A 72,089-nucleotide genomic window follows, 5' to 3' on the forward strand; every position below is an offset into this window, starting at 1 on the left:
GTCCATTTCAATGAACGACCAAGGATATTACCTACTTGGGCATCTAGCTCACCCCTGTGTCTCAGATTTATAAAAGGCCAACTATCCCCCTCTCCTACAACAGTTACAAACTGACTTGTGAAAATTGAACGCCGCTTTTATTTCCTGGGTGGGCAGGATCAATGCCGTTAAGATAAATGCTCTGCCCCACTTGCTTTATCTTTTTAAGGGGCTACCCATACAAGTTGCACTGAGTCTCTTCAGGGAGCTATGACAAATAATCACTAAAATGATTTGGCAGGGGAAGAGGGTTCGCTTGCCCCATCGTCTGCTAATTCGTCCACGCAGGGAAGGGGGTCTGGAGCTGCCGGACTTTCGGGCCTACTACATGGCGGCTCAGATGCGTATAATCATTTATTTATTTAATTTATTTTGAAAGTTTTATAGAGCGTGAACAAGATCCTTACAGATATCAGAGCGCTTTACACACATATGGGATAAAAAGACAAAATAGTGATTAATAAGGCGTTTTGTTCAAAGAGGAGCAGAAGGTTATCAATGGAGAACACTGTAAGGTAACAGGTACATAGGTAGTCAGGCCAGACAATGTAGTAAAAGGATAAATGATGAGTCTTGAGAATTTCTCAGCCTATATTCATGTGAATTTAGCCAGGAGCATCGATTTTACTTCTTTTTTTAAAGATGCCGTGGAAGAGATAAGTCTGGTTTCTGAAGGGAGGGCATTCCAGATCCTGGGTGCCATCCCTGAGAAGGAGCGTTTATATGTTTTTTTTTTCTTGTGGAATCTTTGTGGTTTCAAAAGAAGATTTTCTGTGCTTCTTGTGGCTCTTGAACCACCTGAAATTGTCAATTCCTGAGTGAGGTAGCTGGGCGAGTTGTGGTGTTTAGCCTTGTGTGTCATGCAAGCGATTTTCAGGTGTATTCTAGCTTCGTATGGCAGCCAGTTCAAGGATTTTAAGTCAGGAGAAATGTGTGAGCGTTTTTTTGATCCAGTGATAAGTCTCGCTTCAGCATTAATAGAGGCTCTTAGTGGTGCTGTTGTCGATATGGGGAGGCCACAGAGGGCGACACTTCCATAATCTATCCGAGGATTAACTAGGGATTGTACTGCGCTCTTGAAGTCATTGGCTTGGAGGAAGGGTTTCAGCTTCCTCAAAGTATTGATTTGGAAATTAGCTTCCTTAGTTGCATTGCTGATTTGATGTTGCATATTGAGATTGGAGTCGAGGGTTATGCCTAAAGATTTCGCTGAATCCACGATGGCAGGTTGGATGTTGAGTGCAGTGTGGTGTTTAAGCCAAGCCTGAGTGATGGGGATTTTGGCGGGAGGTGCTATTAGAAGGACTTCCGTTTTTAGAGCGTCAAGTTTGAGATGATTCTCGGCCAGCCAATCTGTGTGTTCCTAAGCGTTGTGTTGAGTAGTTTGATGTCTTCAGGGGATTGTAGTTTGAGGTTGAGTTGGGTGTCGTCTGCGTACATGTGAAATTGTACATTAGATGCTTGCAGCAGTGCGGTGAGTGGTTCCATGACTAGATTGAACAGTGTTGGGGATAGGGAGGATCCTTGTGGGACACCCAGTGTTACTGGAACGGGTGAGGACATCGTGTTGTTGATCTTAAATTTCTGAGTCCGGTTATGCAGAAAGGAGGTAAACCACTTGAGCACTGTCCCTGATAGACCCATTCTGATATTCAGCAGATCGAGTAAGTTCTCGTGTTTGACGGTGTCAAAGGCTGATGAGAGGTCGAGTAGGATGAGGAGGCAGGTACCGTTCTGATCTAGGATTTGAAGCGCGTCATCAATTATGTGTGTCATGGCTGATTTCGTGCTGTGGCGTGCTCAGAAGCCTGATTGGTGTGAGTTGAGGAGGTCAAAGTGTTCGATGTGTTTTGTCAGTTGGAGGTGTACACATTTTTCCAGCAGTTTGGCCAAGGTAGGAATATTGGAAATAAGACGGTAGTTATTTAGGTCGGTAGGGTCTGCTGTGGGTTTCTTAAATATGGGCCAAACTTGTCCCACTTTGAGGGAGTCAGGGATGAGTCCTTGTTGAAGTGAGCTGTTAATAATTTTGGTCCGGAGCGGGAGAAGCAATGGGATGAAGTCCTTTACAGCATTTGCAGGTAGAGGGTCAGTGAGGTGATTAGACGGTTTCAGGGTAATGAGAATCTTGCCTATAGTTTGTTCTGTGTAGGTATCACAGGACGACCATGCAGCATTGTTTTTTGGTTCAATGGGTGTTTTGCTGAGGGGGCTGGAGTAAAGGTTTAGATCAGTGAGGAGATCATTCCTGATGTTATCTGTCTTTAGGTTAAAGAAAGTAGAGAATTCTTCACAGGTCGGTAGAGTGCGAGTTGTGTTATGTATTCGTTGAGGTTGTTCCTTGGATTGTGTTTTGATTAACTCAAACAGTTTTTTTGGCCGTTTTTTTTGATTGGTCAAGCTGGTGGCTAAAGAAATCTGCTTTAGTGCGTTTGATTTTTCTAAAGTAGGCGTTTCTATTTTCCTTAAGTGTTTTAAGGTGCATAGCCGAGGGGGCTGATCTCCAGTTGCGTTCTGCCAGTCTCATGGCTCGTCTATCTTCATTAGGCGGACCATCGTACCATGGTTTTGAGTTTTTGGAGTGGTTGTTGCGATCCTCCGAGAAGCATTGGCTGCATATGGACAGGCAGATCAGTGGTCGGATCATCTAGGACCAACGGTGGAAGCCCAAACATGACAGACCGCCCAACGCCTACCTTAGCACACCCACATCCACCACATTACAGGTTTGGGATGACCTCACTAGGAGGTTGCAACTGACCACTTTTCCATCTCCCTACACACCCATCCATTTTAATGCTACATTCCCCCCTGCACTCCAAGAGGGACCCTTCAATGCATTGCGGGTAGGGGGCTGTCTCACGGTTTCCCACGTATTCCATTAAGGGGAAATTCTCACCCTTCTGAGAATGCATGAAACAGTTCACATTGACTGCCAAGGAAGAACACCACTACCTGCAGATTAAACATTGGGTACAGCAACCCCTGGTGAGGCTGGCCGCCACCAGGGCCGGCTCCACCTCCAAGGCTGCATCTCTTTTCTGAATGCCCTTATTCAAGAGCTGAGCACCAAGTCGACCACACATTATAAACTTTTAGGGGATGCACTTCTGGATACTCCTCTAGCGGACAGTGAGAGCGGTTATGTAGGGACATAGTTAAATTCAACCGCACAATGTTTCTGAGGGAGGTGCACTATAAAATTGTGTATGATTGGTATTTATACCCCCATAAACTGCATAGGATCTTCCCCAACACTTCTGATAGGTGTTGGCGGGGATGTGGTCTGCTGGGTGCTTTCACCATATCTGGTGAGACTGCCCCTCCATACAGCCTTTCTGGAAAGAGATCCTGTCCCAAATCAAACTCATATTTTTCTACCCTATTCCACACTCCTTAGAACACACCTTGCTGAGGGATCAAACCCTGAAATGCATCCTGTTAGAACTGGGGGTCTCTAGTTGGCAGAGGTAGGTACCACTGTCCAAATAGGGACCCTTGCTTCTAGTCAGGTTAAGGAGGAAACACTCTTAGATAACCCTGCTCACCCCCTTGGTAGCTTGGCACGAGCAGTCAAGGCTCATCAAAGGCAATGTGTAAAGTATTTGTACCAAAACTCATAGTAACACAGTGAAAACACCACAAACTGACTCCACAACAGTTTAGAAAAATAAAGGTATTTAATCTAAACTACACAAGACCAAAATGACAAAAATCCAACATACACAGTTGAAGAATATGGTTTCGAAAGAGTTCTTAATGTTGCTGTGAAATAATCCACAGTTGTGTGAAAAGTCCACAGTTGCATCACGTTTAGCCAACAGTACCTTTGTTTCCGATAAAAAGTTCCAAGCACAGAAGCCCGTAGCAGTAGAAAACAAGGAATGTGTTACTCCTGAGACCCTGGGGAGGCGTAAGCAACAGCCCCGCTGCAGCAGCGGGTGTGTTGCGACGAATCTGGTCTTTACGGGGAGGAAGGCGAGGACTTGTATGGATTCTGGTGCGTATGTTCCTTTTATTACAGACTTGCTATTCACCTAGAATGTTCTGATTGACATTTGTTATCCAATCCAGGGAGGGCGGGGTATAGTTTACTACCTTTAAACCAAGAGTACAGCATGGCAACAGCATCGTACATGTTTAAAGAAATAAGTGGTGGGTTGATTGGGGTTGTACATACGGAATTATGGGTCTTGTAGTATAAAGGTGTTTTACCTACCGTTTCATTGGCCGGGAAACAGGGCGGAGCCCCGAGAAACACCTATTATAAATGTGCATGTTGGGAAGCAGTGTAAATGACACATTTTGAGAAACTGAGGGCCGGTATGACCACGATCGAAGGTATGAAACAACTGAATTGCACTAGATTGAGATGACATTTACGTAAACTTGGTTAAAGGTTATAACGCTTTATTTCAGCGTATAGAGGGAAAATGTCCATTAGAAAATGTTTAGCAGCACATGTAGTAATGTAATGTTCAATAATATGGTCGGGACATGATTATACTTAACAGTGATGTTTGTTTAAATTTGTAGTGATCCCCCTGAAGAAGGGCTACAGTATATGCCCGAAATGCATTGGGAACCAGCAAAATCACCAAAGATTTGTTTTAAAGTACGAGCATGCGACAGCAAGAAGTTTTTTAACACAGCTGCCGTGTAGAAGCAATGTTAATTTTCACGGTCTACCTTGTAACAAGCATAACTAAGGAAGTAATTTGAACATATTTGCAAATAAAAGGATTAAAACTTGAAGTTATTGATGGACCTTTGATATACGCCATTTCGGCAAATGCAGTGCGCACGAGCTTGAATTTACCTGCTTCAATTTCTTCTTCACTTATACACCACGTGGTTCCAGGACAAACCACTATCGAGCGCACGCCAAACATGTAAAAATGGATTAAACTGAGAAAGTGTTTCAATACCAGAGGAGTGCACTTGACCTCGAATGCAGTAGAAAACAAGCAATGTGTTACTCCTGAGACCCTGGGGAGGCGTAAGCGACAGCCCCGCTGCAGCAGCGGGTGTGTTGCGACGAATCTGGTCTTTACGGGGAGGAAGGCAATGACTTGTATGGATTCCGGTGCATATGTTCCTAGGAAGCTTTCTCTCAAAGGCACGATGCAATGATCTTTGGGGCTGCGACGATCTGCAGTGCGACGAGGCGCGGTCCGGCGGTGATCTTCCTCTCGCAGCTCCTCGATGCGATGGCTCTGTGATGATGTTCGCAGCGACGTGATGCGGTCTGCAAGCAAGGGGTGTGGCTATCTCACCCAGCGATGACAGGCTCTGCGACGACACTCGCAGCGATGGTATTCTTCCCGCACCGGACTGGTGCGTCCCGCCTAAACGAATGATGCGACGACTCTGGCAGCGGCAACAGACGGTGCGACGATCTCGGCCTCCGAAGCGGCGGGAATTTTCTTGCACTGACGGGGATGCGCTCCGCAGACGAGCGATGCGATACATTTTCTGTAGAAAAGCCTCTCATATCTTGGTTTCCAGCTTCCCAACACATGTACCACTTCCAGAGGCACCACAACTGGCCTAAGCACTCTAGGAAGGACAGAGCTCTCTCAGCAGAGCTCAGGGAAGCTGCGGGTGAAGTCCTTTTGTTCCTGGAACTTCAAAACAGGGAGCCAGCTCACAACAGGTCCTTGGAGATTCCTTAAAGTCAGAGGACAAAGCAACAACAAAGTCCTTCCCCCCTCCTAGGCAGCAAAGCAACTACAGAACTACAGGTCAGTCCAGCATCACACAGCAGGGCAGTCCTTCTTCTCCACTCTTCCAGCTTTCTCCTTGGCAGAGGTTCCTTCTTGTTTCCAGGATGATCTAATTTTCTGTAGTCAGGGGTCCTGTACTTATACCCCTATAAGTCTTTGTGCAGGAGGGCTCTGAGCCAGGTCTGAACCAGTTCTGGGTGTTCCTTGCGCACTTTGTTTTCCTGGCCTCTCCCTTCCTTTCAGAGAGAGGGGCAGGGTCATCAGCCGCCCAGCAGGTGGTGGAGCCAGCATTGTGGTGGGAAAGCACAGCCCTGGAGCACTTTGTTGACATGATTCCTTCTCTCCTTTCACAGTGCAGGGCAGAGACATCAGACGCACCACAGGGGGTGGAGCCAGCACTGTGGGGGGCGGGCACAGTCCTATTCAGGTCCCAGGTGCAACTCCTCCCTCCGATCTAGATGCAGATCTCTCTATTCACCACTGGGCGGACTCATTCTGTCTCCTGGAATCCCCCAGCCCTGTCACTCACAAACCAGACAGTCAATTCACAAACCAGTCAAGGCACACAGACAGGTCAGACAAGAGAACAGCTACTTTCTAAAAGTGCTATTCTCAAACACAGGATTTAAAAAACACCTTACCTAAAAGATGTGTTATTAAATTCTGAGGTCAGGGATACCAGACTTTTTTGTCCTATCTTGCTCCAATGGGAAGATATGCTGGTTGCCACTGTAGCCAGCATTCTCCATGATAGCCTATGGGCAAGATAGCCTTACAATAGTGAAAAACTAAAATGGCTGTAATTCACTACCAGAGCATGTCCCCTGCACCAGTACATGCTCTATCTTTCATATACACTGCACCCTGCCCAAGGGGGTATGTTGGGCCTTCCATAGGGGTGACCAATGTGCACAGAAAGGGAAGGGTTAGGCCTGGTCAGGACACTGACAAGGAGGACATGGCAATTCATAAACTGCACACAGGCACTGCGATGGCAGGCCTGAGACACTATTTTAGGGCTACACATGTGGGTGGCACAACCAGTGCTGCAAGCCCACTAGTAGCATTTGTATCACCAGCCCTGGCACACTCAGTGCACTTTACTAGGGACTTCTGGGGGATACAAATATGCCAATCATGGATAACCAATTACAATCACAATTTACACAGAGAGCATATGCACTTTAGCACTGATCAGCAGTGGTAAAGTGCCCAGAGTCCCAGTGCCAGTAACCACGGGTCAGGAAAAATAAGGGAGGAAGAAGCAAAAAGTTTGGGGATAACCCTGCAAAACGGGCCATTTCCAACACATCCCATTTCCCATTCAGGAAAACGGGCTGCATTTCAAAATAAAAAACATATTTATTTAAAAAGCAGTTACAGACATGGTGGTCTGCTGACCTCAGCATGCCACCATCTCTGTGAATGATAGCCATTCCCAATGGGTCGTAAAGAGCGACCTGCCTTGTGAATATTAATGTGGCATGTGCAGGGGTGGCTCTAGGCTCATGGTGGCCCTGGGCAGGGAGCGTAGGTCGGGGGGCCCCGGAAGAGGGGGTCCAGGCGGGGCGGAGTGCGGAGGCCAGTGAAGAGGGGGGGTCAGGGTGTTTGGAAGTGGAACAGAGTCTGAGGCCACCAAATCCCTGCCAGGGGCCGCCACGCAAATATGCATCCATCCTCAGAGGATTAATATATTAAGGATATATATTGGTGTGGTGGCCCCTGGGGTTTGGTGGGCCTGTGCAGGTGCACAGCTTGCACATGCCTAAGGCCGCCCCTGGCATGTCCCTTGCGACCCATTGGGAATCGCAAACAGTGTAAAACACACTGTTGTACATAGCTGTTTGGAATTTCCTAATAGCAAATTGCAAAAATTCACTATTAGGAAATCGCAAACAGAAGTTTATGTACAGCTGGCTCATTTTAGTAGTTACAAACTGGAAATTGGCCCGTCTGAGGCCGCTAAAAAGGGTTGTGGTATACACAAACACTATTTTGCAAGTCAGTACCCTATCACTGACTTCGCAAAATAGGGTTTGCGAGTCGCTATTAGGAAGGGGTATGCCAAGGGCGTCTTTTCCTAATAGCGAGTCACACTGGTGTATGTACGATTGTTTTGCAACTGCAAATGCAGTCACAAAACAATCACAGTTACCACCTACTTCAAGTAGGTGCAAAGCCAATTGCAAACGAGAATGGGTCCCCAGCAGACCCCTTCCCCTTTGTGTATGTATCCAAAATATTTTTAAGAGCAGGCAGTGGTCCCACAGACCACTGCCTACCCTTAAAAATGAAAAGAAAACTTTTCATTTTTTCTTTTAAGCGCATCCTGCTTTCCTTAAAGGAAAACAGGCTGCATTTCAAAACAAAAACTGTTGTTTTATTTTAACAAGCAAACACAGACATTGTGGTCTGCTGTCCCCAGCAGGCCACTATCCCCTAGAGATTCGTAAGGATTCGTAAGGGGTTGCAATTTGTGACTCGCAAAATGGAATGGTCGTACATCTGGCACTTTTTCCTTTTGAAATTTTTTGTGAATTCACTCATCAGATTTGCAACAAGTTTGTACCACTTTACATACTGCTTTAAATCAGTTTTGTAATGCATGTTCTAATTTCATTTATCTACCAGTTCAGTGCAGTTATTGTGTTTATATCGCTATGTTGTGAATGCATTTAAATGGCAAATTGAGGCGGCCAATTCTGCTGCTCCAACCCCTCCCTCACATACTTTGGGAACTGGTGACTTCGAAGCAACTGCGTCCTCTTTCCAATCAGACTCCCTCTCTGGTGGCCTTCCTTGCTCTGTGCCTGTCAGATTGCCACATTCCAGAAGGAACAATTAATACGCTCAGCCTCTCCCCGGCGGGCCGCAGCATCCCGGCACTCTGGCTATAAAGTGCTTGTGCTCTCTGCAGGTCTCTCTGTCAGATCTTTGAATGCCAGAAGAGCGACTGACTTTCTTCCCACCACATTCACTCGTTTGTCCAAAACTACGAATGAAATAAGATGGGAAGAGCAGACGTTTCAAGGGGCTTAAACCGAAGTTTGTGCCAGGCAGCAACTGCTCTGTCTTGCATGAGGGTGGAAGGAAGCCAGGTCTGTTTTTAAACAGACTAATCTCCGGTCTTGCTGAAGAGTAGCCGCTGTGTGATCTTGTACAAATCACGTTTCTCTCTTCCTGAGTCTAAGCGGTGCTTGATAAGATTTAGAGTTACCTAAGGAGTGTTATTCTGCCTAAATCTTTACTTTTAGACAAAGAAAAGGACATATTCCAGAGACTGGCAGCACAGCTGTGTTCCAGGCTCCTTAAACCATGCGCCCCCCATATCTCACAGGACTGTGCTTCCGACAGATGTGGCTGCTTTACCTGCTGACTCCCTGCCTCCTCCCGGTGTCTGGTACCCAAATGATGCCCTCTGGCTGCCATCTACACACCCCGGACGCAGCAGGGTACTCAAGGGCAGGGGATTTCATGATTGGGGGCACCTTCCCCGTTCACGGAGAGAAGGTGTATCCTGACGCGACCTTCGAGGACAAACCAGCGCCCATCGCCTGCCACACGTGAGAATCTTTATAGGAAATATTTTAAAGACTAACTTGCTGCACAATTAGCACCCTTACATAACTTGTGCATACCATCCCTTCTAGAGTCTTGCCACTTGCTGATACATAGTTTATGAAAATTGGTCAAAACGTAAAGTTATTAAGTTCCCCTACATACTGGTAAATTCATAGCTCTATGTTTTTTTTGTTCGGGACGTATACCGGTAGTATAAACAGGAAAATATTGCACTGAAGATATTGTCAATCATTGGATAATGCTCCAATGCCAACTGAATCTGATAACATCGAATAATTGCAACTCTAGAAGAGGGATATGCCATTCAGATTAAACGGTGGCATAAACTGGAAAATTCACTGGGTTTATTCTGAGATCCTGGGTATGAGGGTAAACCTGACAAAAGATAAAGAAAACTTAGCCAAAGGATGAGTAGATAGGCCAGTCTACGTGGAAATGAAAGTAGTATATTTCAGATTTTAATCTAAATGCTTAAATAAATGTTGAGGAGTAGAAACATCACATCACCCAATGCAAATTGCGAGTTTCTTCTGAAAAGAAAATGCACTGGCGATATTGTCAATGATTGGATAATGCTCCAAACCAGCAGGATTTGATAACATCAAATAATCAAATGCCCGGATTTGAAATTGGTGAACAATGAAAAAATCTGTCCTTTTTCACCCACATCATATTTCATTTACAGATTAACGTGATAGTGATTTATATTGAACATTATTGATAGTGATTAATTCTGGGAAGTTAAAGCACTGATACACACGAATTATGTTCATATTTGCAGATTATTGTTTTAACAGTTGAAAGCACATCTACTCATATGTTTATAAGGTTCACTGTAAAGAGGGACTAAAAAGTAAGAAACAGCAGCAGGTGTAATAAACATGCGACTGGTTGGCATTCCTCAGGCCTGATTCAGAATACGCGAGGGAAAGATACAAAAATCCAGCCTCTTGCAACATGTTGAAGGTGGGGGATGGGAGAAGGAATGTAAAAGGATCTTGGAAATGCAGATTTTTACGCTTTTCCAGAGCAGCTCCTTGTTCGTATGTTTCGAAGTTGTTGTTGCTAGAAATGTAAGATCACAAGGAAAAAGAAATGTAGCAGCTTGAACACTCCTGGAGACAATGCATTGTGTGGTAGTACATGGTGTGTGGCGCACATAAACAAAGGTAGGATCAGAGCAGGTGGCTATCGGACACGGGTGCCAGTGCGCTCACAATCAAGTGTGATTCCGATGTTATTGTCGCTCCATTCATAATTTAGGCTTTTGACGGGCGACTTTTTCACCTCTATGCTATTCAATTAAATTCAATTAAATTCAAAGTTGCTTTATTAGATTTAGTGATTCAAATCATAAAAGCACACAAGTTAAAAACAATTATTACAAAAGAAAATAATACATTTGAAAAACATGTCCTAAAAAAGATCATTAATAATAGCCAAAGAGATAACGATAGAACCTTTTTGATCAAATCATTGAGTTACGGAACTTTACTACAAGTGTTAAAAAGCGGTTCAGTGCATGAATGACACGGGCTTCTTCCATCTGTAGCAATTTGAGAAAAGCTAACTTACAAGTTCGAATCCCCCATGATCTTAAAATAGGTAATAAGTATGCCCTGCGTGGTGCCTGATAAAATCTACAAAATAGGACACAATGAATATTAGATTGATACGAAATATCATCGCAGGGACATACAAGATTTGACGGGGACCAGGTATTGCATTGTGGGAATGTGACAAGTCGAAAGAAAATGCCTAACCTAAAACGAGTAAGGAGCGAGCGGGCGTAAGGGCTATTCACTAATGTTAGATATTTTTGTAGCCCTTCATGGGAAGTAATTTGCTGGTATCTAATGGTGGTGTGTTTTTCTCTTTCTACGTTCCACCTAACTGTTACAAGGTGGTCCAAGGCCATTTTTTTGATCGAACTTCTTGATACCTTCTCCATCATACTTGGTTTAGTAAAAAATTCCGGGTGGCCTAACTCCTTAAACATATTTCTCACATAGCATAGCCATTTGATTTTAGACAGTCCATCTAGGGAAAGGCAATCAGTTATTAGTTCCCGGTTTAGTGCAGTTTCCGGGGTGACCCACACCTTGTGCCAAAGAAGGATCGGAGAATCCTTATGGAGTCTGTTATGTTTGAAAGGCCTATTTCGATGTGGGACATGCACGAGGATGTGGTTTTAGGTACCCCCAATAAATAGGCGAGGAACTGGTTTTCACAACTTTGTATCCCCTGTACATGTTCAATGCCCCAGATGCCGGCGCCATAAATAGCAGTAGAGACGCACTTAGCTTTGTAAATATAAAATAAGGGTTATTTGCCGGGCGCACAGCGTTTTTTAAAAAAGTTTTTAAGGTTGTATGGATCTCCAGAGTATCGCCTTCTGTCTGGAGGCGTAATGTACTGAAATAAGGGCTGCACTCTCAACACTGAGAGATGTCCTCTAGGATCCAAAAATGTCCTTGAATCAAGGTTTCACAAAAAGATTATGACTCTACTCCAAAAGTTGTAGTCTGAATGTTTTATTCACATGTGTTCATAGCTTGTTATGTTCACAAGCGTTTGCTGCTGTTCCTGTTCCATTAACATTTTGCACTCATACCATCCCAATGCATTTCGGCATTTCCATTATGCCTTCATCTGGGGATATATTTCTAAAAACGAAGAAATGCTTATATTTTACATCATGTAACAAATAGTTCGTAGACTGCCTAATAGATGCTAAATAATTATACAACAACGAATTCATGCAGTGTGAGTGGTTAAAAAACCGGTTTGTCACAATGAAGGTGATATAACGTGAAAGAAAACGATTATAGTTGAAATAATAAAGTCTAAAGTGCAAGGTAAAATAACATGTGCGTGAAGTTGACTCGTGCTGGTAAGAAAATAACTAGTGCATTTCAGCTGCTTAACTAAAGTAGACGGAGTGCTGTGAATTATATACAAATAAAAGCGGGAATTTAGCATGTGAAACTCCTAAGCTTGACATTATTCAAACACCTAAGTGTCTTACAAATTCAGTGGCTAAGGGAAACGCTTACCGCGAAAGAGCAAATGTGCGTCTGTGATGGTAAAGGCTGTAGCTGGGTTCGGCAAAGGTCTATGACCCGGAAATAAATATACAGAAAAAGGTTACGTAAGGGCGCGACCTGGTAGGGACTGTGTTCAAAGTAAAATGCAGGGGTGAAAACGGGTAGGGAGCGTGTTAAAAAAGTGGGATGTTTGAAGGGTGGTGAAAAAAGCGTGGTGAATGAAAAACGGTGGTTCACTAGAGATCACAATGAATAATGTTACTAAAACTAACATGTAGTATAATAATATCAGGGAATGTAAACAAACTAATATGATTAAACATGAATTACAAGCTTTGAATGGTGGGATGAAAAAACCACTCTGCGCAGGTAAGGAGTCATTGGCTGGGGCCCCAGCTCTTCAAAGATAACATAAATATTCCACTCGGTCATTTAGGCCGAATGGTTTCATGCTGCTTAAGGTGAAAATCCAATAATTTTCTCTTTTTAATAATTCCTGATGATTGTCCTTACCCTCTTGTTGTTTCACAGTTTCCAACACGCAATATCTTAGCTGGCTGATGCCATGACCAGCTTCCAAGAAATGTTGAGCTACAGTGGATTTTAGGTGCTTGTTTCTTATATTAGATTTATGCTCGGTCAGTCTTATCTTGAGTTTTCTCTGGGTTTGTCCGACATAGATCTTGCCGCATGGGCATTTCAACATATACACCGCGTTGCTGGTGTCGCAGGTTGCTGTGGCTCTTACTTTAATTTTATTGCCCTTCATGGGGTGGTTGATTGTAATCCCTTGGATAACATTATTGCAGTGGTTGCAGTTTCTGCATGGGATTGTTCCTTTGTATTCCGTGTTGGTTGAGGGAGTTTTTAACAGTTCTCCTAGGTTTCTTGCTCTTGTGAAAGCAAAGGTGGGTTGAATGTCAAAGATTTTGTTGAAGTCAGGCTCTATCCTTAGGATTTCCCAATGTTTTCTGATTATTTGTTTGAATTGGTGACTTGCTGTGGAATATTTGGAAACTATGGTGATTGCTTCTGTATCAGTTGTCGCTGTATAGGACAGTAGTTGACTCCTGGTTTTGGTTTCCGATCGTTGGATGGCCTGCTCGAGGACATGGTGTGGGTACCCTCGGGCTTTGAATCTCTGTAGAGTGGTTTGCATCTCTTGATGGAATTGCTGGTTTTCCGAGGTGATTCTTTTAGCTCTGATGATCTGACTGTATGGTAGGTGGTCTTTTAATGGTTGTGGGTGAAAACTGGAATAGTGTAATGTGTTGTTCCTGTCTGTTTTTTTCCGAAATAGACTGGTGGTGAATCCTGTGGGAGTGTTGGTGATTTTGACATCAAGAAAAGTTATGGATTCCTTGTGGAGTTCATGTGTGAATTGAATGCGTTGGTCTATGGTGTTTAATAGTGCCAGTTGTTCTTGCAGGATGTTTTTAGGGCCTTGCCAAATCAAAAAGATGTCATCTATGAATCTCACAAATATCTTTAGGTGGTCCATCCATTCAGTTTTGTTGAGTATGTGGTCTTCTTCGAATCTATGCATAAAAATATTTGCATAGGCCGGTGCTGTAGAATTGCCCATAGATGTTCCTGTTAGTTGCTGGTACCAGTCATCCTTCCATGTAAAATAGCTGAAAAACAATGTGAATTGTAGGAGTTCCATGAGAAAAAGTTTTAGATGATTGTCCAGATCACTTCTCAGTAAACAGTACTCAATGGCTTCAATTCCCATTGAATGTGGGATGGATGTATATAGGGACGATACATCAACTGTGCACAAAAATATTTGACCGTGATCCTCAATTTGTACTTGGTTTAGTTTATTGATAAAATCCGTGGTGTCACGGATGTACGTTGGAAGAGACGTAACGATAGGTTGAAAATATCTGTCAAGAAATTTTCCCACAGGATCGTGGATGCTGCCACATGTCGATACAATAGGCCTGCAAGGAGGCGTTTGTAGATTTTTATGTATCTTGGGAACCAAGAAGAATTTTGGACTTTTAGGATGCTTGGTAGTAAGATACTTGTTGGTTTTCTCAGAAATAGTACTGTTCTCAACAGCTTTATTAAGTATTGTATCGAGTTTTTCTTTGAATTGGAGGGTGGGGTTATTGGGTAGTTTCAGATAGGTATTAGAATCCGAGAGGTGAACCATCGCTTGTTGATCATAGTAAGAGGTGTTGAGAATTACTATGGCGCCACCCTTGTCAGCTTTGACACATGTCACTTGCTTGTTGTTAGCAATAGATTTGATGGTGCTGATCTCCTTGACCGTGAAGTTTTTGTGTTTAGGTTGTCGGTTACAGTTCAATTTGGATAAGTCGTTTCGAACTAGGGTCTCGTAGGTGTCGAGACTCTTATGTGAAACTGGTGCAAGAAAGTTGCTTTTGGGACGTAATCCCCTGAGTTGATCTTCTTGGGGGTCTGTGGGCGTTTGTACAATGTTTTGGAAAAAGTGTTTTAACCGAAGTTTCCTCATGAGCTTGTAAAATGAGATATCTAGCTCTAGTTTGTTGGTTCGGGACGTAGGTATAAACGAAGTTCCTCTTTGTAGAATTTTCATTTGGATTTCACTAAAATGATAGTCCGAGACGTTGATTACCAAGTTGTCAGTTATTTCCCTTTGTTCTTTTTGGTTGTTGTTGTCCTGGTTTGTGGAGGTTCTCTTGTTTTTTCTTTTTCTTTTGGACCTCCTGGGTCTTCGCGTTGATCCTGGCCTACCTCTAAAAAAGGCTCGGCTGATGTTGATGGTGCTTCCGAAGAAATAGCATTATCTGGGAGGTTAGGTGTTGTTTTCTGCGGTGGAGGTCGATTTCGTCTTCCTTGTGGGTTTGTGATGTCGTCTTCGGAGGATGAGGTATCAGTATTTGCTGTGTAGGGTTTGTTTTGTCGCCGTTTAGCATAAATATCAGCCCATGTATATACCTCGCCCATTTTATAATCTATTGTGTCTCTTTTTAGTTTGCGGATCTTGCGTTCTGTGACTTCAGCAGTATGTTTGGTTAGTTGGGTGTTTATATCTTCCATGATCTTGTTGAGTTCTTCAGTTGTATAACTGTTTTCCAATTCTGTCTTCACGTGGGAGATTTCAGTGGCAAGTTCTTCCAAAATGGTTGATAATTCTTCGATAATCAACAATATTAGGTCGAGGCTGCACTTATTAAGAATGGCGTACCATCTATCCTTGAATCTTTGGACGTTTTTGCATAGAGATGGTTTTAATGGTATTCTTAAGCCTCTCGGTATTCTCTGTGCCTTATGGTACTTAACCATGGTGCTCGCATGCAGGCGTTGGTTGATTATTTTCTTTGACAGGTATAATAATTGTTTGATGTTTTGCTCCTTACTGCGGTTTGTGGTTAATTCAGTAGTTTCTTCGCTGATGAGTGCGTATATTCTGTTGACTTCCTCATTAGAATACGCAAAAGTTTCTGCTCTTGCATCGGTGAGATTAAATATTTCCTCCATGTTCTGTGCGTGCTGTCCAGCAGTAGAGCAGACTAATATTGATCAAAAGAAGGGTTATTTGCCGGGCGCACAGCGTTTTTTAAAAAAGTTTTTAAGGTTGTATGGATCTCCAGAGTATCGCCTTCTGTCTGGAGGCGTAATGTACTGAAATAAGGGCTGCACTCTCAACACTGAGAGATGTCCTCTAGGATCCAAAAATGTCCTTGAATCAAGGTTTCACAAAAAGATTAGGCAGTCTACGAACTATTTGTTACATGATGTAAAATATAAGCATTTCTTCGTTTTTAGAAATATATCCCCAGATGAAGGCATAATGGAAATGCCGAAATGCATTGGGATGGTATGAGTGCAAAATGTTAATGGAACAGGAACAGCAGCAAACGCTTGTGAACATAACAAGCTATGAACACATGTGAATAAAACATTCAGACTACAACTTTTGGAGTAGAGTCATAATCTTTTTGTGAAACCTTGATTCAAGGACATTTTTGGATCCTAGAGGACATCTCTCAGTGTTGAGAGTGCAGCCCTTATTTCAGTACATTACGCCTCCAGACAGAAGGCGATACTCTGGAGATCCATACAACCTTAAAAACTTTTTTAAAAAACGCTGTGCGCCCGGCAAATAACCCTTCTTTTGATCAATATTAGTCTGCTCTACTGCTGGACAGCACGCACAGAACATGGAGGAAATATTTAATCTCACCGATGCAAGAGCAGAAACTTTTGCGTATTCTAATGAGGAAGTCAACAGAATATACGCACTCATCAGCGAAGAAACTACTGAATTAACCACAAACCGCAGTAAGGAGCAAAACATCAAACAATTATTATACCTGTCAAAGAAAATAATCAACCAACGCCTGCATGCGAGCACCATGGTTAAGTACCATAAGGCACAGAGAATACCGAGAGGCTTAAGAATACCATTAAAACCATCTCTATGCAAAAACGTCCAAAGATTCAAGGATAGATGGTACGCCATTCTTAATAAGTGCAGCCTCGACCTAATATTGTTGATTATCGAAGAATTATCAACCATTTTGGAAGAACTTGCCACTGAAATCTCCCACGTGAAGACAGAATTGGAAAACAGTTATACAACTGAAGAACTCAACAAGATCATGGAAGATATAAACACCCAACTAACCAAACATACTGCTGAAGTCACAGAACGCAAGATCCGCAAACTAAAAAGAGACACAATAGATTATAAAATGGGCGAGGTATATACATGGGCTGATATTTATGCTAAACGGCGACAAAACAAACCCTACACAGCAAATACTGATACCTCATCCTCCGAAGACGACATCACAAACCCACAAGGAAGACGAAATCGACCTCCACCGCAGAAAACAACACCTAACCTCCCAGATAATGCTATTTCTTCGGAAGCACCATCAACATCAGCCGAGCCTTTTTTAGAGGTAGGCCAGGATCAACGCGAAGACCCAGGAGGTCCAAAAGAAAAAGAAAAAACAAGAGAACCTCCACAAACCAGGACAACAACAACCAAAAAGAACAAAGGGAAATAACTGACAACTTGGTAATCAACGTCTCGGACTATCATTTTAGTGAAATCCAAATGAAAATTCTACAAAGAGGAACTTCGTTTATACCTACGTCCCGAACCAACAAACTAGAGCTAGATATCTCATTTTACAAGCTCATGAGGAAACTTCGGTTAAAACACTTTTTCCAAAACATTGTACAAACGCCCACAGACCCCCAAGAAGATCAACTCAGGGGATTACGTCCCAAAAGCAACTTTCTTGCACCAGTTTCACATAAGAGTCTCGACACCTACGAGACCCTAGTTCGAAACGACTTATCCAAATTGAACTGTAACCGACAACCTAAACACAAAAACTTCACGGTCAAGGAGATCAGCACCATCAAATCTATTGCTAACAACAAGCAAGTGACATGTGTCAAAGCTGACAAGGGTGGCGCCATAGTAATTCTCAACACCTCTTACTATGATCAACAAGCGATGGTTCACCTCTCGGATTCTAATACCTATCTGAAACTACCCAATAACCCCACCCTCCAATTCAAAGAAAAACTCGATACAATACTTAATAAAGCTGTTGAGAACAGTACTATTTCTGAGAAAACCAACAAGTATCTTACTACCAAGCATCCTAAAAGTCCAAAATTCTTCTTGGTTCCCAAGATACATAAAAATCTACAAACGCCTCCTTGCAGGCCTATTGTATCGACATGTGGCAGCATCCACGATCCTGTGGGAAAATTTCTTGACAGATATTTTCAACCTATCGTTACGTCTCTTCCAACGTACATCCGTGACACCACGGATTTTATCAATAAACTAAACCAAGTACAAATTGAGGATCACGGTCAAATATTTTTGTGCACAGTTGATGTATCGTCCCTATATACATCCATCCCACATTCAATGGGAATTGAAGCCATTGAGTACTGTTTACTGAGAAGTGATCTGGACAATCATCTAAAACTTTTTCTCATGGAACTCCTACAATTCACATTGTTTTTCAGCTATTTTACATGGAAGGATGACTGGTACCAGCAACTAACAGGAACATCTATGGGCAATTCTACAGCACCGGCCTATGCAAATATTTTTATGCATAGATTCGAAGAAGACCACATACTCAACAAAACTGAATGGATGGACCACCTAAAGATATTTGTGAGATTCATAGATGACATCTTTTTGATTTGGCAAGGCCCTAAAAACATCCTGCAAGAACAACTGGCACTATTAAACACCATAGACCAACGCATTCAATTCACACATGAACTCCACAAGGAATCCATAACTTTTCTTGATGTCAAAATCACCAACACTCCCACAGGATTCACCACCAGTCTATTTCGGAAAAAAACAGACAGGAACAACACATTACACTATTCCAGTTTTCACCCACAACCATTAAAAGACCACCTACCATACAGTCAGATCATCAGAGCTAAAAGAATCACCTCGGAAAACCAGCAATTCCATCAAGAGATGCAAACCACTCTACAGAGATTCAAAGCCCGAGGGTACCCACACCATGTCCTCGAGCAGGCCATCCAACGATCGGAAACCAAAACCAGGAGTCAACTACTGTCCTATACAGCGACAACTGATACAGAAGCAATCACCATAGTTTCCAAATATTCCACAGCAAGTCACCAATTCAAACAAATAATCAGAAAACATTGGGAAATCCTAAGGATAGAGCCTGACTTCAACAAAATCTTTGACATTCAACCCACCTTTGCTTTCACAAGAGCAAGAAACCTAGGAGAACTGTTAAAAACTCCCTCAACCAACACGGAATACAAAGGAACAATCCCATGCAGAAACTGCAACCACTGCAATAATGTTATCCAAGGGATTACAATCAACCACCCCATGAAGGGCAATAAAATTAAAGTAAGAGCCACAGCAACCTGCGACACCAGCAACGCGGTGTATATGTTGAAATGCCCATGCGGCAAGATCTATGTCGGACAAACCCAGAGAAAACTCAAGATAAGACTGACCGAGCATAAATCTAATATAAGAAACAAGCACCTAAAATCCACTGTAGCTCAACATTTCTTGGAAGCTGGTCATGGCATCAGCCAGCTAAGATATTGCGTGTTGGAAACTGTGAAACAACAAGAGGGTAAGGACAATCATCAGGAATTATTAAAAAGAGAAAATTATTGGATTTTCACCTTAAGCAGCATGAAACCATTCGGCCTAAATGACCGAGTGGAATATTTATGTTATCTTTGAAGAGCTGGGGCCCCAGCCAATGACTCCTTACCTGCGCAGAGTGGTTTTTTCATCCCACCATTCAAAGCTTGTAATTCATGTTTAATCATATTAGTTTGTTTACATTCCCTGATATTATTATACTACATGTTAGTTTTAGTAACATTATTCATTGTGATCTCTAGTGAACCACCGTTTTTCATTCACCACGCTTTTTTCACCACCCTTCAAACATCCCACTTTTTTAACACGCTCCCTACCCGTTTTCACCCCTGCATTTTACTTTGAACACAGTCCCTACCAGGTCGCGCCCTTACGTAACCTTTTTCTGTATATTTATTTCCGGGTCATAGACCTTTGCCGAACCCAGCTACAGCCTTTACCATCACAGACGCACATTTGCTCTTTCGCGGTAAGCGTTTCCCTTAGCCACTGAATTTGTAAGACACTTAGGTGTTTGAATAATGTCAAGCTTAGGAGTTTCACATGCTAAATTCCCGCTTTTATTTGTATATAATTCACAGCACTCCGTCTACTTTAGTTAAGCAGCTGAAATGCACTAGTTATTTTCTTACCAGCACGAGTCAACTTCACGCACATGTTATTTTACCTTGCACTTTAGACTTTATTATTTCAACTATAATCGTTTTCTTTCACGTTATATCACCTTCATTGTGACAAACCGGTTTTTTAACCACTCACACTGCATGAATTCGTTGTTGTATAATTATTTAGCATCTATTAGGCAGTCTACGAACTATTTGTTACATGATGTAAAATATAAGCATTTCTTCGTTTTTAGAAATATATCCCCAGATGAAGGCATAATGGAAATGCCGAAATGCATTGGGATGGTATGAGTGCAAAATGTTAATGGAACAGGAACAGCAGCAAACGCTTGTGAACATAACAAGCTATGAACACATGTGAATAAAACATTCAGACTACAACTTTTGGAGTAGAGTCATAATCTTTTTGTGAAACCTTGATTCAAGGACATTTTTGGATCCTAGAGGACATCTCTCAGTGTTGAGAGTGCAGCCCTTATTTAAATATAAAATAAGTCTTTAACTGGCTTCCCCCCAATTTGGTGGAAAAGTTTCTCAATGCACCAATGGAACGCAGAAATGCTAGTTTCCTAGCGTTAACCGTTGTTTGCGAAAATGTACCCCTAGATAGGGGAAGGTATCTGTAATTTCAATTCTCTTGTTGTCTAGAAAGATAGGGCAGGGTATCCTTTTTCTACCCCTCCCACAGACCATTATAAAAGTTTTAGAAATATTTATTCTCAGGCCGCGCAGCTTCATATAGATGTTAAATTTATTTACAGTTCTCTGTAGCCCGAGTCTGGTCCGTGACATTAAAGCCGCATCGTCGGCGTATAACAATAGTGGGGTGGGAATTCCTTTAATAGGGGGTAGTCGTGCTGAAAGTTCCTAAGGTATTGTCCAATTGAGTTAATGTATAAAGTGAATAGTACGGGTGCCAAAATGCACCCCTGTCTAACACCCCTTTTTATAGGGAATTTGTCAGAACATTCCCCCTTAGGGCCATACCTAACCCTAGCTCCTGCCTCTCTAAAAAGTTCTTTGATATATGATAAAATATGACTGTCAATCCCCATGTCGCTAAGTGTTAGCCATAGGAATTTGTGGTCTACACAGTCGAAAGCCGAACTTAAATCTATAAAAGAAATAAAAAGGTTCCTGTTCTTGACCTGAGTGTGTTTTGCTATAAGAAGGGACAAATTTAAACATTGTTCCGTTGTCCCCTTTCCTGGGCTGAAAGCGTACTGTAGATTAGTAAAAATTTGTTTTTCCTCCCCCCAAGTTTGTATTCTATTTAAAATGATTCGGCCTGCCACCTTTGCCAAAGCGTCCAACAAGGAGATTGGGCGATAGCAGGTCGGGTCTTCTCTCTTGCCCTTTTTATAGATAGGTATAACTATAGCGTCAGATCATGAAGTTATATAGCCTTGTTGATTCGCTTTATTTAAAACGTTAGTTATCATTGGGGCCCATAGATCTATCTCGGCCTTATAGGTATCTATGGGGACACCATCAGGGCCCGGTGCCTTGCCCGACAAACTGTCCTTTATGCCTTTATTAACTTCCTCATAACTGAAGGTTATCGGTAATGGGAAAGGAGTGAGCCGTTTGCCTACCAAAGAGCTGCTATCCTTGTCTATAAAAGTGATTCCGTCATCAATGGATGACGTTCTACCATACAAATGTTTAAAATGAGCTACCCATTGATCACCTGTAATTGCCAGATCACTAAGATTAGCCTCTTTAGTTTGTAGGAAGGGGTGATTTACCACCTTCCAAAGGGCCATATTGTCTCTTTTAGTCGAGGCTTATTTCAGGGCTGCCCATACCTTATTCTTTAGTGTAGCTTTTCTCAATTTTATGGTATTTTTATAAGTTTTTCTAGCTATACGGATTAAATCCGGGTTTCTTGGAGTTGTCTGCAATGCCTTTTTAAGAAGAGTTAGTGCTTTAGTGCACTCACTGTCAAACCACCTAAAGGGTTTTGAAACCCCCTTCCGATGTTCTCTTGACAATAGAAATTTGACTGTGGCTAATATTTTGGAAAAGGAATTCATTACACTTTCTGGTGCCTCATCTTGGGTTAGGAAAATCATTATGTCTTTAATATTGGGAGCAGCTAATTTTTCCACCTCTATGCTAAGGGTCACCCCTTTCTCTCCTCTGCGATCACTTTTCTTGAACCTGTGAAGATCCAGGTGTCTCTCCTGAAATCACAGTTGTTTTAACAGTGAAGATTCAGATATCTGCTTTGCTATCGCTGTTGTTGCACTTGTAAAGATACAGGTGTTTCCTCTGCGATCCCTGTTGTTTTACCTGTGAAGATCCATATACCTCCTCTTCTACACCGCTCGTGATTTACCTCTGAAGATCCAGCCGTGTCCCCTGCAATCATTGCTGTTGCACCTTTGAGAATCCAGAAATCTCCTCAATGGTCACTGTTGTCGCATATGTGAAGATCCAGGTAACTCCTGTACGATCACTGTTGTTGCACCTGTGAAGATCCAGATATCGCCTCTACGATCACTGTTGTTTTACCTGTGACGAAACAGATATCTCCTCTGCGATCACTGTTGTTGCACCTGTGAAGATACAGATATCTCCTCTGCGATCACTGTTGTTGCACCTGTGAAGATCCAGGTAATTCCTGTACGATCACTGTTGTTGCACCGGTGAAGATCCAGATATCTCCTCTGCGATCACTTTTGTTGCACCTGTGAAGATACAGATATCTCCTCTACGTTCACTGTTGTTGCACCTGTGAAGATCCAGATATCTCCTCTACGATCACTGTTGTTTTACCTGTGAAGATACAGATATCTCCTCTGCGATCACTGTTGTTGCACCTGTGAAGATCCAGATATCTCCTCTGCGATCACTGTTATTTTACCTGTGAAGAGCCAGCTATCTCCTCTGCAATCACTGTTGTTGCACCTGTGAAGATCTGCAATTGTTGTTGTTGCATGTGTGAAGACAGTGCCAACTACTATCAAGCATTGTGTGTGAAGATAAGCAGTGGTTTGTTAATAGTACTGACAACAACTACACAGCAAGTCATTGGTCTATCTGTATGATGCACGCTTTTTTCGGGTCTTTTCCTCTCTGTTTGCCTTTTTGTACACACCAGCAGCGTTGTAAACTTTCCATTATCTCTTTACACGACACTTTGTGCAGGCAGAGGCATGTTGTGCATGCAGAGACACTTTGCACATGTTGATCAAGAGGGGATATGAGCTGCATAGTACATTTTTGGGTTGTATTCTAAATCCAACTCCTCTAAGTCAGGCCATTGTAAAAGATACAACTCTCCTGGAACTCAACCTATCAAGTGTGAATCCTATTCATACTGTATTTGAGTACTAATCCTTTTACCACCTCGTGGAGTAAGCCTAGACTGCTCATTATTGCAAATTTTGAGAGACAAGTTTAGAAACAGAGCAACTCTGATATTTAAGTGGACTAAAATGGTTGTACAATGGTACAACGCAGGTAAATACATTGTATGCCTTTACCACGCATGTTTTTACCATGAATATGCTATTCCAACATATGTAATTGCCGAGCATTGTTTTTATTTATAAAAACAATGTATTTGTGGGGGGGAGACCCCTAAATTACCTTAAATGCCCGGTAAAGCCATGAGTTGTAAAGGCATGCACATGGTAAAAATATGCGTGCTAAAAAATGTATGGTAAAGGCACAGCAAGGTAAAAACATCGTTGTAAAGGGTGTTTCCCACTGAAATAGTCAAACTTTGAAACATGAATGTTAAATATCATCCTCTACCATGCATACGGCCTAGTAACTACCTCCTGGCACAGGACCTGATCCAGTGGATATGCTTTGGCCATGGAACTAGTATGCATGATAGCTAATCTCAATATTAAAAGGTAATCTAAATGGCCTGGAAAGAAGCATTGTATTGTAAAGCTGGGCAGGGCAAACAAAACAGTGACATTTCCCTAGGAAGTGCAGTTCCTTGCCATTGCAGTCAGAATCACTGTCACCGCAGTTGGGCCTAGTTAGAAATGTGAAACCAAGAGACATCATTCCTGGCTTTCCACTTCAGGATTTGGGTGCCGATAGGAATGTTTTTTGGCAGGATTGGGAGTATTTGCAAACAATCTAAAAGCGGCTATCTGGTAAAATATATGGACTGGTTATTTCCTGTGGGTGTGGAGAAGTGCGCAGGCTCACAGCATAGTCACCAAAGTGCAATATGGCGGTAAATGTATAGACTATGCAGAGAGTAGCAATTAACTGCAGTCTTGGACCTACTACTTTAAATTAACAGTTTGATCCTGGGCAATACATAAACTCTCTCTTCCTCTGTCTACTAATCCGACAATATGTCATCACTTCGAAACATGCTTAATGGAAGAAACAAACACCAAGGCACCACTCCCATGATAGGTCTCTGGCGTGGTTTCCAGTCACTCTTTCAGCGCTGTTTATTAGTAAGTGGCTGGATTTGCAAACAGTAACTGACCCCACTCCTGATGCTGCAGTGTTCATGACCCCTCCTGTGTAAGGGTGAGCGGCAAACTCCGCTCCACCCACGGAGTTTGTTAAGTTTACCAGTCCACACTCCGCTTGGAGTGTGAGTTCGGGGGAAAAACTACGCCTATCGGCGGCGGAGAAGAGTACATTGGTGTGCTTGAGTTGTCGGTCACTGCTCAACCCCAGTGTGAAGGTTTCCTATGCTGGAAACCTCCCATCCCTACAGGGCCCCTGCAGGGAATGGAAGAGTGGCCAGTAAGAAGCACTTCTGCCCACTACTGCTATCAGATAAACGGATCTATAAGACAGATCGTTCCCTTTAACGTTTTCTATTCACCACAACACAATTATTAGAATAACTATTATTAAATCCGATTTTAAATCTAATCATCCATAAGGCAGACATTCTTACTCCTGACAACCACGTGGGCTCTGGTGCACTAAGTTTGGGTACTTTGCCTGCATAATTCCAGACATCTGTCTCCCACACCATGCAAGCTGCCACGTGCGGGCTGGAATGTGTGCAAAGACTGAGGGGCATTCGCCCAAGATCACACAGCATCACCATGTCCTGTTCCTAGATGGTGGCGGGGACTTCATAATGAGGGAGGCAGTATCCCATTTCACTGGGAGCTGGCCTGGCTACTTCTCTGGGTGCAACACTCATATTGCGCCAAATGTTGATCGCCGTGACAGTGCCGGGTGAGCTGATGGATGCTTTGAGTGCCACGGCTCTGTCTCTAGCGTTGCCAAAAACTGGTCTGGTCTGTCCTCATCCAGAAAATCTTGTCTGCGCATGGGTGAGAAGTGAATACGCAATTAAATCACTGTGAGTATTAAGAGCATGGACCCATTAGGTGTTCTTAAAAGACCCCTCACACACCAACCTGGTTGGTGTCATGCTTCCTCATTGGGGTCCCACCCGGGTGGCCGAGTGCCTCCCAGTTGTGCTACGATGCCTGATTACAGCAGCGCTGGTGTTGTGCATAAATGTGATGTGAAGAGAATTATTTACAGTTAAAAATATCTCTGAGGATCCTTGCCTATAACTTTAATAATGGCGGCTCAGGATAAGGGTAAAAAACAGTATGTGTCGTGCAACCAATCTGGAATTATTTACCGTAAGTTGCCTATGTTACGGTAAATAATATTGGTTGCTGCCAACTTCCTGTCAGGCAGCCAGAGAAGGACATCATCACTGGAGAAATGGGTGCCTGGGCTTTCCGCAATGGCATGGAACTCCGTGGGATTCTGTTGAGTTTTTTGGGCAACCCCGCAGAATTCAGCAGAGTAAAACTCTGCGAGCTCTGCCCACCCTTACACCTGTGCTGAAGCTCCTCCTTTCTAACCAAAGATGGGCACTTCCTGAAAGTCACAAAATGCTGATAGAGTGAGAGTTACTTATCGTTTGAGAAAGATAAAAGTCAAAAATGACCAAAATGTAGGACAATGAGTTTCCTGCTGGGTCTGTGTGAGGGCAGCAGGATAGAAGCCACAATACTAGGGCAAACCTGCATTACACATTATGGTTATCAGCCTGTCCATCAGCTGCAACACACAAATCCTCATCATGGCTCGTAGACAGCACATTAACCTGTCATAGCCCTCTCACTAGTAATGTATCCTCAAGCTGGGAAAGCCTGTGCTTGACCCCAACAAACAGCATACAGTGGTACTGACATTAAATTGAAAACAGCTCACTGTGTAACACCTGGGATGTGCTATTGCTGGAGCAGCGTAATTTAGGTTCCACCCTTTATATGTCACAATTATACAATTAGATACTCACAAATGGCATTTTATATTCAGTGTCTTTACTTCTTTAAAAATGTGTGAAGCATTTAAATGTATTAATGAAATGTAATCATGTCATTTTTATTAATGTTTTACACCTATTCTTAAATTTATATTTGTGTATGTGTAATAATGTATTCAAAGTTCATAATAACTACGAGTTAGCTTAGTTTGACTACAGGTCTCAAGTGAAATGTATTTAGCCATGTCAGTATATTGTTTCTTCCTTTGCAGGTACATTATAATGATTTTCGTTAGTTAGAGAAAGCTGTATTGTTTGCATCTGACTATCGATAGTGAGGCATGAGGGGAAGAACTTGACAGTGAATGTGGAGAATTAATGGTCAAATGAGACGTTCTGTTTGTCATGTACCAGGACAGAGGGATGATCAAGGTAGCGGATCACAGTTCAAGTTTCAATGTGATGAAAAACTTAAGGCAAGTTGCAGTTGCTCTTCTCAAGTAATAATTTGGTTGGTTCCTGGTTGTGTGAAAGGAGATAAGGATATTTCTGAATCTCCAGTTATTTTGATTGCTGTTCCCAGAGTTAGAGAGATTCAGATTTATTTTAGACTTGGAGAGAGACAGACCTCTTGGTTTACCCTTTTCTTGCAATTGTGAAGCTTTAGGATAAACACTTATTCCTTCTCTAAGACTTCAACTCAAATCGATATCATGCTGACTCCTTCTAAGCTCCCTCAATAGAAATATTGGGTAGATGGACTTGTATTTGATCTATTTTTAAAAGAGAGAAGGAAGGTTTCAATACGGAAAACTTGTTTACTTTAGTTTGTTTCATTATTGCTGTGGCTGCCACTATTTTGTATCTTATCTTATTATGGCTCTATCTACTGAGATTTTTGAGCCTATCTGCCATTTTAAAGCGTCTCTTGAACTTATTTTTGTTCTGTTTGTATAATGAATTGTTTATTATCCTAAAATAAAACCATTTACCTACATTTGGAGATTTCTAGTCCTTATTATGCAGTCAATCAATTAATTAAAGGTAGCTTTATGCGGTTAGCATAAAAACCATAAAAGCGTCACAATATATACAATACTTTAAATAAATAAGTGAATACATAAGAACAAATGATAATTAAAAACAGCAGATGTATACAGGACTGTGAAACCATCCAACTAGACAGAATGCATTAAATTGGCCATTGAGTTCCATGATCTCAAAGCAGCTTATAAAAACTAGCAACATTAAAAATAATATCATTAGAAAGCAGTACGGGGCAGGTCAAGCTTGGTTAAAATGGCAAGCCTTTAAAACAGGAACAATGTAAGCTTCCCTAGAAATGTAAAAGGATTTGCAAAACAAAGCAAAATGCATGGTATCCGGCAGAGACACCTGGCTGCAGCCACAGGTTGCTAGTGAGGGTATTTCCTGCCAGCCCTGAGGAAGCAAACAGCTGGGGTAGCACATTGAACCTAAACCTAGTCAGCAGATACCGATCGGAATTCAAAGTTGTGAAGGCAAGGCTCTGTAGATTGGGTGGATTTCAACAGCACATATACCCAACCCGACTTCTTTTGGAGAGCCGCATGCTCTCTGAATATTACTTTCTGCTACAAAAAGTTATTTTTAACCCAGGTGCGATATGCCTTAACAACCCCCCCCGTGTTAGCAAACAACTCGCCTCTTCATAGGTTCTGCAATGTTGCCTTGATATATTTAAACCAGGGTATACCGAATGTGTAGTCAAGGGAAAGCAATCACGCAAGACCTATATTGTTGAGTCACATTGACTTAACAAGCCAGAACTGTATTATTTACCACACGTTCCTTTACCACACAAGTCATACAACACTTGCCTTAGAGGTGGGGGCCTGGAATTTGGAATAATATAAATTAATAATCCAACACCAGTCAGTCTATCAGTAGGGAAGTTGATGGACTTAAAACGCAAAACCAGTCCAACAATGCTGCCCCTAAAGCAAGTCATTGTAATGACTTGCTTGGTAAAGGAACACGTGTAAACGTCACAGTCGGGGGATTAACTGCATTGTAAAGGCAGGTCATTGTTAAGACTGCGTGGTAAAGGATGTTTCCCCCAATGAGGAAAAATCTTTAACATCTTTATTAAAAGATTGCGGTGTAAGTACCATAACGCTGTCATTGCCATGATGCAGTTGTATCATGGCAACTTTAAGTACGGTAACTCAAATTTGGTGCACTTTTCTAACATGTAAGGTAGAGATGTGATTCACAACATGTCCAAAAGGTTATTCTTAAAAGTGCTATTGATCTTTAGGGAATGAGAAATGCAAGAGAGTATGGAAAAGATGTGCATGTTACAAAACTGGAGACACCATTGACAATGTCTTCTGGCATAAAGAAATAGCAGCTCCCCTACAATAAAAGCATACATGCATCTTGAATTGAGGCACTGAGAGGACATGCCACAAACCACACAAAGACTTGCTGCTGGAGGAATTAGCATGAGCTCACCTTGCATTCCATTTCCTGCATTTGTTGAGTACATGTGACTTGCACAATTCACAGTAAACATTGCATTGTTTAAATACACTAGAGATATTTGGTGCTATACCTGGAGACATCTATCAATATTAAAGCTCAGTGGCGGCTGGTGAATTTGATAGTGGGGTGGTGTAAAAGTGTGGAACGAGTGCCTGCTGGCAAGCGAGAGTAACGAGCAAGCACTACCGTCATAAGGGGGGCCTTGGGGGTTCTGCCCCCAAATTCATTTGAAAAAGAGTGGGCAAATGGTGCATTTACAAGCATATTTGAGAATGAAAGAAGGTTAATAAAACATTTGTGAAAGTGTGATTCTTCTGGAACTGCCCTTTCAGACTCCCAGTTCACACTTTCACACTCCTAAGCATGCCAATAAATCTAATGGAACTGCCCCAGCTTAACTGGTGCAGTGCACAACAAATACTTGATAATCCAATACCACTCACGCCGTCACAGAAGCACTAAATTGTGATGCATATGAGAACAAGAAAGCCGTTTTACACTGTAAATCTCTGAGTTTGAGAGTAATAACATGGCCCCCTTGTGTAAGGTTGTTTTAAAATCAAGCTCCTATCAATGACTGATACCTATTTGTCCACTTGCTTGCTCTTCACTCTCCAGTGAGAGTTCTTCTTCTCCTCAGTTTTATAATCATTTCAACACTCATATGTGCTGCTAGTGTTTGTAAATATGTTGAATATATATGTCTTTGTCTTTCTTGGTTTTAAATCCTCCGGCACTACTTGTCCTCATTCTCACTAATAAGATTTTTGGTAATATACTTTTCACACAATTTCCTTGCTCCTTTGCAAATAGTTTTTATGAGTGTCTTTGGCTTCTCTACATGTTTATCTTTCTTTAGTTTTCTTCCTTTTTTCTTGTATTGACTTCGTACACTAAATGTAATTTTATGTCACTTTCAGCCCTGATGAAGTTCTCAATGAGAGAACGGAACGTGTTGGCTGAGTTCAATGTTTCTATATCGTAAGAAAATGAAGAATTGAAAATAAAGACTATTTTGAAAATCCACTGTCGTTCTGTGGACTTCATTATCCTGCCCACGCCCCCCCCTTGCTTCGTATAGGATCAGGGTCACAGAGGCGTCACTTGGCGGCTGATGCCAGGGCTTGTTGTTCAGAACCTGTAAATTATTTGAAACTAGCGTGAGGTGCAGAAGTATTAGTCCACTGCCTTTTCCTCTTTGTTGCAATGTCATTTAATTAAGTTCCCACTCCCAGTTGTTCAAAATATTCACTTTTAATAAGCACTTTAAATTGCAATCGGGCTACATAATATTTAGACAATATATGCTGAGAAGAATATTCAACCTCAGATTTTGTGGGATTTGAAGGACACTCTTTTATTAACAAACACGGTACTTCTCAAGATGTTGTAGGCAATCCCCTTGGTCTTAAACTGTAATGATAAGCACTGGTAAACTGTGATCTAAGGCAATGATGATGTGGGAGTGTACAAATAACCAACATAATTAGTAATAAGGGCAGACCAAGGTCATGATGGGCTGGCATATGCAGAATGTTTAGCAAGTGGCACAGTGAGTGGCAATTCAGGCACTGTGGAGAGTCCATGTCAACAGAAAAGGTAGACTAGATTGTTTTCAAGTCATATTTGATTGAGAAGGGAGAAGGCTTTATTTCGCTGTATGCCTTCTCACTGACACACCTCTGTGCTCAGGGTAAGCATGTACATGCTTCCCAGTGCATGAGGTGCATTTGTTGAACTGCAAGAGTACATCTACAAAGAAATGTGCAGCTCCCAGAACCTGAAAAGAAGAGTCTGTGCTGTGACGTTGTTTAAGTAAAAGGTAAAAAGTGTTTGGACGTCTCATTGAAAATATGTCAGTTACTGTTAGGGATGCTGCATATGAGTTTGATGAAGCTTTATGAACAGGGGCTGTATTATTCAAGTGCCCCCGGGGCGCAATGGGCGCAGACGCTTGTGCTGCCCCTTCTGTAATACTGATAGCGCTGGCGCACATAAATCGCCAGATCTATCTTCAGAGGGCATTCCTTCATTTGCATTGGGTAATCCCTTTGCCTCTGCACCCATGCCATGTTACAGACATGGGTGCAGAGGCAAATAATCTCTAAGGAGTTCAACTTACAGTGCGCCATCTAAAAGGTGGCGCACTTTCAGTGCGCCCCGTGATTGCAGCCCTCTGCAGCGGTAAAATGGGTCCTATGGACCCCCTGACTTCCTCTTGCAGGCAGGTGCAGTCAATCACTCCACCTGCCTGCAAGTGGATCTCTAATCCCCCTTCAAAATGCAGGCAGTTTACCGCCTGCACTGTGAAAACATTGAGCGGCTTTAAAGCAGCCGCTCCATTTTTCACCTGTAGGCGCTGCCCCCAGGGCAGCATGAGTTCACAGCTGCCTTGGAGGCAGCACATTCATCATAATGTGGTGCATTTATATTGTTTGCACAAAGCAGACCTTTTAAATAGTGCACCGGGTGCAAACAATGAAAATGCATCTTTTGTGTAATAAGGCCCCAAGTTGTGCACTAGCATAAGATGTCTAAAGTTAATTATCATGCAATCTCCCACTTGGTTTTTCTGTAATGGGTCCACCCGTCCTACTCTGCGGACCATCAAAATATCGTTAACTTTCGAGAAGGCAAAATCCATTTTGAGATGATGCCAGTGCAAAACCTTATTCATAAACTGTAAAAATGATTCAACCGCATGCCAAGACAGTGGAGAAATGTCAGTCCTTACCGCTACATATAGCAAGCAGCTGGAGGTACATCAATGGCATCACTATTTGGAGCCTGAGAAATCACAATTAGATTCCCTATACAGTTAACTGTCCCTCCAGCGGCCTGTTGCGTGCATGGTGTTGAGCCAAGTTGACTATGGAAGTCGCACTTCCAAACTCCTGAACCCACCCAGAACTAGAAGCCTTCCGCTAACATGATGTACATGCTTAGAGACTGGTGGAGGGCAGTTGGTAGCTTTCTTTGAGAGGGGATGATACCATCAGCAGTGCCTTTGTTGTAAAGTTATGCCCTACCAGTCTGCTTAATGCTATGGGTTGGTCGCCTCGTGAAACTTCAAGGGAGGTGAGTGTTAATGGTGAGTGAAATGGTTGCACATAGAGTTTTTGAAGGACTCTAACCACGCCTCAATCGGTGAGAGAAGAACAGGCCCAAGACCTGCTGACCTTCAGGAGGACACAAAGACCTGGCTGTTCGATCAGTAGAGCAACCCCCACCAGCGCCTTGAGACCCTCAGGGGTATGTAGTGCGCTTAACAAATGACTGGTTGATTGATTGATGCATTGAAAAATTGTAATAGATGCAGTAAATTTACCCAGCAGTCTTTCACAAGCAAGTCCTCTTGTTAGGACAGCTGAGGCTATCAATGTTGGTTGTCTGCAAAGTTGAACGAGCACCTAGTCTTAAAGTTTTGGTTCTTGAGACACTTTTTGCTTTTGACTGGTTGGCCCACGTCAGTAAGAACACTTGTCTCCAGGCTCTGATTAGATTATAATCAGTAGTAGCATCAGTTGAATTGGCTGCTATTATATTTCTGATTACATCGGAGAGGCCTGCAGCAATGTTTGAGGGGAGTTTAGGTGTTTAAATGGAAGTTGTGGGGGTTCTGACAGTAGCTCAGATGTGATTGAGAGGTGAAATTCAGCTGTAGGTATTTCCACCAATCTGTGTCAGACTCATTAATGAGTGAAGTTCTACATGTTGTTAGCTCGAATCATGTACCAAAATCCAGTGGGTGCTGCAGTCCATGAACATTAACAGGCCCAGATGAGGTGCTTAAGACAACAATAGCAGAGGTACTGTACAGTATGATTACGGTTCATAATCAGAACCTACGGTTCTGGAATACCAATGGATCTGCTGGCAAGATTGAGATGCACAGGCAGAGTATTGCTGGGTTTTTCCCAAAGAAATCCTGAACAACAAGTTTTACATCTAGAGTAGAGTGACGCTGCTAGCTGGAAAGAGGTGCACTGGCTGACCTGTTTGTGCCTCCTAATGTGAGGACATAATTGAGGACAATAGTTAGAGCCTTGATGAGGTCTCTGTCTGGAATTAGTTACATTGGTAAAGCTATGTGTTTGTCTCAACACATAACCTTCAATGTATGTGTTTCACTATTGAGCTCCTTCTTAGAATACATATCAACATACCTTGATATCAACATACCCCATACCAATATAGCATGTCTTTCGCTTATTTATCCAATTTTTGTATTTAGCCCTCTTCTTTAAATGTTTGACCTTTTGAATGCCTTAGGTTTGGATCCCTGGATTATCAGTGGCTACAGGGCATGACCTTTGCCATCGAGGAGATCAACAATAATCCTGACCTGCTGCCCAACATCACCCTGGGATTCTGGATTTATGACTCCTGCAGGGCACTGCAGAGGGTGCTCGAGGGAACAATGTGGATGCTGACAGGGCAAGAGGAGACCATTGCAAACTACCGGTGCAAGGAGAAACCAACGCTCGTGGGTGTTGTGGGTGACTCTGGGTCCACGCGCTCAATGGTCATGGCACAAATGCTGGGGCTCTACAGGATCCCCCAGGTGAGCCTACTAAAATACTGACCACTGTTACTAATAAAAACTTCTCTTTCATTAAAATGTAAATACTTGTAGAAGCCTCTGAATCCTACTACCAGTTATTTCAAAGCTTAGTGTAGACACACAATGGCCAGGATTTACTAAGATTTCACTCAAATTAGCACAATAAGGGAAGTTGTGTCACTGCTTTAAATGAAAGGGAGATATCAGAACTTTGAATATTTACAAAGATATGGCGCAGTACTGCTCAATCCTACTGCTGGTGGACTTGTGGCTGCCTAGCACCAATGCAGACACCCCTGTGTCATGTTGCAAGGGTGCATTCATTGTGGTCAGCATCGTTTTTGTACAAAAACTATAAGTAGGGGATAATTCCTCTTTGCATGTGTGCCGCAGAATTTGGAACATATGCAGAGAAAAAAAATAAAGACATTTCTCCCTCTTACACCAGCCACTGGTAGTTGCACTATTTTGGCGCAAACCAATGTCTACAAGTCTTTGTAAATATTGGTTTCCATTAAAATACATGGTTGGATGTATGGGAAACTCGATGATCCACCCATCTAATGCTACACTAACGAAGGATAATGCAAACGTTTTGTTTTCCAAGCCATACAAAGCAATGCAAATTGAGCTGTGCATACCCTTGTAAATCCCAAAATAGATTTTGCATCGGTGCTGCACCAAAAAGTGATGCAACCCAGACACAAACTCTTCGTAAATATAGGCCTGAACATCCACCATGTTAGGATTGATGGATTGCTGGTATGTTTCACCTATTGGTCAAGATGAGAGTCCAGCAATTTTACTCTCAAGTGTATCTGTTCTTTCTGGGATCTGCATCACATGCCTATTCCTGATCCAAGAGTGTGAGGGAGTCTGTACACTAATGGAATGAGGAGCCAGGAGCATATGGAATAGTGATTGTTGAGTGAGTTAAACTGAGCAATGTTGTACCTGTGTGAGAGACAGCTACAGAAAATGATAAGGTTAGTGGGCGTTAACAAATTGGTCTCTTTAAAAATGAAAGTCACACTTGCATCAGATGGAAACTTTGTGAATAGGAAAATATTCAGGACTAAAAGCACTAGAAAATTTATTTTGCACACCTAGGTTATGAACGGCAAAGGGAAAGTAATGCACCTGATTAAAGGCAAAATGGGTACATGCCAGCAAAAAAACATCCTGTGCTTCAATTTCCGCTATTTACTGCTTATAAATATCATAGGACCAGATGTACTAAGCATTTTAATGTTTGCAGACTCTCCAATTCTGAGTTTGCAACCATTTGTACAATTTTTCATATATACGAATCAAATTTTAGAATTCAATTTTTTTTTAAGTCGGATCGCAAACGGATCCTGATTCAGTATCAAACAGGGGAATGCTGTGGGATTCCTCAGTATCAATATTTTCTTATCTCCTCAGAAATCCTTGATATTTTACCAACATCTCCAAGAAAGTGGTAATGCATTTGCAAAATGGCCCTTTTGCCATTTGTGAATGTAAAAACAATCTTTGTTGAAGAGTAGGCAGTGGTCCAGAGAATGCTGCCAACGCTTACACAAAAAAGAGGTAAACTTTACTTTTTAAAAGTAGACCTTTTTCCTTTACGGACTGCATTAAAACATGCTTCATTAAAAAGCAATCACAGAGAAGGTGGTCTGCTTACCCCAGTGGCCCTCTATTCCTGTGATGTCCTCCAAACATAGTAACCCAAAAAAAACACAACCAATTGCCAGTGCTGCTGCTACTTGCAAAACTAATTAGATACGGATGTATGAACAAAACAGCATTACATCTTAAAGCTCATTAGTCGCTTTTATTTTAGTTTTTTACTTCATTTTTTCAAAAACTTTGTCTTTCTATATCTATATGTATAATACATTATACAATAAACCCACAAATACTGTACAAAAATTCTAGCACATTAAACAACAGTTCACAACAGACTCACCACTTCATACATTCTACACTCATACTCATAAACAATAGTACATTTACATGCTATAAACCAAACAATAATAATTCACAAAAGACTTCTTTCCATTAGGAAAAATACTGTACAATATTTACACTTGATGGACCTGATTAGTTTTGAATGGATCCGTTTTAAGTAAAATATACACTAATAAAAAAGTAATTGTTTTATTTATCCAAAGGTCTACGCATTTCAAACCCCTTCGTTTGAGGAGTTCTCATCAGGACCAAACCTCACTAAAAAGAAAAAATATGATACACATATTAAAACATTTTCATCCTCAAAGGGGAAGGGGTAACGGGGATCTCCTCCCATTTTATTAGTGTGTAACTTCCCCCCACCTAGGAAGTCAGTAAAGCTATGATGTGTTTGTGATTGTATTTCAGTCACAAAATATAGATACATCCTGTTGGACGTGGTTCTCTCCCCAGGATAGCCCATAAATCCTTTTGCCTTTGGCCTTCCACTTTTTTGGGGAAATCGTTTTTGTTGGCCTCAGGACTGTGTGCACTTTATCACTGTTAACAAGTACTAAAGTGCTTGTTCCCTCCCCCTTAAACATGGGATAATTGGCCTAAACCTGATTGGAAGTGTGGTATTACCATGTATCCAGCACCTGTAAATTAAATGCTACTAGTGGGCCTGAGGCACCCATTGTGCCACCCACTTAAGTAGCACCTCAAGCATGCCCCAGGACTGCCATTGCAGCCTGAATATAGTTTTAAACTACCAATTCAACTGGCCAATATAAACCCCATTCCCAAGCCTAAACTCTCCTTTTATTGCAATCAATCAATAAATAACTTGGTTATGGTTTGTTGAAACCCGTTTATTGCATATTAAACACCACTAAGGTAGGACCCAGGTAGCACATAGGGCAGGGTGCATTGCACTTAAAGGGTGGACAGGTACTTTCATGTTTTACATGTCCTGGTAGTGAAAAACTCCTATATTCCATTTCAGTACTGTGAGGCCTACCAGTCCCATAGGTTAACATTGGTTTCCTTATTACAATTCATGGTGGGTATCTATGTGTTGTAATGAAAATTCTTCTTTAGTTATACATTCAGATTTTTTATTACAGTTTTGAAAATTCCACTTTGAGAAAGTTTCACATGGACATTTGGGTAGATCTTGTGTTACAAAAATATACTTTGAGAAAGTTGGAATTTTCCTACCCCTAGCCCTTTTTGTCTCTGCATTCTGTCTTGGATGTATATGACATTCAGACTATGTAAACTCCTCTTAGACAGTCACATAGTGGAGGGATTAGGTGTGCCTGAAGGAGCCATCCAGTGGCAGGATGGGGTCGGAGGCGAGCACAGCCCTGATTGCAGCTAAATAGGCTGGGCTCTGCCTTCACACAAAGGACTTATCACCGCTATCTTGTCACTGCAGCCAGCTTAAAGAAGGCAGGGGAGTCAGGAAATTCCATGCACTTCAAACAGACCTCCGAGAAGTGAACCCCAAATTCCAGAGAAAGGGCACTAGGTGTTGTATCATGAGATTTTGGAATGACAGAACCTATGTGGTTCATGATGGACTCTGTAGAACTGTGATATAAGCGTTAGAGTATAGTGAAGTGCATGCAGGTTTACAATATTGAGTTTGCTGTTAAATGCTGATGAATAAAGCGGTGTTATGCTAGGCTCCATGTGTGGCATAGTCATTGGCATGTGCCCAGGCTTGGGACTGGCAACGAGATTTGAGATAAGTACCGCAAACATCAACAGTGCTGTCCCAGAGAGTTTGCTGTGGTCTAGCATACTGCTCGTTCATGCCTTTTGTGCCTCAATCGAAGTGCAGAATCAACATTTGGATATGTGGAGTCAAAGCCCAACTCCAGCCAGTGTAAAGCATTTGAAGATGCGAAAGCTTCATGGATAGTCTACACATCGTTAGCAAAGAACTGGCTGGGAAGGCTGTAAAAAGAGGTAATGCGCTACTACACAGCTTAATGATATCCATCATACGGAGTGGTAACGTTAAAGGCAGATACAACCAGGTAGTGAAAGAACAGCAATAGTGACAGCAAATTGCAGGTTAACAATGCGATCAGAATGCTGCGAGCAGAGATCGACCAAGTGTCAGACAGTACAAAGAAACGCCTACAAGCAAAGCAATTCAAATACAAGAAACAGTCATCTGCTTAACAGAACTGAGTAAAGACAGTCATTAAACCCCAGAATTGGATGGAATGACCCCAGACGAAGTGCCCAGGTTAAATGTAAATGAAGTGCCCAGGTTGTGCTTGAGGAGCCGTCCATACACAAAGCGGCATACTCCAAAGCTCATCCTAAAAGTAAAAGGCTCCAATGGAGACCAAGTGGGAGGTCAGGGTTCCACAGACTATCCAGAGTGACCCAGAGGTCAACACAGCACAGGGCCTCAGAGTTGGTATGGATGAAGCACGCCAAGCAGATAGCAGACAGTGTCAGAGAGAACTTCACCCTCAGTGTCAGCCAATCTCATAAATGGTTACAATACGACCGTCTTCTTGAAACCACCACCATAATTCAATACAGCAAAAAAGCTAAATATTGCCAACAGAAGAACTGCTTTGTAAGAGACATTTGAGGATTTAATTGATGCGATACAAGATGCAGGTAACAAGAAGATTATCAGATACCTCAAGAATCTTGCTAGTTAAGATGTGAAAAAAGACATAAAGATAATGCTGCTAGCTGAAGAAATTACATACCGTCAAATCAAAGCAGCTTCAAATCTCAGTTCAATCCAATACCAAATGTAGATTATGAAAGATACATTTTCATTCAAGAATTACAGAACGTGGTAAAACCATCAACAGATTTGTTGAGAGACTAGATACACTCATCAAAAACTGCAAATTCAATCAATTTAATGATGAGAAAGCTATAAGTCCCAGAGTTATTGACCCATGCCTGTCAGATCCATTCAGATTATGAATGCTGAGTGAACCACTCAGGGCCTCATTTATAAAAACTGTCACATCGCTGCGTGAAAACAGTGATGCAGCCGCTTTCACTATGCCCTCCCTGCGACCTGATGGATGAGCTGTATTTATGTACTGTGCTCCATGTCGCAAGGAGCTAAAGATATGTCAGTATTTATGACATATCTGTAGGCACAGTAATGACACATACTGGAGTGTGTCGCAAAAGTGACGCAACTCCAGCAAATGTGTCCTGACAATTGGCAAGATCCATGTTAAATGTGCCTGCGTCAGTCTTAAACATGCTATGAGGCAGTCGTACGATTTTTATGCAGTGGCGTCCTAGAAGTGGAGCTGTGAAATCTAATAGATTTAATTGCGCCATTTCTAAGAGGGCTTTTTACAGTGGTAAGCCCACCATGCATACATTATACCTGATGCAGGTATAATGTAGCTTAGGGCTTTACAAAGTGATACATCTGCTTACATGCGTCACTTTATAAATAGGGCTCAACATGGGGCATTTTTTAAACCACCTGTGCATCACAAATAGTGACACACGGCGGTGCAAAAGTGTCTCAAGGCATCATTGATAATGCCCTTAGTCTGGAGAGAGTTCTCATGGCTGCCACAGCTAAAAAAAATGTTGATTGACAAACTGCTGGCATGGAGGCCGAAGGTAACCAGAGTGAGGCAGTCCTGAGCATGAAAAGTATGCCAAAGCACAAGGCAGATGGACACGGTGTGATCTCTCCATCGAAAAATGTTGTGTTTCAGGTGTGGATTTTCATTTCCACATGAAGGTACATGGCCCACCATTGGACAGATCTCCAAAGACTGTGGGAAGGAGATCATTTTGTAATGGTTTACTAGGCAAAGGAAAAAGCAAATGTGTCAAGGTGCAAAGACAAAATGGCTGGCCGAACATTCACGATACGATGATCAAGGCACGCCCACAAGGCCAAGCGAAATATCAGTTGAGGCAAGTCAACACCAAACAAAGTTGATGATCGAAATCATTGTCAAGTTAAAGGTGGTTGTGCAATGTTGATGTTTACCTAAGAGAAACGTGCGCATGTTGGATTGGCCGCATTTGAAGAAAAATACAGGTCAAAGAAAGGTCAACATAAAAAAGCACCAAAGTAATTCAGACATTGTCCCAAAATTTCACTAAAAGCAATCGGACACTTCTACTACCGGTTCCCAGATTCCGATGACAAAATCAGGATGTGTGACTAGAAAGCCACAAAGACTCAATAAAGAGCTATCATTCTATATATCTTTGTAAAAAAAATATATATATATTTTAGAGAGGGAAAGATGTAGTGTCTTTATAGTTAGCAATGACGTAAACCTTGTAGAACCTGATGGGCTCCGCAGATCTGTAATGTAAGCTTTAGAGTGTAGGGAAGTCACTTCAGGTTTAAAGTGTTGAGTTTGCATTTACACACAGATGAATAAAGATGTGTTATACTAAGCTCCATATGAGACATAGTCATTGGTGAGTACCCAGGCTGGGGAAGACACTACGCCCGGTATAAACATAAAGCCCTCAGACCCACTCGTCAGTTCACTCCTGGACCTCCAAAAGGATTCTCAGAAGACTACCTGCTGCTATGACTTTCTGTGCACTCTACACAACTGCTTTGCAGTACCTGGAAGTCGTGCTTTGCTTCCTGGGGCCTGCCTTTAACCCTCAAGTACCATCCCTGCTGTTGAGCCCTGCATTTTCACCTGACCCCAGAAATACCAAAGTGACTTCAAGGGCTAGTTTTCTGGCCTCCTGTTCAGATCAGAGACACAAAACAACCCACCATATGAAATCCACACCTGGACCCAACCTGTCTGAGTCCTTATCTCCCAAGTGTTGTCTCTCCAGCCCTAGACCCTTGTTTATCATGCTAAAGGTGCCCAAATTGCCAAAATCCAGAATTGACAATGTAGGGATAAAACCGCTCTGAGAACCAGGAGGAGACTGGGACCAACCTGCATATATATCCACCCAAAGTACATCACTTGTCAGCCTGACTTCACTGCTGCTCATACTATGCACTTCTCTGCATCAGCAAATCCTTTTCTGTGGTCCTTCGCCAAAGGGGTATACAAGCCCCTGGAGTTGTCTTCGACTACAGCCGCCTGCCTCGCCCAGCTGGAGATTTTAGACTTCCAAAATGGAGACTGAGTCCAAACATGGAAATCTTCACCGTGGCTTCGACCCAAGGCTCCCCAACAAAGACACTCCACTGCAGACACCGCCTGCAACATTGCCCCGCTGAACTTTATCATTTCATAATACTTTTTGCTAAATTTCTATGTAGTCCGAAAGAAGAGCTGACCTGGCCCAATCCACTTCTTGTGTCTAAAACACACTGTATCGTAGTCAGCCATATTTGTCGATTTTGGCTCCATTTTCTGCGACTGGATATCCACGGATGACACTTTGATCATGTAGGTGCTTGTTCGTACTAAAAACTTAAGAAATTCATAACTTGCGTCTTACTGATTGTATTTTTGTCATTTTAGTATCACATTAATTGTAGAAATTCACTCTATTTTCCTAAACTGGTTTTGTTTTTTTCTTGACTTGTGTTTTCACTTTAATGCTGTTTGCGTGCTGTCTAGGTACTTTACACATTACCTCTAAGTTAAGCCTGACTGCTTTTGTGCAAGCTACTAAATGGTTAATTTCAAAAAGGGGGTGGTGATGGACATAGTATCTGAGTTAATCAGAACACTCCTACCCAGTCAACAGATCAGGGCTTGATCCATCACCGTTTTTTAGCTCACTGCACCATCCCAGTTCAGAACCTGACTATATGCAAATTAGTCTGTCCCTGGCCCAGTGCATCATGGGAACAGGGCAGACCAAACTACCAAGCCAATTCTTCACTGGAAAGGAAACAAGCTTCTGGGGACCGGTTTCTGGCATTACAGCCGTCTTCGGCCCGGCTTGCTTGAATCCTGATGGTGCAGTGAGAAAGGGACTCATGTCTGAGCATACCCTTCCACACTTGTGGTGGCCAAAATAATTTCAAAAAGGGGGTGGTGATGGACAGAGTATCTGAGTTAATCAGAACACTCCTACCCAGTCAACAGATCAGGGCTTGATCCATCACCGTTTTTTAGCTCACTGCACCATCCCAGTTCAGAACCTGACTATATGCAAATTAGTCTGTCCCTGGCCCAGTGCATCATGGGAATCGTTTTGGCCACCACAAGCGTGGAAGGGTATGCTCAGATGTGAGTCCCTTGCTCACTGCACCATCAGGATTCAAGCAAGCCGGGCCGAAGACGGCTGTAATGCCAGAAACCGGTCCCCGGAAGCTTGTTTCCTTTCCAGTAAAGAATTGGCTTGGTAGTTTGGTCTGCCCTGTTCCCATGATGCACTGGGCCAGGGACAGACTAATTTGCATATAGCCAGGTTCTGAACTGGGATGGTGCAGTGAGCTAAAAAACGGTGATGGATCAAGCCCTGATCTGTTGACTGGGTAGGAGTGTTCTGATTAACTCAAATACTCTGTCCATCACCACCCCCTTTTTGAATCGTTTTGGCCACCACAAGCGTGGAAGGGTATGCTCAGATGTGAGTCCCTTGCTCACTGCACCATCAGGATTCAAGCAAGCCGGGCCGAAGACGGCTGTAATGCCAGAAACCGGTCCCCGGAACTTGTTTCCTTTCCAGTAAAGAATTGGCTTGGTAGTTTGGTCTGCCCTGTTCCCATGATGCACTGGGCCAGGGACAGACTAATTTGCATATAGCCAGGTTCTGAACTGGGATGGTGCAGTGAGCTAAAACACGGTGATGGATCAAGCCCTGATCTGTTGACTGGGTAGGAGTGTTCTGATTAACTCAGATACTCTGTCCATCACCACCCCCTTTTTGAATCGTTTTGGCCACCACAAGCGTGGAAGGGTATGCTCAGATGTGAGTCCCTTGCTCACTGCACCACCAGGATTCAAGCAAGCCGGGCCGAAGACGGCTGTAATGCCAGAAACCGGTCCCCGGAAGCTTGTTTCCTTTCCAGTAAAGAATTGGCTTGGTAGTTTGGTCTGCCCTGTTCCAATGATGCACTGGGCCAGGGACAGACTAATTTGCATATAGCCAGGTTCTGAACTGGGATGGTGCAGTGAGCTAAAAAACCGTGATGGATCAAGCCCTGATCTGTTGACTGGGTAGGAGTGTTCTGATTAACTCAGATACTCTGTCCATCACCAACCTCTTTTTGAATCGTACTAAATGGTTAAGCACAGATTTATTTAGTGACTTTTGTGGTTTACCCTGACAAGGATTGACATTATCAATTGAGGTAGGTTCTCAAAAATTCTCCCACTTTACTACACTTCAGATGAGAGCATAGGGAACATTCCAGCTTTATCACTCCCATGCCAATTTATTTATAAATGCCTTTTGGAGTAGCCTTTGTTTATCCAATTGCTGCTATTTCAAAGCATACCAGACTGTGCCCATTTGGAACTGTTCTGTATTAATATGTCCTCTTTTACTGTGCAGGCAACAAAGTATAATTGTATCCATCTATTACAACATGATGCGCAAACCGAAAACGTAAACTTTACAAGATGTAAATTCATAAGGGGACAGTTCTGCATAATTGTTTATCCTGTACTCGGTTTCACCAAATAATCCTTCATAAACTTTGCCCAGGAAGAACACTGACTTTTCTTTTGCTTAACTTGCAGCACACTTGTAATACTTTTATTTAAACATGGTTGGGGTGCAATTTGGGTTTTGGTATCTATTATGTTATATTATGACCCTTATTAGAAACCGATAATCTTACGGGTGCTTCATTATCTGAAAATGCATTTACATTCATAGTTAATTTACAATATAATCTCAGATACTTTTAAAGACAGTGAGATAATTATTAAGAGTGTAACCATATATGCATTAGTGAACCAGTTCGACAGCTCATTACAGTGGAATGTGAAATCAGTAATACCTTTACATGCTCCTGAGCTAGCTCATTCGATTGATTCTGAGTAAACTATCCTGATCTGTAATGCAATCTTGTTTTTTCTGGTGCCCTGTATTCTATGAATGGGCAGACAATGTTATGTCACAATGTATGTGTGAAATATACAGTCCATGTGAAAATTAGCATACTACAATAACAATAACTCTTGGACTAGTCTGAAAAAAGTAGTGTAGCACACAGACTTTTGAAGGACAACAGTAATGACAACTGCAGCTCATGTCGATCTATTTGCTATGCCAATGCTTGTTTATTGTAACTTTAATACACAGAATTCAGAAATAAGAAGATATGCCTTGTTCTCAAAGCAAAAGCTCTAATGAGAGTAATTTTCAGTAAATCCTTTTGGATTGGGTTGTAGCCCAACTTCAAATGCATTTAAATACATCAGAACTTTCTAGATCAAAATCATTTTTGTGAGTGACATACTTTCTTGGTGGCGTGACAAGTATAGCATTTCATCAATTGGAACATGGTCTTTACTGGCAATTTTCAACCCCGGCAAACAAATCAGTATTAGCCATGGAAATAGTCAAGTGACTGATATGTAAAAGGGAACAATAGTAACAGAAAATATGTTACTAATCTTCAAGTAACAGCATTCATTGTAATATCTCTCTAGAGGCACCCAGGTTTCCAGATTTATTTAATGATCGCATAATATCCATACTTTCCATAATTGTCGGTTTTGTCAAAGGTATTGCACATCACATGAGCGACATTCAGATACATCTCGAAATGTAATGCATCCCTGTTCCAATATCCCTAAATACAAGTTTATGTGAACTACCGACACTTATTTGCTGATTGCTTAGTTGCAAATTGATGCAAAAAAAGGATTTTATCCTTTGTTGTGATTTATAACTGCACAAAGATGGATGGTCGGCTAATTAAAAATAATGTTTCGTTATTTCACTTTTCTTCTTGAAAAGGCATGTTGACCCATTGTCAATATGAATCTTGTTGAGTAGATACCTATTGTAGTTTGCATGCCTCTACAGAATAGGAACTAAGATTTATAAAAATACATTTTGTCCTAATAATCTGCCTTTTTGATTCTGTTTTTGTGTACTAAATGCAATCTTTTGACATACATCTTCTTTAATTTATGCCACAGATCAGTTATTTCTCAACAAATCCACTCTTGAGTGACCGGAACCAGTTCCCTTCCTTTTTCCGGACCATCCCTAGCGATGACTTCCAGTCTCTTGGGCTCGGCCAGTTGGTACTGCATTTTGGGTGGACCTGGGTGGGCCTCCTGGCTGATGACAGTGATTACGGTCAACAGGGCATTCAAATCGTGAAGCAAGAACTCATGAAAGCTGGTGTTTGTATTGCTTTCTCTGAGAACATTATCCTGGGACAAAGTGATAGAAATGCCTTTCACATCACACGGAGGATCAGTGCTTCAACTGCCACAGCCATTGTTGTCTTTTGCCCTGATGCAGACCTGGCAATCATTTTGGATGAGATGATGAGGCAGAATGTGAAGGGAAAGGTTTTGATAGCCAGTGAGGCTTGGTCCACATCTGCCCTCTTGTCTGTAACTAAGTACTCAGAAATAGTCACGGGTACTATTGGGTTTTCCATCCATGGTGGTGCAATGCCAGGATTTGACTTATATCTCAAAAGTGTTCACCCTTCAAAGTATCAAGATGACATTTTCATTCATGAGTTTTGGGAAGACGCTTTCGCCTGTGAATGGCCGGACAAGCAAGATCACTTGGGTTCCAGGGCTAGCACCAATAATCTATGCACAGGAGATGAGAAGCTGAGCAACCTGCCGAATTATTACAATGCCTCCCACCAGGGGATTACCTACAATTCCTACATGGCAGTTTATGCCATCGCCACAGCTTTACAAAATTTAATGTCCTGTGAAAAAAATACTAGTCCTTTCATTCGGGGGACCTGTGCAGATTTAAGTAATTTGAAAGCTTGGCAAGTAAGACATTTTACCTCTGCACATAGAAGAATATTTATTTGGTCATATATGTATTTCTTACTGTACCATTTTACATTGATGTTATTGTTCACTACATTTTTACTTGTTATACACCACACTACACATTATTACTGCACACAATTTATTGTATTATTTGTATAACGGATATCCTGCCCACTTGTCTACAACTGCATTAGAATGTAATGCATTTGTAACAAGGTGGTCAAGATATCTGCCTCATTTGTGATCCTGGGTCCATCAAACTTTAAATCAGGCCCTAATTCGCTGTGTGGCTTGTCTGACAATCAAGGTGTGTGCAAGGTTAAATACTATACTTGAATTCACTCTAAGAAAGGGGTGTGAGCTTTATTTAGTGACCCACTGTCTATGGGCTCTCCTCACTACCCTGAGTTGGGAAGCCAAATTGCCTAATGCCTTATTTGTTGAATCAATGCCTTTTAATCTCATTCTTCCTTTGAAACATATTGTCCTTAAATGTTTAATGTATTCATCATTTACAAAATAATGGGTCTCATTTGGAGCCTGACAACATGTGGGCATATTGTCAAATAATAATGAAAGGTCCATCACCCAACCTGTGGCTACACCACGGGATTTAGATATGGGGAAGTGGAAGGTTCCTACAGGCATTGGAAAACTTTGACTTGGAAGCCTGTCCACCAGTGGGTTGGTAGATCATAGTGAATGCTACTCCCCCTTGGTTAGGATGGGACACCCAGCACCAACATTTCCTGCCTTGGACTATCATGCAAGACTTTGAAAATAAACAATTGTGAAATAGCCAGGGAAGAATATATTTGAACATCAGAGCCACAGATTTTTTGTTTTACTAAAAAAAAAAAACTCCAGCTAAGGGATTTTGTACAAGTGAAACAAAAAATTGGGAAAGTGGTCCAAAAGTGGTCCAAAAATATGTACCAGCAAATTGCTCTGTATTCAGTGCAGGGAGATCTCAGCGAGGCAGATTGGCATTGCTAATTATGGTGGGCATTTATCGACCCGGGGAATAATGTAGTATAAATGAACCGCTATGTCAATAAAATCATATATATAATTAAAAAATGAAAGGCATAAATTCACAAATTTCTGTATGGGATAGAATTCTTTGGAACACAGAAGTCTAGTGTAAGTAGGGAAATGGTTCATGAAAAAGGTGTGCTTTCTGGGTAAACTATAAGACATCAAGTAATTAATAATTTAGATTAATCAGTAATGTAATTGAAGATGGTGGTGTGGTTTAGGAGCATTTAGAGCACTAACTGACAATTGCAGAGGCACACAGAGGAAGAAGTGGAATAAGAGCGGATGGAGAGGTTGAGCACAGTTTGAGACAGGATGAAAGGAATGGGTACAACTGGAAGATTTGAAGTGTAAACCCTTGTATATATTTGAATTAAGTATTTTGTAATAATTGTTTGAGATAGATAGCAAAGAGAATGTAGTAGAGGGAGCTCAAGTAATGAGAGACGTGTGAGGAATTATACCATCAGAAATTGGGTAATTTGTCAAGGAGAGTGTCTAGCCCCCTTCAGTAACAATTAAACCTCTTGTCATGGTGAATGCTCAAAGTCAGTAAATTAACCTCGCATCAACAAAAAAAATGTTTAGACAGCCTAAATATATGGGAATGGGTAAAGCATTTATGCAGTAACAAAACAGTAATAGAGTCAAAACAAAAAAATAATGAACATTCCAAACCAAATTTAAAGAATTAGAACGTTTAAATAAATAAAATTACATGAAAACACCAAAAACCCCAAAAGAGGAACCAGTGATATGAATTTTTAAATAAAAATAGAGCCAAAGTGTTGAACACCAATTGCGGTCAACTGGACGTGGTAGACCATGACCCGTATAAAATTGGAGAAAACCACGAAAAAGCATGGGTCAGATACAGAAACAAGGTTTGACCCGGATGAAATTTTACCTTGAAACTTAGTCTTAAAAATGGAATTCTAAAATCTTCAGGGAGGCAAGGCAGCAGTCTGTATCTGAAATGCTGCTCCACAAAGCTGAAAGCTGTTGGACATGGTCCCAGTGAACCTAGAGGCTTTTGGATGGAAAGCTGTGAGTGGCAGAAGTTTACATTTTTCATCAAGGAATAAATCTAGCCAGGCATACTTTTGGTGTCTCACCCAGTCAAGTTTTTTATGGTCATACTTAGTCACTTCTTCAGAACTCAGAATTCTTTAGTGGGGTCTGGTTGCAGTCTGTAGCCAAAGAGGCACCACAAGAGCATGTAATTTCACTATGGAGTCTGGCTAAATCAGATTTGGTGCTGTGGAAAAGCTTAGATTGGGAGAAGACTGAATCTGCCAAGAGACAATGCACCTTGGCAGATCATCTTGGCAGTTTTTTCTTGGCCCTCCAGAGTTCTTGAATTTGGAAAGGTTTTTAAGTTCCAGGGTTTCAGGATTGGTAGGAGAAGTTCACGCTGACATAGCCAAGGGTTCAAGGACCTCAGAAACTTGGGGGTCAGGACTCGCTTCAGCAGTGGGCAACTGCACCATCCAGGGTAGTTCTAGTGGAAACTACTCAACTTGCATTTGCAGGAAAAGGTCCCTTGTAACTGTCTCTATAGCTTGAACAGTGGGTCAGATGTATGACACTTTGAGCTATTTCTTTCCCCCCAGGTACAAGAGGGAGATGGTCCAGGCCTTCAGGGTTACTCAGGTTGTAACCAGCAGGATATTTAATATTTGGATCATCATAAGGTCTTTAATATGTTCTGAAGAGGGTGCCAGGGGGATGTCGCATTTATGCCTGACAGTGGGGAACATCCTTTACAACGTAACTTTTACAACGAAGTACCTTTACGACGCAACCATTACAACGCAACTTTTACAACGTCTTGCGCTGGGGGTGCTCTAGGATAGGGAATAGTTTCCAACACCTTCCCTACTATCCACGGGGACTGGAGTTGGAATAGTAAATTAAACTATTCACTATCCAGCGCCCCCAACGCAAGTCGTTGTAACGACTTGCGTTGTAAAACTTGCTTCGTAAAGGCATGCGTTGTAATAGCATGCGTTGTAACGTCATACATCCCTGACCGTAGAGTGTGGGTAAAGGTGATATTTCACCCTTTCTAGCCAATGGGACAGCGGTTCCCCATAGAAAAACCTATTCACTCAGGCAGCAGTTCCTGTCTGCTCTACTGCACACAAACCCACAGTTCACCTAACCTCACTCCTAAAATCCAAAGTTATGAAACATTTTTCTCCATGTGCAGAGCCTGCCTGCCCAACCAGAGATGTGGCCAGGATAAAGAGCAGACCATCCTCTGTGGCCACTCTAAACTAGATATTGGCCAGGGATTGGTAGATGCCTGACTAGGGGAAGAAATGAAGAGGTCTGTTCTAGTGTGATCTGACACCTTCCTATGAATTCATTTCCTGGTAACAGCCCAAGTGTCCTGTCAAATGAACAAAAATGCCTCCCACGCCAAGACCTCTGCCCGGGGAGCAGTTTTCACATCTCATTCAGGGTCTCCAGGCTGAGTGACCATTGGAAAGTGTATGTAAAGTAGCCTTTAGGAGTTTCAGGCAGGAAAAAAGGTATCTTTCTAAGCTAGTTTCAGGCATCAAAGGTCTCATATTGAAATACAGTAACTCTACAGCCAAAACCCCAAAAAGAAGCTAAACAGAATAGTATAGAAATCTGTCATATGTTTCTGTACGTGGAAGCCTGCCTTAAAAAGCTGTCAGCAAAAAAAAAAGTATGCCCAGTTGTGGGTCCGATGCAATTTGTGTGACTAGAACCAAGGTATTCCCAACTGATGAGCCATAACCAGGGCAAAACCAGTCTTGAGTTGCTTGTTTTCTGGTTCGGGGAAGACCTGGCCTGGCAGTTTGTTCTGGACTGTTCCTATTGGAGCAGGGTGAAGACTGATTTGCATATGACTGAGACCAAAGTGAGGAGTCTTGGTGTGCAAAATAATAATGATGGACTGGGATTTTGCCCTGAGTACTTACAATTCAATCATTCCATCCGTCACCTTTTTGTATAATATCGTGTGACACTCTAAGTTGAACGGGAATGCCCAGCCATGGGTCTCTTGTGCACACCCCACCACTGGAACCAATCTATACCCAACTGATGAGCCCTAATAAGGGTGAAATCGGTCTTGGGTTATTTGTGGTTTGGTTTATGTAGGACCTCGTCTTGCAGTTCAGTTGGGACTGCCATTATTGCAGCTGGGTCACGACGGTGTTGCATTTGGCTGGGTCCAGCCTGAGGTTGCATGATGTGTAAAATAATAATTGGATTATAATACTGCTCGAGTAATTACCAATAGCTGAGACAAATTCAAGCATTTCAAACATTAATTTGTTGTATACTTGGGTATATAAGACAAAGAGGTAGGGAACACAAACTTAGAAAAAGGAAAACAAGGGAGAATTTAAAATGACTCCAATTGGACTCAGATTACTTTTTAGTAACACAATATCACTGTTTGATCACTGGAACCCTACTCAATCAGCAACCACATTCTTTATCAGGGTGAAGTCAAATGTAAATTACAAATGAACTTGTCCTTAACCCTCTTGTAGCTTGACACAGAGTTAGAGCTAATGTGTAAAGTATTTGTGCATCAATTTGCACAGTAATAAAGTTAAACACAGCACAAGGAAAATCCCACATCAATATAGAAACATAGAGTAAAATATAATCAATAATTTAAGACCATACTCCAGAAATTCAAGCAGTAGACTCAGGGATATGCAATTTTAAAGAGTTAATTAAAAATAGCACAACAAGTACAAAGCATCAGTTCTGTTTATCTGGTCACACTAGCTCAGGATGAAGTCACAATGTCAGGCCGACCATGATGGAACACAGACTGGCTGCAGGAACAAAGTTAAGCACGCTGAACAAAGTACCTTAAAGGCTTGTTGTGGAGTGATATGGAGTCCTATGTCAAGGATGAGTTGCACAGCAGAGGTGATGTGAGGTCCTTGCGTGGAAATGCATCATGCAGTGGCAGATCCGGGAAGCTATGAGAGGTCTTTGCATGGAGGACGTGTGGTGGGCAATAGGAGGTCCTTGTGTAGAGATGCATCATGCTGTAGTCGTTCCGGTGAGCTGATGGACTATGTTAGGACCTTGCATTAAGATGCATCACACAACAACAGTTCTAACTAGTTTCAGGGCTGTGATATGAAGTCCTGTGCTGAGATGTAATGCACAGCTGTTCCAATGCTGAGTCGTGTGATGCGATGTGTTGCTCTGTGAAGGTTCTGCTGGGGCCAGCAGCAGGGATGGCTGAGCACCTTCAGGTCCACTTCCAAGAGTTAAGGGCTGGGGTGGCACCACTTTGGAGGGTAAAACTCACAGCTGGCAGAGCCCAGATGCTGGGTTAAGGTCAGATGGTTGATGCAGAGGAGGGGTGAGAATCCAAACCTGTTGAGGTGGTCCATTTCCCTACAGGGGATGGATTTCACGGTGGAACACCGCCCTGGGACAGAACACGCCAATGCTGATCATCTGTCCAGATTTTTCCGCCTTATTGATGAGAACTCCGAGGAGGTAGGGTAGTTCTCCCCACATTTCAGCTGGAGGGGACACGTGTTAGACCTGGCACCATTGGCGTGGGTCACCCTTCCATTTCTTGCTGTTGCCTCACGTGTTTTTGCTGGTTATAGATGTTTTGGGCACTGTGCCACTGCAAAACGTTTGGAGATGACACTGCAGAGAGGGCCAGGTCCCACAGCCACCAAACATTGATATGTATTCTTTTTTTCATCCAGCTCCCTTGGAAACCGTGCGATTTTATTTTGCCAGCCACCACTCCCGCAATTATATCTGGGGAAATATGAATTCCTTTGAAGAAGGTGTAATCTTTGTACTCAGTGAATTCCCTAATTTCCAGAGCCTCCTCAATTTATATCTTGCTGAATATTTATACCTTAATATAAAGAATAATGCAATTAGAAAAAGACTACAAATCAAAAGAAGCAAACACAAGAAAGAAATCATTTATTGTGTTAATCTATTCATATTATAAAATTTAACTGTAGACAGAAAAAGCATCGTCTAGTTGGGCACCTTGTTTACTGATGTGTTTCCTTAGTTATGCTTGTTCTTTTTCTGTCTTCCTCGTTTTACTACAACTCACTCACATTTTCCCTTGTTTCTCAAATCGTTGTGCTAATCTTGCATACTTTTTTAATATAATGCACATTGCGTACTGTTGCCAGGCATATTCACTGTATGAAATACCTTTCTTGTATGTTTGTTTGTTCATTAAAAGTTTACACAATAAAACATATGAATACAATTAACAAAATGTGCACATGTTCCCTTCCATAGATCTTAATAAACCAGTAAAATGAATCAATTTTAAAATCATAATAGCTATCCTAACCTCGGTTTGTACAATTGACTAAATAGAAAATTCTTAGCAAAATGATTAAAATTAGATTCATTTTCACATTTCATAACGTTGCCTGATTATAAATGCAGTTCTAATAATACTAAGTACTGCACTACAAATTACAACCGTAGATAGTGCCCTTAAATAGGCATATCCCTCTTGATAAGAGCAGGGCCTAATAACGTTCAATATAGGTTTAATAAAACGTGCTCTAAGGTATTTGTACAGTGAACAGAACAACATAAAATTAATTGTACTCTGTTTGGCCAGGTTATTACAAGGACCGGCGGCTAGTCTCTCACGCCAGCCAGCCTGTTTGTTATAGGCCACTAAAAAATGCAGTGTTCCCAGTCGAAATCTAGTCAACAGAAAACGCGATTGTACATGCCTCATCATCTAACGTTCCCCTGCCCTAGTCAGACATCCTTAATTCAGTGTGGTATACATTTTTTATAATCATTTTCATATTGGACTCAATAGTATCTGGGGTATTATAACATTCCTCTAGGCCAATCTTATAAAAAGTATCCCTAACATAACGCAGCCAAGGGAGTTTCATTGCATTATCCAGGTTCATACAATCTTTAAGGATACTCCTTGTGAATGTGAAAGTCATAGGATAAGGGGTGCAATGTATATCCTATCTTTCACGTATTGCATTTTACTTGGGGCTCATCCATTACTTGTGATGTTTTGTCATCACGCTGACTGTATTTCTGTTTAACGCCTCCAGATAACTCGGGCGGATGCGTCCTTGTAAATATTTTTATGCACTTCCACGCGTCTCATGAATACGTAGTAATACGGAACGTTTGAAGGAATCGTTGTATTTTCACCTAGTTCACTAGCACTCCCTTTCCGCTTCACTTTTTCTGACACTGTTGCACTGGTACTATTCCCACAAACACGTGGATTATGTCACTCGAAATCGTATCACTTTTTCAACCTTTTTTCAAGTTTTGTTATGCAGATAACACGAACGTCACGCGCATACTTTTTGGGATATAAGGTTGATGGTTACAAAAGTAGAAAAAACAGCAATGGACCGCACCCCGCCTGCCCCTCCTCTGGGTCGCCCCAAGCACTCTGGTATGTGTAGTGCCTGAAGTTCGAAGAATTACTGAAAGTTCGTAAGTGGTTCACCTATGTAGGTGCAAGTAGATACTTGTTGTTCCCCCGATCTCTAGACCCGGGACATGGCCCAGGTTTCGGGATATCTTCCCTCCTCAGTAGAGAAAGTCAATAGGCGTGGAAGAGAAGGCCGCCTCGTAACCGTCACGGGCCTTGATGCCCAGCACGCAGGTGCGTCGTCAAGAAGCTCATCAGCTTGGGAGGCTCATGGGAGCCCTTATGTAGAAAAAACAGCAATGGACCGCACACCGCTAGCCCCTCCTCCGGGTCGCCCCTAAGCACTCTGGTATGTGTAGTGCCTGCAGTTCGAAGAATTACGGAAAGTTCGTAAGTGGTTCACCTATGTAGGTGCAAGTAGATACTTGTTGTTCCCCCGATCTCTAGACCCGGGACATGGCCCGGGTTTCGGGATATCTTCCCTCATCAGTAGAGAAAGTCAATAGGGGTGGAAGAGAAGGCCGCCTCGTAACCGTCACGGGCCTTGATGCCCAGCACGCAGGTGCGTTGTTCAGAAGCTCGTCAGCTTGGGAGGCTCATGGGAGAAACAGCAATGGACCGCACACCGCTAGCCCCTCCTCCGGGTCGTCCCATCCTGTGCTCCAGATTAATCATGAAAATGCACTATGTTGAACCCGTTAATATTCTAATGTTGTGTATACTTTCCTTATCAGATTGTGAAGCCCCTGAAGAAGGGCTAAGGGCCCGAAATGCATTGGGCAATCAATTGAATATGAGACAAAAGAATGATGTGAAGATAACATCACTGAAAAAATGATCTAAAATTGAGAAGGAATTGAATAAAACAAATTCTTTTTGTGAACTGACAACTAAAGGAATACAAATTATTTGAAAATATTTTATTTTGAGTGCGTTTGGGGACATTGTCCACAATTGGTATAACGCTTCTCTGTTGATTTCCATACCCTCTTACTTAGGAGGGGATACCAAACAGCACCTACCTACCAGCATCACAGTTAATTACCAGCCTACAGACCTACGAGTGCGGGCGCTTCCCACACGGGATCACCATTCGTTCAAACATTTTGTGAGAACATTGTGGCAAATAAAGTATTTACACCCTGTTAGGGCTAGTGACATTGGATAGAAATTAATACTATATAATTCCACTGCATTTTATCCACTAGTCTGCTAAAGCTCATCTTTAGGTCCATGGAGAACCCTTTGTTTCTGCTCACCCTCATATTACAATAACATGAAAACCCTTTTACAGAGTATGTCTTCCTACCTGTCTGTCACAAGATAAGCTTCTGCAGCACTGCCCCTTGCATTCCTCCTTAAACAATGTATTTAAAGGGTTGATTTGAATGGCTTTATACAGAGGCTGAAGAAGAGCAGCCATTATAGGAGAGGTGGGGAATAGGAAGGTTATTCCCACCGGCCCTGGGGCACTGCACAGGCTGCAGGAAAGCTAGCTTTAACCCTAGATAAAATCAGACTGCCCTCAATGCCCCCCACCACTTCCCCTTGTGAGGTGAACATGAACTTTTCTGCTCAAAAGCAGCTTCTTCTGAGGCAAAGCCTCCCTGTCATGCCTCAATGCTGGGGCTAGCGGGTGTGCAGCACATGCTGTGCCTGCTGGGGCTGGGGCTGGGCAATTGTCAGTTTGTATGTGGCAATGGGCAAGCAGACCAAATGACTATGAGCCAATCAACAGTCTGTGCTAGGATGTGGAATGGCTGCTGCGACTCAGGATGAATAAAATGGCTCAAATCTCATCTCGGGCAGTGAACTTCAGGCACTTTTCGAATGCCCACCCTTCCAATCCAATACTGTCCATGGGCCCTTTGACTGGTGGTGCAGTAGTAGATACAAAAATTATCAGGATTAATAATTACTTGTACAGCTGATTTATATTTGGGGAATGCTTCTCTGAATAGCTATATTGAAGATGGTTGAAATGTAAAACATGACTGAAGAGGATCCCTCCTTCTTGCAACTTATTTCATACTCTAAAGCACACATGTATGAGATGGTGAAATAAAGAATGCAACTCTATTGCGAAGTAAGTAAGCAGTGGACAAAAGATGGGTTCCCTGCAATTCATGATTGATTAGAAGATGCAGGTGAGCCAGGACCCATAATGTGTAGAGGGGTAATTGACTGGGAAGATTGGCCTTTATTTATGGGGGGACTTTCAGGAGGTTTAGAGCCATCCTAGTTGGATTGTTGTTCTAGATCATATGAGCAAAACAGAAAAGAATTGTGACACTTTCCTCACTATCTCAAAACACTAAAACCTGAAGACACTCTTGGATGTGTAACTATGATCTTCCATTCCATTGCTTCTCTGGTGCAGGTTCTCCACTACATAAAGATTGTTCAGGTTTGGACAAAAGCTGGTGGCAAATTGAATTTTGACAAGAATGGCAACCCCCATGCTCAGTACGCTGTTGTGAACTGGCAAAGGAATGCTGCAGGCACCATCTCCTATGCGAAGGTGGGAAGTTATGATTCTGAGGCACCATCCGGAATGAACCTAAACATCAACACAAGTGCCATCCTTTGGGCTGGAGGAAACATTCAGGTGCAGTTACTTGAAGCCTGCAAGATCTCTTTTGTGAGCTATAATTGTGAAAATCTGGACCTCCAAGCATTGAGTTAGATTGTCTCCCCTTAGCTTTAGACAATGGGTAGAGCTAAGTTGGCGCAAAAGATTCAAGGGAAATATTCCAAGTTTATTTTGAGTTGGCAAGGGGAGGTTGGTTTATGATATATTGTTTGAACTTAGACTTGTCAGTTCTTGTTGGAATACTATACTTATAAAATTCTATTTTATACAAAAAGCTTATATTATTATTCTCTGAGATCCTCAATACCCACATAAAAGCTGTTGCCTCATTTATAAAAAAACATGATATAAAAAATGTTTGTGCCTCCCCAGTCTTTCTAAATTAATATATTTATTCTATATTCTGCTTTCTGTGTTCAGGTTCCTGAATCTATCTGCAGTTCCAGCTGCTTTCCTGGTTTTCAGAAAGTTACAAGGCCTGGAGAACCTGTCTGCTGTTTCCAGTGTGTCCCATGTTCAGCAGGGGAAATTTCCAATCAAACAGGTTAAGTAATAAAAATGAAAAATGTCAAAGTGCTTTAGTCTTTAACATTTGCATAACGGCTGTCAATAAGTTTCCTAAATAGCCTGGTTGATTTATTGTTTTAGATTCCACTGAATGCATCAGGTGTCCATTGGATCTTTGGCCTAATAGGAACAAAAATCACTGCGTCCCAAAGGCTATAGAGTTCTTATCTCACAACGACTCATTGGGGAGCGTATTGCTGGTCACCGGTACTTTTTTCTCAGTGGTACCTATAAGCGTCTTTGGACTTTTCATCCAGCACAGAAACACCCCCATCATTAAAGCAAACAACTGCGTCCTCAGCTATCTTTTGCTCTTGTCCCTCTCACTTTGCTTCCTGTGCTCATTGTTTTTTATTGGTTATCCCACTCCAGAGAAATGCTTAATTCGCCAGGCAAACTTTGGAATCACTTTTGCTCTTTGCATCTCTTGTATCTTAGCCAAAACTATCACAGTGGTTGTTGCCTTCAGTGCCATTAATCCCAACAGTAACCTAAGAAAATTGTCGGGACACAAATTGTCCTACATGGCCATCAGTGTTTGCACCCTGATCCAGGTTCTTCTATGTGTCTGCTGGTTAATTCTGTCCCCACCTTTCTCAGATTACAACTTCCACTCAGAGCCTGGAAAGATAATCATTGAATGTAATGAGGGATCTTCTTTTGCTTTATGGAGCATGTTAGGATACCTTTTTGTATTGGCGTTCATCAGTTTCATTGTGGCCTTTCTTGCTAGAAAACTGCCTGACAGCTTCAACGAGGCTCAGTTCATAACCTTCAGCATGCTTGCCTTCCTCAGTGTATGGGTCTCATTCATTCCAGCCTATCTGAGCACGAAAGGGAAGTACATGGTGGCCATGGAGGCTTTTGCTATTCAGTCCTCCACTCTAGTTATGCTTTGGTGCATATTTTTTCCAAAGTGCTACATCATACTGATAAGGCCAGATTTGAACACAAAGGAACATTTAATGGGGAGGAGAACAGCCAAAAACTGCATTAAGGTTGTATGATAGCCCTTTGATTGCCTTGCAGGTGTTTATCCATGTTATTAACAAAATGGATTTGATTTAGAGAAGGATAGTCACATAAACTCCTTTGCAAAGCAGTGGTAATGGCTTGGGATTCATGAGTATCACTGTCATTATCTACATGGCAATTAATTTCCATGAGAATGGGGGAATTTAAACTGCATCTTCTGGAATTCTAATGCACATCATAGACTGTTGGGTTTGCTTATTTCTTTTCTGTCCATTGCATGTCATTTATTATGATCCATACATTGACATATATAAGGAAGTTATCATACATACCAGAGTGGAAAAGGCTATATACTTTGTGGGGTTAAAAGACCTCAGTATGCAGGAGAAGCTCATATCTCTATATTGACTGAAAGTTATTATTGTGATAGAGTCTATGATCCTAGTTTTGATAAGTTAAACAAACCCTCAGACTCTAATGTACTCTCTTTTGTAATTTGTATCTTCCACCTTTCACCCGCAATGGTCACACTTTCCTAGCTCGTTGTTAGGAATTGACTACTGGACCAACAGGCCCCTTTAGAGAAATCGTTCCTCCCTTAGGCCCTTCTCCCTCCATCGACCCCTCTCGGCCACCACAAACCTATTAATTTGATTCTGCCATGTACTCCCTTTCTATACCTCACTAGGAACCTTCCTGTTTGTACTAACTGCTCCATTACCCCACTACATTGCTTGAACTTCTTCCCTCACTTCTCTTTGTCTCAACACTGAAACTGTATTCCTTCCACGCCTTTAATAACACTGGCCTACATTTTCCCAATAACCAAATTCAAACCGCATTCCCTCTGCCTCCTACCATTTGTAACACTGTCAAAGCACTTTGGGGCAGATTTATGTTGGGAATGCGCCATGTTTGCGTCACGCAACTGCGGCGTCAACGTGGCGTATCCCTACGACCCATTTACAACGTGACGCATCTAGGCAGATGCGTCACGTTGTAAAGCCCTCTGCCACTTGTGGGCGTTCCTGCGCAGGGTGGGCGTTCCGGGGCAGGTGCGCCTCGCAAAAGTGGCTGAGTGAAATCTATAAGATTTCACTCAGTCACTTTCAGGTCAATGCTGCGTCAAAACCCTGCGCCTGCTTGAAGCAGGCGTAGGTCTTGACGCAGCATTGTAAAGATGAGGCACCCCCGAGCCTTGCTGGAGCTGCGTCGCGCTTGCGATGCAACTCCAGCAGTGCGCCACCTTTACGGCGCAGATGCGTCACGCATCTGTGCCGTTTTTACCCCATGGTGCGCCGCATTGTAAATGCGGCGCACCATGGGTGGCGGAGCAGCGGCGCAAAATAACTGGCGCATCCCTGGGGATGCGCCAGTTATCATAAATCTGCCCCTTAGTCACTTCCTGAGTCCAAGAGGTAAATCTTCTATCTCTAACACAACTCTAATTTGTCTTCTCCATCTTACTTTTCAAGATCAATGGTTCCTTTCCACTAACCCCCCAACTCTACCTTACTGAGCAGTCTTGTCATCACCACACAATCAATGAACAATAACCGCTTAAACATCTGTAACTTCATTTATGACACAAAGATTGTTTGTCAATAAAATCTTGCTGCTAGGACATGATGCTGCTTTCAAGTCTACCCAAGTCCAATGCTCCATGGAATAGAATCATCAAAACTCTTAGTTGCTAATAATTTTTTCTGTATATAGTGTACTGTCTTTATCACCAATCACTACATGTAACTTTTTCACAACAGTCACATTTTATATTGTAATTGAAATTGTAAATTGCGACAGCCATGATTATCTGACCTTGTCTGCATATATTATTGAATTCCAAATTTTGGTGTGTGTTATATATTTATTATTCTTTTGCAAATCATTGATGTGTGTCATAAGTAAGCAGTTGCTAATTGCCCTAAGTAATTGAAAACACAGACAAAACTATTTTTTAATGCTTGAAAATGGTCACCCTGAAGATGTGACTTGTGCCTGGTCTGCCATTGGCAAAAAGATGCGGTTGTCACTTTTTGCTTTTTAGTGCTTGATTTTCATGAAACCTTGAAAATTGCATATCCCTGGTTCCACTGATTGGATTTTTCTTGTTTTGCTGTCAAATAAGTTGTTAATTTTACTCTATTTTTCCAAAATTGGAATAGGGTTCTTTTTGTGTTTTCACTTTATTACTGTTTGTTTGCTGCATAAATTCTTTACACATTGTCTCTAAGTTAAGCCTGACTGCTTTTGTGCCAAGCTACCCATAGGGTTAAGCAAAGGTTAATTTGGAGTTTGATTGTGTTGCACCCTGACAAGATTTATGGTTGTTCTTTGTGTGGGGTTTCAACCCCCTCAACCAGTTACCTAATTGCCTACACACACTCTTCAAGGCACATTGTTTTTCTCAAAGAGTTACCTACCGCAAGAGCTCATGATTCATCCATGCAAAGTTCCAAAAATACTTACAGATCCCTCTTCCTGAAACGGACACCTCAGTTGATTTTCTCATCCAATGAGACATGCACCAGGCAAGCAACAAAATGATGTAATTACTTCTTGACAAAGAAATGTTCAAGATACTTAGGGCCTAATTACGAGTCTGGCGTACCTCTGACTGCCAGACTCATGGTGTAGCTGCAGTAGCGGTCTTACGATGGCCACATTATGACCCCCATGGTCGTGCTGGCCTAGAACTATCAACTCCACCAGGAAACCGCCATTCCCTAGCGGTCACACGGTGGTCCAGAGGAATCCATATGCTTGGTGGGATCGCTGTGGTCTTGCCAAGCATACTACAAGGTACCTCTCTGTCAGGGTTTACATGGTGGTTCTTCCGCCATGAAAACCTTGTTGGATAGCGAGTAAATGGGGCCTACAGAGCCCCCTTGTGCCTCACGCCCCGTGGATTCACACTGTGTGCATGCACAGACATTCTAGCACAGCATGTACATTTGAGTAAATGCCGTACTGAAACTGTTTTTGCCGTTCCCATTGCGGGCCTATTTAATAGGTGTCGCTGAGGGAACGCCAAAGAAATCGACTGCCAATGACCATAAAATGTATTAGGCGGCTGGCAGATCTCACCCGGGTTTGGTGGTGCCTTGGTGGGGCAGATCAGTCACAGCACCATCAAACTTGTAATCAGCCCCTTGAAATTAAGCAGGGTTAAGAAATGGCTGCTCTCATAAAATAGTGCAGGATTTGACCAACCTCCAAAAAAGGAGAATATGAACATAAGATGATTCAATATTATTCCATCCCAAGTACCAGAACCAATTGTGTGCTACATGCACTTATTTCTCACCACCTCTTTTTTAATTTCAGGCATAAGTACAATGAAACAAGAAAATGAAAGAGCTATTCATCATATGCAATACCAAAACATTTCACACTTAAACCACACTTACAGCTCACCACCTTAAAACCTGGCTGAACAATAGTATATACACAAGCATTGTATCCCTCACTGCGCTTCATCCCATTACACACATAAGTGCATTGACAGATAACAGGATAGGAGTACCACTCTAGACACAATGCATGACATCAAAACAATTCACACTTGCGCCACACCAAATCCCAACATTCTTCAAAAGGAGCACGACCTACTGAAATGTGTTTTCTATTTATGCCTTATTAGCATAAGTTCCCATCATTTTCTTTACCTGTTCATCGTGACCCTTGGAGGACTTAAAGGTCACTATAACTTTGTGATTGCTGATTAGTTCATGTGGATTTATGCTTTTGATCATATAAAAATATGATTTATATATAGTAATATAATAACTATTTTGACATTTTATGTACTTTATTTTACGTTAAGGGTATCCTTGAAGAAAGTGAATCTGCAAGTGTATTCTGAAGCCTTTCTTATCAACTTTTATCAGGCATCAAGTGGATACCTTTGTCATACATTTACACTGAAGTAATCTAAGATAAGGACAAAAGAGTTGTTCTAAATGTACGTGTACCAACGCCTCTTCGCTAAAAAGATGTGGTTGAAGAGACACAAGCTAGTTCTGTCCTGCTGACGTAGTTTGGATCCCAAAAAAATAGAAATGATGTTTAGGTATGTCACAATAAATATATAAATAATAAACCCTACAGAGAATACAAAACGTTATTTTGTAATACTTTTATGAGCTAGGAGTAGATACAAGATAATTTTTGCAATGTAATATGTTGCCTGCTTTTAAACTGTTTTCATGTATAATTGTTAATAATATTTTCATATCAGCTGTAATAGTTCTATGGCTTTGCTTGGCTTGACTTTGTACCTCCTAGTTAGAACACTACATTTCCGGCAGTCCTTTTTACATCGACCTAGCGCCAAGACGCACACGGGCATTCGCGCGCTCAATACATTTTCAAATCAAAATCTATATCTACTCTACAGTAAAATTGTCTTCATAAAAGCCTTAGAGTGTGGGTTTTTGTGTGTGTTTATTTTGGGAGAAATGGTGCAAATAAAATCCAACAGATCAGTAAAATAGCTGCATATTCTCTATCATGTTTGTTACATGCATAACATACATGCTGTCCAGGTATGTTTGAGAGAGATATGCCAGTCATAACCTTTCTCTCTTCCCAACTCGAGCTAGTTGCTATAATGGCAACTCCAATACAGTAGAAGATAACATGGTCTCAAAATCATAATGTTGTTAATTGAAATTAGGGAATTGGTAAGGGTTCTTAATTAAGACGTATATTTGGACTTCAAGCAATGTCTGTCCCCAATCACTTGACATTGGTAAAGCATTTGTATACCAAAAACAAGAGAAGCAGAAATCCCAGAAACTTTTATTAGTCAGCCCTGTTGCCAGAATTACTAAAAAGATTTCTAGTTTCTTCGCCGAATTTCTCCTCAAGGAAGAATCTATGCCACTGAATGGAGCACCACTCAAGCACATTTTCAAAAAAAAATCATCAACTTACAGCATTTTATGTTCAGTCAATGAGAGGTTTGATGTCATTTAAAACATTTCATTTTTCTCATTAAGAGATTAGTCAATATTTGTGTTTTTTAATCAAGTTAGTCAGATATAACTGTTTACAGAAATATCAAGTAAAATATCGGTCAGAAACATAAAAATAACAGCATGTTCCGTGGAGGAAATAGTGTCTATTCTAACTAAAATGTACTAACCTAATGAAAACCTGTGAAGTGTTCCTTTGAAAAAGAGTAAGAGAATCTTAGCGCAATAGGTTAATAACTATAAAAAGTTAAACTTCCCAAAAAGCGTAGTTCAGTGAAAACTCAGCCAAGTTTTCCAATAGCTGCAGTAGATCCTGCAAAACACACAAGAAGAAAATCACAGCAGTAGCTTAGATATGAAAAGAGTAAGTCTACCAATATGCATCAGGAAACTGAAAATCACTGTACACAGTAGTTCACTGTTGAGTCGGAAAGAGGTATGGGGAGTGGTGCATAGAATGCATTACTGCGAATCTTTAACTAGGTGCACATACAAAATAGATAAAGCACAAAACATGTTCAAACTTCATTCAATGGACTCATCACTGTCCAATAGGAAAGGATCTTTTAATGGCCCGCCTTCTCCTCTTACGTTTCGTACGGATAACATTCTCGCTGACAATTTGTTATTCATAAATTGCAACAACGTATTATAAGTATGTGGCAGTGGAGGCTATCTAAACAAATGGAGTCACGTGGCGTGAGGAAAAAACAAATACATTTTACAGCAATCGGCACATTTGTATGCAGCTCAATTCCAAAATTAAATCAACATTTTGCTAAAAACGTTTATTTTATTAATGGGACAAGGACTAAAATAAAATTGAGGCCTAGTGGTAAGAGAATGATAGAAATGGGAGTCTGCAAAAAAAAAGAAATAAGCAGCATTTTCATTTCTTGTACATTTAATAAAAAGCACAATTTCCAAACCTCTAGATTAGCATGCATTTTGTACGTTAATATAAAGGCACATTTCTACATTTCCATAGGATTATTTTACTTCAAAAGTTTCAACTTCTGCACTTCCATGGTTCATTGGAGCTAGTGTTTCAGCATGTTGCTGTAATGTAGTAGGAGATGTGTGCACTAGGACCTGCTCGTCCGCAGCTAGCTGGTGGGATTGGGGAGGAGGAAGAGGTGGAGCCCAGGCAGGAAGGGGGCAGAATAGGTGTGGGTAGAATAGGAGAGAGCACGAAATAAAGAGCTCCTTACCTGAAACAGTGTCTGCATAGTCTGTGGCCTCCTTAGACACTACAGTTGCTTGAAAAATTAATTGTCAAAGCTTGAGTAAAGTCTCTATATGTGTAGACTTTGGTTGTAACAGTGGGGAATAGTTTGGATTAGGTTTGTCGTATTTTCAGGTAACAAATACTATGAGATTCTTCCTAGGAAATATTTTGCCCTCTGCTTTCAAAGCCAGAGCTGGAACAGGTGTACTTTTTTATGTAGAAGCTTTTGCAAATCTGCTTGAAACATCATGTGAGGTTTGAATTGATTCTCCGTTGGCAGGTTGATGGCTTCTCCTTTTCTTTGTTAGTAGAGCATGGCTTTATTGTGTGGTCCATGAGGGAAGATTTTTTGCTTTTGTGTTTGAGGACAAGAAGCAGATTCCTATTGTGTGACATCAAATTGGAGCCATGCTTGTACATGGATGAAGTGGAGAGAAGCCAGACATCTTGCCACATATGCAGATACAAACAATATTTGGTATTGTATCTGCATCCTTGTATGTAGGTACTTTCTTGTCTCCCTAATGAATCCTCCATTTGTGGGAGTACTAAAGGCCTGGTAACAGATTGGCTGTTTACATTTAAAGGATAATTTGTAAACATCCAGATCATCTTCCAGAATTGCTATTTGTGCTTCTGAGTTCTGAAAAGAGAATGATGTAACCCTGATAAACGTATTTTTGGAGAGTGGTTTTGCAATCTTGAGCAAAAGCTCTTGGGCCAGATGTAAGGCCAAGTAAATTGTGTCTGGAAAATTGTGACTCTTTTACGAGTTGCAATTTGCAAGGCGTTATTTACCATGTACAACAGTGTTTTTGTCACTGTTACCGATTTCCAATGGGGTCGCAAATAGAGAGGCACATGACTATTAATGAGCCTCCCGCAATTTGCGACCTCATTGGGAATGGCAGGCCCTCCCAGGCATGGGGCCTGCTGGGCTCATCAGACTACCATGTCTGGGACTGCTTTTAAATAAAGCATTTGTTTTTCAAATGCAGCCGTTTTTCTTTAATGAAAACGGGATGCATTCAAAAAACAAAAATGAAACATTTTTGTTTCAAGTCAAAATAAGCTTTATTCGATTTTAGTCATTTAAAATCACAAAAGCATACATGTTCATAAAAACAAATAAGAAAATTCTAAAAATTGTAAGTATAAAATAGCTGGTCTACATTGTCTCCAACCTGCCTGTTTTAACAAAGGGAAGATCTATCTAGCTCTTTCCTTTGCGTAAAATTTACAAAACAATGTCACGTGGATAGTAGATTGTGGTGACACGTTGTTGCAAGTGCAAGGACAGAGTTCTCTGGACCAATCATTTATCCCTCGATAAATGACCAGACAATGAAAACTGTTGAACCTAAAATGAGTTAAAAGGTATCTATCGTATCCCTCAGTACAACATAAGAGATACGGTTGGATATCATACGTGGTCAAAGTCCTTTGATGTTGGACTACCATCCCTTTGTTCTTCTCCAGGGTGGCTCTAAGTTACTCTAAATGGGACAAGCAGGTTAGTTTGAGCTCCTTCCTGGAGATAGACTTCATTTTCTCTGGGGTAAAGTAGTAATCTGGGTGCCCTATGTCACTTTTTTTCAACATAATTCAACCACGTAATCTTATCAGCGTGGTCCAGATTAATTGAATACTTGATTATCTCTCTGTTTAAACATGTGCTGCTAGTGGTCCATACACGATGCCATAGTAATACAGGTTGCATTTTTATATTATCAGAGACATAAGAGATACCCAGCTTGCTATGACAATTAAAAACAGGGGAGCTTGCTGGTACAGCTAGGATAAACCTTAAAAAGGTGTTTTCCACGCATTAAATCATAGACACATCATAAAAGCCTCACACTCCCACCCCAAAAATCGCAATACTTATACACTTGATCTTAAGAAGTATGCCAGGGGGCCTTTTTCCCATTTTATTGAAGAAGTTAATGACAGCAGCAGTCAACTTCATAAATAGTAGACTCCTACTCTTCACTGCTGGGCCCCAAGAGCCGGTATTAGCAAATAGAACACCCAAGTATGTAAAGTTGTTTGTGGAGTCTATCCTTTTGTCCCCCAAGGGGACGCTGTTACATTTATTTCTCCCTCACCCACAGGTCATTACAAATGTTTTTTTAGCATTTAATTTCAGACCTGAGTTATCCATAAAGCATGAATATGTTATAAGGGGTTTCTGCAATCCTAGTTGCGTGCGGGCCATAAGTACCGCGTCATCTGCGTAGAGGAGGGAGACTATCAGACGTTTGCTGACATAAGGGGGATCATGCGCCATTCCTTCAAGCTCGTGCTCCAAAGCGTTAGCATATGAAGTAACCAGGAACAGCGCAAACACACAGCCTTGTCGCCCCCCCATATCCACGGTGGATCGCGCGGTACATTCACCATTAGATCCATAGCGCACCTTAGCAGTAGCCCCAGAGTATAATTGCTTTAAAAACTGAGTCAATACCAGGTCAATCGTCAGGTTTGATAATGTACTCCAGAGTTTATTATGTATAACACAGTCAAATGCGGCTCTTAGATCTATAAACGCCACATAGAGTTTCCCACCCTTTTCCTGAGTATATTTTCCAATTAAGATGTTTAAATTCAGAACTTGCTCATTTGTCCCCAGCCCCTCTCTAAAACCACAATGCACATCGCTTATTAGGTTGTTTTCATCAGCCCAAGATTGTAATTTGTTCAGGACGATCCTTCCCATAACCTTCATTAAAGAATTGAGAAGGGATATCGGGAGATAGCATGCCGGGTTTCCTCATTCCCCTTTTTTAAAAATCAGAATAATTACTGACTCCAACCATGTTTTCATGACGCCCTTTGTGCAACTGGCTTGAAGCACCCTAGTTATTAAAGGTGACCAGAGTAGTGGGATAGATTTAAATAAGTCAATGGGGAGCCCGTCAGTCCCAGGGGCCTTGCCTCCCTTGTTTGCATTTATTGCCTCAATCACCTAACCATGGGAAATTTGAAGTCCGATGGGAATAAAAGTAGTGGGGTTTTCCACCTGTGGGGTTAAGTAATCAGGAAAGATTTCCTCGTGCCTCTGATTGCTATAAGCCTTTGAGAAGAAATCTACCCATATCTTTTCGTCTATTGTGACCACAATTGTCGCAAAATCCTTAGTTTTAAAAAATGGTGCATTTACTGCCCACCAGAATAATGTACAATCTTTACTCAATGAAGTTCGTGGAGTGCTGTCCATGCTTGTTTTTTTTAGCTCTTTCTTTCTAGTTTTTCGTGCTGAGTTGTAGGACTTTCTACACTCCCTGATCTCATCTTGGTCTCTCACTCTCCTATGGAGGACCTCTTTTAATCAAGAATATGACTTTGTACATCTTGAGTCGAACCACCTGCTTTTACGGTCTCAACTGCTTCTATTTTCAACTCTAAGCAGATTTTGGACAAGTGAGGTAATCTGCGCAAAAGCATTCAAGGTAGTTTGGTGGGAGTAATCTTCCTGCAAGCAAGCTAGAATTTAATTATAGGCCTTAAACATAATTTGTTTATTCAGCTCAGTCGAATCACAGTTCTCCCAGTGCAAGGAGTATCCATTTTGACTGGAGAGGTGAACGCCCTGGGTCCAGACCAATTTATTATTCATTTTCTGGCCAGTGACGTCTGGGAATACTATGTCAATACTTAGGGGCAAGTGAAAGCTCATGACGTTTGAGTAAATTTTATAATTTGCTACCCAGTATGCATAGCAATTTGGAACAATTATAAAATCTATTATAGATTGGCAGCCTCTATATATAAAGGTGTAGTCAAAATAGACTCTAGGGGAACACAATCGCTTTGCAAAACCATTGTCATGAGACAGCAAAAATTCATTACACTTTTCTCCCCGTTCAGAATGGTCAAAATTTGTTAGTGGTCATCCTCTTCTGTCATTAGGCCACAAGCGCCTAACCCTAGTTTTGAACATAGATTGACATTAAAATCTCCCCACCAAATAGTAATCATGTCTGCATCATTTGGAATTCTTAATTTGACAATATCGTCGCTAAGCTGTCTTAAGATATCCCCCAACTGGCCCTTCTCTATATTGTTATAAAAGTTTATCACAGTTAAAATGCAATTAGGGTCCACATTTGTAGATTTTATCTGGGAAATTTTCTGCACCTCCAGTAGGTTTGAAATATAGAGGCAAAGCCCCCCTTGTGTAGACCATGTTTTGAGTGAATTGCTGGCATGTGAGATGCCTTATATCCTTCAATGTGAGTTTCCTCCACCAACCACGTCTCCTGGAAACACAAGATTTCAAATCTATCAATAAAATCAAACCAGGCTAAGGTATTTTCTTTGCTCCGGAGGACAGCCAAGTTCCAAAAAAGCACATTAATAGCCTTCTGGGTAATTAGTTTGTTCGGGTTATTGTTTCTATAGCAGTTTTAATCTGACAAGCCAGTTCAGGCCCCATGCGCTCATCGCGACTAGTGACACTGGGCTGGCTTGACTCTAATGGAACATTGATTCTAGTCCCCGGCCCAGCATCTCCTTCCTTTATATCCGTATACTCTATACTGCCTGAATTCGAACCTTTTTTTATGGTAATCCTGCGGTCCTCATAATTCTCTCAGTTATCATTCTCCCTTGGATCAGACATCTGTACTCTCTTAGCAGGTAGTCAATCCTTCTCATCTAATGATTGGAGGGGTTTGAATCTATTTGACACCTCCATGTTATGGTTTATTTGAGAAGATAGCTATGGGTTGACTTTCATTCTGCCTATTGGTCCAACTTGGTCGGTAAAAGAAACCCAAAGGAAGGACATTTACGCCTGTTTCAGTGTTGTTCTTTTCCCCTACTCTATTCAACACTTCCCTAACCAGCGATGGTAAATAAAGGGAGATGACAACACAATCCCCTCTAAAGGTTTTTTGACTTTTTGCTACCCAGGGTATACGCCCTACCATCTTAAAGGCCCTAAACATTTCCATAGTCAATCCTACTCTGTTCCCCAGGCAGTGAATAGTCTTATTTCTCCTTGCGATCCATGTTTCAAGTTCTCCTGACTTAAGAGCTGGAACGTTTGCCAGGATCACTATAAAGGGAGTTGCTGCCAGGGGAAGATCAAGGTTATGTACCAGTCGTGAACATTTGTGGGAGCTAGGTGTAATTGAGGATAGTCTAGTTTGCGTTTCATATGCTAGACTACCCCTGTGTTGTCTCTCTGATGTTCTATTCCCTAGCGTGCGTACCTCACCTGCTTCTCTTGTAGTGCTGCTATGTATGCCTACAATAGTGTTCTTTTGTGCCCTACCCCTCTCAGATGGATTTCTGACCATTCCTGAGGGTTTATTAATTGAGTTTGGACTTTGGCAATAAGTTATGGTGGCTGAGCTATTGGGAATACCCAATCTGCAAGTGCTCTTGTTCAGTATGATAGGGTTCTGGTTTTCAATGAACTTCTCTAGGCCTATATCTATTTGGTCTAGTCTGACTTCCAAGCTACCTATATGGAGCTTGTTAGCTCCATAAGTACATTTTCCATTTTTGTCCTATCTGTTAAGGGTTGTGCTCTACTTTGATTTTTTGAGCGTGGAATCCTGTCTTTTCCCTTTTGTTTCTGGAAGCTGCCCTTTTTTCCCTGTTGTTTAATCGGAATATTTTTAGACAGGCTATTCGAAAGAGGAGCCTGGTGGGTTTCTGCCTGATTGGTGTCAGAGTTCTTTGGCAACTTTGAGTTACACTGTCTTTTTGGGGGAGGTAAAGTGTCAATGTCTTGGTCACTGGCTGAAACATCATCAATATTGTCCATTACAACTTGGATGCAACCATTTCTAATCTCCCCTGTACTTCGGATTTCAGGTGGGCGTTTCTCCAAAGAACCTTTATAGGGTATACATTTTTTTTGTATTTTTTCTTGGTTAATCCCTATTAGCCCCTGAGCTTCTACGCTTAATGACTCCTCTTATGTGGAGATTTGTTTTTCTATAGCACCCACTGCCCCCGGAAGGTAATTTAACAGGTCATTTTCACAACGTTATAATTGCTATACTGTTTATCTAACTTAGTACAAGGTAATTTTCTTTTCCCCATTTTCAACATCCAATCTATACTCAACCTCCCAGGAGTAGCTCAGTTTATCACCACAGGTAATATCCACTAACTATAGTTAGAAATAAACTTAACGTTCGGGTTATTTACAAAAAATAACTCCTCCACTCGTGGTATACTGATGTTTTCTGGCAACAAATAAAATCCTTGGTGCAATCTTGAATAGTAGAACAGTACCTTATGTAGTTACAGTTGATTATGCTCAGATCCAGGAATAGATAAAAGAAATTTGCCCAGCCCAGCCTCTTCCCTGGGACCACTGCCTGCTCTTAAACATATTTGCCCCTGTGTTTGCAAAGGGGAAGGGGTCCCCTGGGGACCCCCTCACTTTTGCTTACCCATTATTACCCTATTGAAGAGGGTGGTAATTTGCAAGTGTTTTGCGCCCGCAAATGCAGGCACAAAACTTCTGTACATAGGGTTGCGCACGCTATTAGGAAGGGAACGCCCCTTCCTAATAGCGAGTTGCAAAACCCTATTTTGCGAGTTGCAAAAAACTGCGACTAGCAAAATAGGGTTTGTACATAACCCATGATTTTTTGCAAGCGCAAAAGGGTTCGCAAGCAAAAACCGTTGTACATCTGGCTCCTTGTTTTGTTTTTATCACTAATGTTTCAAAGCAGATAGCAATCAGCCAACTGCTATAGATAACTGTTTGGGGAAATCCAAATTCCCTAAAGGTGGAGCTTGTGGTAAGGGGTGTCCAATAAAGATCATGTAGGCATAGACGATTGTGCTCACCTATGTATAATTCTTAAAGTTGTCAGATAGCCCAATTTTGTATTGACTGTGGTCTGCACAGGAACAGTTAACTTGCAAAATGTTTTTTTTAATATGGAAATGTGTAATAAAAACAACAGAAAAACTTCAAATTAGACAGTTTTAGTGTGGTAAATAATAAAACAATTATTTCATTAGTTTTGTTTAACTATAGGGTTTTGAATATAGGTTTGGCTAATCCAGTTTCTTGAAGAAAACAAAAACAATAATCACCCAGAAATTGTGTGCATTTTTCCTCTCACAATTTCTAGTGTTGCATGTTATTGTTGTCTGGAATATATGTACTTTAATTTTGTGGGTCCTCAAATTTTCCCAGGCATTAATCAGACAAAAAAATCATTTAAAAGTAATCCTGGATTAAAAACCAAAAGAATAAAGCAATTTAGACGAGTAATCATGTGAACTGTATATTGCAACAGAAGGGCAATATAGAAACTGGCATGCGTTAGGGTATCTACTCACTCCGGTGAAAATGAGGCACATATGGATATTACCCAAACTAGTACTGACTGTGTAAACACATAAAGAAAATCAATCAATCAATCAAGCTTTATTTGATTATAAAATAATCATGAAAGCACGTAAAAACCAGTAAAATCGCATGTTACAAGAAAAAGTGAGAGACCACAAGATTATGGAATAAGTTATACAATGCAAATTCTCACTGGAGGATAGTCTTTCTACAGTTGAAAACAGACTTTATAAACAGCGTAACAGATACAATTACAAGTTCTTCCCCAAGGGATTCCATGGCTAAGAACGTAGGACGGCATTATCTCAGAACTAGTGTTCTAGGCACCGGATGTATCCACCTTTTCGTCTGGACTGTATAAAATTTGCAAAAGAATAAAACATGCATGGTGGATTGTGCTGACAAATCATTCCATGGGCAATTGGATAGCTGCCATTAGTGACCTCTGGACAATGCCCACCCTAAAGCATGTTAGTAAAAGTCTTTCAAAGTCAAAGGCTACAAAATTGAAATACGGCTGCATCTTAAAAGTAGTCAAAGTGTTTTGGTGGGCAAGGACTGAGATTTTTTAGACCTCTTTATTTAATCTAATATTTTCAAGGTGTTGCAAACAACTAAATTTAAAAGCATTCCGATTTACTTTAGTCAAGGTAACGGAGTTATCAAAATATTCCCGATGGCCTAATTCACACAGAATTTCCTTGACTTACTTGAGCCAACTAATATGTGATACTCTGTCTAACCGTCAACAGTCACTGATCATTTGACGATTTAAAATGGTCTACTCTGATGTCCAAATGTGATACCAGAGGAGGATTGGTTGCATGCCAATCATATACGGTAAGTAAGGTATGCCCAATTCCGAGTGGCAATTAAAAGTAGAGATGCTAACTGGGACAGCAAGCAGGTATCTAAGAAATCTATTTTCGGCCCTCTGCAAAGATGTTACATCTGCATGTTCCCAGATACCCGCTCCATAGGTCGCTATTGCGACACATTTAGCTTTGTAGATTTGAAGTAATTCTGAGGGGGGGGCGTATGCCCAATTTCCTGCTAACATTAGCCAGGGCTGCCAGTGCCTTTGAGAATAACAATCTCCTTAGGTTAACAGCCTGTGTCCACATGCCAGTGCGATCAAATAAGACCCCCAAGTATGAGAAAGTGTTAGTGCAATCTAGACGATTCTTCTCTAAGAAGAACGGGCGACACTTTTTGCTCTCCGGGCCCCATTTTAAAATAAATGTTTTGGAGGTATTAACTGTGAGACCCAGGTTGGACATGAAATTGGAAAAACTGGAAAATACCTTCTGAAGACTATTCGGGTGCGGGCCATAAGCACCGTGTAATCCGCATACATAAGCACAGGGAGCGTTTCCCTACTGCCGGAAGGTCCTGGCACTCATCTCTTGCAACCAATTCTAAGTTGTTAATATAAAAGGTGAAAAGAAAGGGTGCCAGGACACAGCCCTGCCTTACTCCGCTTCCGACGGTAAAGGAATCAGTGCACCCACCCCCTGTGCCAAATCGAACCCTGGCCCCAATATAAAACTGTCTCATTAAGGATATTAGGGATGGTTCCCCGCCTCTCCAGAATCAGACAGAGTTTATTGTGGATGACGCAGT

General features: G+C 41.7%; 1 protein-coding gene across 1 annotated transcript; it reads left to right on the forward strand.

Annotated features, from left to right (window-relative positions):
* The first annotated feature begins 17,456 nt into the window (after nucleotides 1-17,456).
* On the forward strand, nucleotides 17,457-56,961 carry LOC144797917 (vomeronasal type-2 receptor 1-like). The gene is made up of 7 exons (XM_078668718.1): nucleotides 17,457-19,512; nucleotides 29,855-29,915; nucleotides 33,207-33,498; nucleotides 44,502-45,329; nucleotides 55,175-55,402; nucleotides 55,808-55,931; nucleotides 56,036-56,961. The coding sequence occupies exons 1-7, from the start codon at nucleotides 17,457-17,459 to the stop codon at nucleotides 56,959-56,961; spliced, it is 4,515 nt and encodes a 1,504-aa protein (XP_078524844.1).
* The last annotated feature ends 15,128 nt before the right edge of the window (nucleotides 56,962-72,089 follow it).

Source organism: Lissotriton helveticus, chromosome 12 (genome assembly GCF_964261635.1).
Source record: "Lissotriton helveticus chromosome 12, aLisHel1.1, whole genome shotgun sequence".
NCBI classification, from domain to species: Eukaryota; Metazoa; Chordata; class Amphibia; order Caudata; family Salamandridae; genus Lissotriton; species Lissotriton helveticus.

Bases quoted from the DNA above. Each gene is read 5' to 3' on its own strand.
- LOC144797917 (XM_078668718.1), top strand. From the start codon at position 17,457: ATGAAAATTCTACAAAGAGGAACTTCGTTTATACCTACGTCCCGAACC. The intron at 19,513-29,854 runs GTAAGGACAATC...TGTCACTTTCAG, and splicing joins AACTGTGAAACAACAAGAGG to CCCTGATGAAGTTCTCAATG. The intron at 55,403-55,807 runs GTGCAGTTACTT...TTCTGTGTTCAG, and splicing joins GGGCTGGAGGAAACATTCAG to GTTCCTGAATCTATCTGCAG.